The sequence below is a fragment of the Rhinolophus sinicus genome, chromosome 7 (assembly GCF_057876585.1).
Source record: "Rhinolophus sinicus isolate RSI-liver-muscle chromosome 7, RSI-T2T, whole genome shotgun sequence".
Classification (NCBI taxonomy): Eukaryota; Metazoa; Chordata; class Mammalia; order Chiroptera; family Rhinolophidae; genus Rhinolophus; species Rhinolophus sinicus.
Genome location: NC_142507.1, coordinates 21,095,403 through 21,167,491, shown reverse-complemented (window position 1 = coordinate 21,167,491; position 72,089 = coordinate 21,095,403). Strand labels below are relative to the sequence as shown.

The 72,089-nt window shown below is 39.9% G+C and overlaps 2 protein-coding genes and 1 pseudogene across 5 annotated transcripts in view; 1 reads left to right on the top strand and 2 right to left on the bottom strand.

The window, feature by feature from the left end:
• LOC109434273 (epidermal retinol dehydrogenase 2) overlaps positions 1-4,055 on the bottom strand; it is a 16,539-nt gene extending 12,484 nt beyond the window's left edge. For 2 of the 4 annotated variants that reach the window (XM_019711076.3, XM_088799425.1), the window contains exon 1: positions 1-258. This exon is cut by the window's left edge and continues 155 nt beyond it. In XM_019711076.3, coding sequence (XP_019566635.2) covers positions 1-214 — 214 coding nt within the window. In that variant the 5' untranslated portion in view covers positions 215-258. The other 2 variants (XM_019711078.3, XM_019711079.3) reach the window with 2 other exon arrangements.
• A 7,892-nt stretch (positions 4,056-11,947) lies between these two features.
• Positions 11,948-12,357, top strand: LOC109434274 (large ribosomal subunit protein eL27 pseudogene; annotated as a pseudogene).
• Positions 12,358-19,892: 7,535 nt separating this feature from the next.
• On the bottom strand, positions 19,893-49,488 carry LOC109434256 (short-chain dehydrogenase/reductase family 16C member 6-like). The gene is made up of 7 exons (XM_088799424.1): positions 49,356-49,488; positions 45,947-46,293; positions 43,416-43,547; positions 35,703-35,802; positions 35,115-35,259; positions 23,908-24,033; positions 19,893-22,628 (listed from the first exon to the last, which is right to left on the bottom strand). The coding sequence occupies exons 2-7, from the start codon at positions 46,265-46,267 to the stop codon at positions 22,499-22,501; spliced, it is 954 nt and encodes a 317-aa protein (XP_088655550.1). The 5' UTR covers positions 46,268-46,293; positions 49,356-49,488; the 3' UTR covers positions 19,893-22,498.
• Between the last annotated feature and the right edge of the window lie 22,601 nt (positions 49,489-72,089).

Below are 72,089 nucleotides of genomic sequence, written 5' to 3'. Positions count from 1 at the left end.
ATTTGAGGGCTAAGAGCCTCCCAAGTCCACTCCCAGCTCCTGTTATGAGTATGATTTCACCAGCAACATTCTTCCGTGGCTTTGGGATTAAGGTAAAGACCATAGTCTCCAGAACAGTAAACAATGATTTTCCTAAGAATGTTAATAATTCCTTTGCTGCGCTCAGGCTGGGAGCCATAGTCTGGCTGACACCTATAAAGAAAGACAGAGTCATGTAAAGACATAGGTGTCCATTCCCCCCTGAGTTTGCTTATTATGTGGAGCTCATACTTTCTGAAATAATGAAAGAAACAGAGAAGCCTGATTGAAACGTCTCTTCTGGTAGCGAACTCTGAACTTTGAAAGGGGAGGGGAGCGACCTGGACTGTGTCTTGGCCGACTTTCACTCACAGCACTAAGCTCAAGCTCGGCACACATTTGCATGACTGCTAAGCGATGCAGTGACAGAAATGTTCATTAACCAGAACTGTAACCCGCCTAAATTCAAAGGAGAAGTTCATTATTTTTCTCAGTTAAATTTACTTTTGAATAATCATGAGTCCTGTTGGCTGATTTTATGTTCAAAATCTTGACCATATTGTAATGTTTATGATAACTGCTATGTCTCTCGTTTTATTTCTGTCTCCTTTTTGCATCACTGTTTAAAATCTGAAATTCAAGAGCAAAGTGTAAAATCCTATTTACACATGTATTTGAAAAGAAGTACCTAGACTTTCCAAACTTTTTCTGACAGCTCCGGATACCACTTCCCCAGCTCTGAGGCCCCCTGTGCTATATCACTTACCACTCGGCCCTGTGATTGTAGGACATGGGTGAGAGACAGACCTACATTCCTGTCCTGTCTTGCCCCTAACTGTGAAACCTGGGGCAGGCTCCATAGCCTCTCTAGGCTTCAGTCTCCGCCTCTGCACTGATTCTGTGGCATAGAGTGGTTTGCAGATGAAATAAGAATGTATGTCGCATGCTTGACCACAATGCTGACTCACAGTAAGTCTTTTATGAATGTTATCATGTTTCTCAGATTCTCATAGACTCCAGAACAGTAAACAGTGCTGCTCACCAAAAAGGCACCCAATAGGTTCGCTGAATGAATAAAAGGCCTCTCCTTGGCAAGCTCATACAGGGTTCCATGCTTACATCCTGCTATCAGTTATTCACACTTTAGTGAGAATGAGTTTATAAGGTGCTTTACTATAACAACCACCTGAGAAAGAAGGGAAGGTCTTATTTCCTCCAGGATGAGAAGGCATGTTTAGCAGGGGGCATATTGTGCTGGGGTTGGGGTGTTTCCCTGAATGGAGTATTCAATTGAGAGGCACAGAGGTGTTCTTTATTAAAGAACAGCAGGTCTTCACTTACTCTAGTTTGGCTGAGAACAGACTAGTTATTATGAATGACTATGGGTGGATAGATTCATCTACAGGAGGGTTTGGGGCATGGGCAGACACTTAGTAAACTGTTGTTACCTAAACTGTTGTTTGTTGGCTCATTCTGCAGATGAGGCTGAGGATCAGAAAGAATATGAAAGTGGTTTATCTAAAACCCCTGTGCTAGTTAGTGCAGGGCCAGGTGTTCATTTATTATGTTTATTGAACAGTAATGCTGTGCAAGTATATGATGCTGGGCACTGGGGCTGAAGGGATTGGCAGCCTTCCATATTCTCTGGCCTGGTGAGCTAACATTATGAAAAGACAGACATTAAATGAATAAATACATCACTATAAGCCATAGTATTATAAAGAAAAGTGCAGGGAACTATAGAGAGTAGACAGGTGATCTAATTTAGCAATCTTGAGGTCAAGGTAGGAAGCAACAGGAGAGATTTGCTGGGAAGGGACATCTGAGTGGAAATCCAAACGATGAATGGTAAGAGGTAGAGGAATCTGGGAGTAGCTTGCCCAGCAGAGGGACAGAAGAGTTTGAACTTTGAGGTAGGTTTGACCTGTGTGTCCAGGACTGTCCAGGGAATAATAATGCTGGTGGTGGGTGGCATGGACATTCTGGTCAAAGTGTGTTTTCTGCTGAGGAGCACTGGGTATCACCGCGCTTTGGGTGAAATAGCCCTCAAACTTTCTGGCATTTTTGCTCAAATTTATTTTCACAGAATAGCTTTTGGATGATTGACTGGGCCTCTCAGGCTCTGCAGGACTTGGAAAAAAGGTGCCTTGAAGGATGAACAGTGGTCATCAGACTCTCATTTTAAACACGCAGTCATGAGGTACAAGGATGAGAGTCAGACTTCCCACAGTAATGTGACACCCTCTCCAGGCTGCAGCCTGGGCACTGCCAACCCTCCTTCTACGAGCAAGCCTACACCAGGCCATCAATGGCCCTTTTCAGGCACACCTCTCTGTAAGTCCAGGCCAGAAGGACAAAGGTTTACTTCTCACAATGCGGGTGACAAGGAGTCTCCCCACTGACTTGGGTTACATCAAAGTTCTGAATGGCAGGGGTTCTAGACGTCAGAACTCTACTCTCTCAATGCAAGACCTAGAACGGGTCCATTGTTCATCCCAGATGCTTGCTAGGTTCTTAAGAGCATGGCATCCTGAGGTCTCCCTCATCTGGAGTTTAGGGTGTCTGTGGGGGACCTGCACAGGTACTGAGGTCTAGAGTTTAAAGTTTGGGTTGGAATTCGGGATCTGCCACCACTTCTCTGCAAACTTGGTGAAAATTACTTCATCTGTTGTACCTTAGTTTCCTCCTTTAAATAGGGGGATGCTACTAGTATGTATCAATACTTATGAAATAGGGAAACTGTGGGAGGGAGTTAAACGAGTTAATGCAGATAAAGTATTAATGGTCACTACTACCCCATATGAAACTTCTAAGCAAATTAGAAAAAAAAATCCTCAATGTCCCCCCACCCCTAGGATGCATAGGGTGGGGGTGGGGCAATAGGCATCCAGCTGGATTTCGGGGCCTGCCAGGTTACAGGCCTTGTTAGAACAGTGCCAAGCACATAATGACAGCACAATAAATATTAGCTAGAGCTATGACTGGTGTTTCTATTAACATGAATTTAATGATCCCTGGCTGTATCAATGAAAGATGGTTATAGTGAGTATACTTACAAAAGTAAATGAAAGTTTCCATTTTAGTGTAAAGGCTCTTCCTTAGGGAGTGATAGAGCACATTAAATTTAATAAGGCTGACGACTTCTTGGGTGTCTCCATCCCCTTCCCTAGCCTCTTTGTCCAAACACCAAACTAATTTGGTGCGTTGTAAACAGGTGGCATCTGCTTCCCAGGACAGGGCACAGTAGGAAGTTGGCCCTGGTAAGGGGCACGGGATGGGGGTGGTGGGAGAGATTAGGGGCAATTGGGGGCGGTGGGGAGAGAGAGGTAGATGCATTCAGCACAGAGGGGAGGGCACCTGGGCAGAATGGACCGAAGAGGAAGAGGGGACCAGAGAGTCATCTCGCTCTCTGCTCCGGGAAGGCGAAGGAGTCTAGCCGCTTACTCCTGCGGGATTCAGGGTTTGGTGGCCGCCGCGGCAGTCTGGGCCTCCGGGCCTCTGCCGCCTGGCGCTTCCCCGGAAGCGCGGCGCTCCCGAGGGCTCGCCTCTCGCCTCCCGCGCTCCCCGGGCGCTCCCATCTCGCTGTAACGCCCGCGGGCTCGCGGGCCTCGCACGACCCCACCTCCGGGGACTCGCCTCCGGAGGTCGTGCCCGGCCCCTGGGCCCAGACCTTGGCAACTCACCCCGGACACTCTGCCCTCGCAGTCCGCGGAGAAGCCGGTCTCGTCCGCCTCGGGCTCTGCTGTCACTGGCTCGCTGCTGGGCAAAGCTCAGCGGTTTATCCCGGCGCACGCCAGAGGCCAAGTCTAAAGGCGGGCAGGCGGCGCCCGCGCAAGGGTGGGGCAGTCCCCGGCTCCGCGCGCTATTTGGTCCGCTCTCCTTTCTTTCTTTCTTTCTTATTTTCCCCAGGCGGTCAGATTAAGAAGCTGGAAATTAGGTCGCGTAGACCCGACGCGCACGCCAAGATTTTGAACAAAAGCCCTAGGGACGTTTAAAAATTCTGCTAGCCTACTCCCTGGATTATTAAGTCAGAATTTCTGAGTTGGAAGGGGCGGGGGTCAGGTAAGAGCATTTAAAAAGTTCTCCAGGTGTTTCCAAGCGCAGCCTCAAGGCTGGGAACCTTTGTGTTAGAGAACAAAGAGGAGGCAGGTGCGGGAGTCCTTGCGGGGGCGGGGGTGGGGAGCCAGGTCGTGCCTCTGCAGCCAGCAGTGCAGCGCACAGAAGCGGAGTTCTCCAGCAGCATCAGATTCTTCCACTTGGGATCAAGGTCAACAACTCTCTCGGCCCGGGGGTGGTAAGTAGTGTGGGCGGGGGAGAGCCGGGGGCGGCGGGTGGGGTGCTGCGCTAGCAAGAGGCGGGGGAGAAGAGGGCGAGGGAGAAGTTTGTTTTAACCAGGTGAGGTTGAGAAAAAAGAGAAAATGTTAGCGGTGCACTCTAATCCAATCAGTATTTGTTGACCATCTTCTCTGTGTACAACTATCCAGAAAATACAGCAATGCCACATCTGTCAAGAAAAACAGATAAAAAATCACTCGACATTAGCTAATCATCTAATACACGCATAAGTCACCACTGAATGCTTATAATAGAGGGTGGAGTTTGACGTGTGACAAAAGCAGAAATGTCAATGAATTATGGGGTGTTGAAGGAAAAATGGGAGTAAGGACAAGATTGCACTAGGAATTGTTTTTCACCCGGTGTTGTGTAGGATGTGAACAAGTGGTGAGGGCCCAGAGGAGAGCCACGTTAGCCAACCTATATCTGGCACACACTTGGGTGTGTGAAAACTGCACATTTGTTCTTTATTTGGCTGTGAGAAGAAACAGGTTGTCGGAAGCCTGGAAAAGTAGGTGCAGGGGAGAGCCTTGAATGTCATTTTAGTGTTTAGGAGGTTACTCATGTTCCTGGAGGCAGTGGTGACCTGTGGTGAGCTGTGGAAATCGTTTGAGTAGCGGTGCTGTTGGAAGTTGAATAGCACAGGTGTGTGTGCATTGGTTTCAGGGATCCTCACCCTGTGGCATGTACTGTGCAGGGCTCTGTGTATGGCTCCAGGGAACTGCAGAGCTGTTTTGGGGGGGAAAGGGGGACACATTCATGAACTTCACATATGCAGGTAATAGACATGCACCTCAGGTGCCCAGTGCATAGAAGAGGGGCACCTAGCCTGGATGAGGGAGGAGAGGTAGTTGGGCCGACAGGGCCTTCCAGACTTTGTAGACAGAATGAGCCAAGATGTGGAGGTGAGCAACACCTGGAGTGAGAGTGACTAAGGCACAGAAACGTTGGGTGATGGACTCCGAGTTGTACAATCTGTCTGTAAGAGTTCCAGTGGGTGAACATTGGAAAACATCAGCCTTATGTCATCTTCATGGTTTCTCTAAGCAAAATCCTGGGCTGTCACTCTTCTGTCAGAAATTCGGAGTAGATCTCAAGAAAGAAGCATTGTTAGAAATCTCATTAAAACAATATATGAATGCAAAGCAGTTGGGGTTTAACAGGTAATATAATTAAGGGAAGTAGAGGTTCTGCTGTTGGGAAAAGGCCCTACTTTGACGTGATGTGGGGGAAACTCAGTGAATTGACTGTAATCCTGAGAGCTATGAAAGTATTTTTAAAGGGTCCTTTGTGGCAAAGGCTAGGACCAGACAATTTGTGATGGAAGATGCAGAATGGGCTAATGAAAGTGCAAAAAAAATGTTTTAACTTAATTTTTAGTCAGAGAAATGCATACTAAAACATTTCTTGCCTTCCAAATTGACAAGTGTTAAAAGAAAGAGTGGGGCGGCCGGTTAGCTCAGTTGGTTAGAGCGCGGTGCTCTTAACAACAAGGTTGCCGGTTTGATCCCCACATGGGCCACTGTGAGCTGCGCCCTCCACAACTAGATTGAAACGACTACTTGATTTGGAGCTGCTACTTGACTTGGAGCTGATGGGTGTGGAAAAACACACTTAAATAAATACGAAGTTAAAAAAAAAAGAGAATGTCTTCATATGGGGGCAGTGTAAATTATACATTTCTAGAGAGCAAGTCTCTATTCGGAGCTAGAGAGGGATAGGCCCTTTCACCCAATTCCACCTATGGGACTTTTATCTTTACAAAATAATTAGGTGTCATTTGTTGACTTCAGGAAGAGAAAAACTGGTTAACAGGAGTCAAGGGTTGGAAAGGACACTTTTGACTATTGACTGTGTTGAATCATGGGAATGTATTACTTTTCCTGGAAATTGTATATTAATAAAAAATTGATCTTAGAAATATGTGCAGATCGTATTTTTCAAGTGTATAGGAAAATACTCTTCACGCAATGTGAATTAAAAAAGCCTAGTACAAGACTAAGTATATGATATGATCATACATTTCTATGAAAATTTTATTTATATCCATTAGAAACACCAACATCTTAGCATTTTCTATTATCGAATAGTGGAATTTTGGTTGATTTTTATTTTTTGCTTTATGTCTTTTTGTATTTTTCAAATTTTCCATTATGTGCATATTTTTATTTCATAATAAAAAATGTTTGTTAGAATGGAAATTGATAATTTCCATTCACGATGGATGACTGAGTATATTCATTTATATCCTATTTTATTTCAAAATTCCATTGAAATGAAAGGGAAGATATAAAAATGTGAATGAAAGCATAATAGTGCTAGAAAGAAAGGGACTACCAGTGAGGACTGACTAGAAGTTGGTAAGCAGATGGATCCCATTTCCAGAAACCAGAGCAAAAGATACCTTAACCCAAAACACACCCAGGGAAGGCACTACAGAAATGAGTCAGTCATTCTTCCCAACAGAAACCCAGAGTAATTCCAATTCAGTAAACAAACACAGTGAGTAGAAATAGGACATGGGGCATCCAGATGGAATAAGAGTCTTGACATTAAAAAAACAAAAACAAAAGACAAAGTATTGAAATAAAATACAGGAAAACTGTTTTATAATTTGGGGCTAGGCAAGGAAACTTCCCACCCACAAAAGACAAAGTATTGAAATAAAATACAGGAAAACTATTTTATAATTTGGGGCTAGGCAAGGAAACTTCCCACTCCCTGAAACCATTAATTATTCATTTGACTACATAAAAAACGTCAACTTCTATACAGCCAAAAAAAAAAAAAAAAAAAAAAAATCATAAGCAAAGTAAAATGACAAGTAACAGACGAGGAGAAATTATTTTCATATAAAGAACTGAAATTGATAATTAGCCATAATTTATGACATTTCTATAAACCAATTTGAGTAAAATGGTAGGAAAATAGGTAAAGAAATTCACAGGCAATTCATAGGCAAATAAATACAAATGACTGAAAACATTTGAAAAGATGTTTCACTGGTATTCTGGAAAATGAGAATTAAAAAGCAATATCCTTTTTCTCCATCATCGATATTAAAAAGTTAGATAAAAGTCCAGGAGTGGTAAGGGTGTGGGCAAACAGGCATTCTCAAGCATTATGAGTGGGAGTGTATGTTGATGTATCCTTTCCTGAAGGCAAATGGGCTGTAGCTATTGCGCCTTTTGACTCTGCTTTTTCACACCTAGGATTCCATCATAGGAATGTTGACACTTGTGCAGAAAGAATTCTCATTGGAGCTTTTTTGCAATAGCAAAAAACAAAAATAGAAACTATTTGAATGCACATCTATTCCATTAATCATGGTGTTGCCATATAATAGAATTATATGAAGATGACAAAAGGAATGAATTTAGAACGATATTTACTGGCAGGGGAAGATCTCCAGGGTGTAAGTGGAAACAAAGTACAGAGTTACCTCTTTGAAGTTAAATTTATGATTATATTGTGTGTGTGTGTGTGCGTGTGTGTGTGTGTGTATAAAATACAGATGAAAATGCATAAAGGGATTGATCTAACAGATACACATCAAACTGTTCACAGTGGTTACCCTAGAGAGGAACAAAATTGAGTGATGGTGATGGTATGAAGGGAGTTTTCCCATATATGTTTTTGTATTATTAGACTTTTTACAAATGTTATGCGTTATTTTATCATGTTAAAAACCAAAATAATGATTAAAGTGTATATACTTTCTATGTAAGACTCATTTTAAGAACATATTGTCTTTGGGGATGACTTTGCAAAATAGTGGAAGAACTCTTTTCACCAGATGTCACATTCAAAATATCTTAGGTTTACCAAAATGTATTATTTTAGATACTGTCTTGATTTTGGTAGGTTATAAATTCTCAGAGAAGAACAGAATTAGCTTAAACCTAGATTTGTTTGTTCCATGACGAGAGGAAAGCAGTGTTAGCTGGGACAGAAGTAGGAAGCAAATACATCTGACTCATGTGAAAGAGTAGGGAGAACAATACATATGAATAAGTAATGCAAGAATTGACGGAGGCAGGCGACGTTTGTGCTGCCATCTTTTGGGGAAAGTAACCATATACCAAAGAAACTCAGGAGTTTAAGAAAGCTAAGACTGAGAGAAGACAGTGATAGGACGGGGCACATGACTGGAATTCCTGTGTACCACATTTCTCAGGAGGACTGGTCACACAGCCAAACACTCCTCAGTCCACCTCTCATGGAACAAGACAAAAGGATGTGTTGTTATAAGTTTGTTTTTGCTCCTCTTTTGATTTCAAGATCTTATCATCTGTAACAAACTTTTTTTTTCTTTCTGAGTCATCATAGTGTGGCATGGTAATGAGATTATGTAGATTTGACCTCATTTTTTTATGCCAAGTTTGCTTAAATCATGTTGGGAGACAATTCAACACAGCCAGTGTCTCACAGCACAGATTAAGCTTTCTCCTCTTTTCATTTTGACTTTCTCTTGCATTTCTTTTTTCCTTTGATTCTATCTTTGATCAGTGGAAATAGTACTAGTGAAGGGCATTAACTGTCTGTATTAGCTAGAGAAAAAGTTGTTGGTGGACAATGTGATCAGGATGAGGGCTTGACAGGCAACCTGCCCCCCAGCCCTCCATCCTATAAAACTTTATTGAGGTGTGTCATGCAGGGCGGCCTGCGAGGTCTCTGCTCCCGCTCCCCACACAAGAACGCAGGATATGGTGAGGCCAAAAGGGAACACCCACGGAGCCATAGGTAGGGGAGTCATACCACTATATTCTCTCTGGCGGCACTATACTCTCGCTGGAGGCTGGATCCACACTGTCCACAAACCGCCATCCGCGCTTGCCAGCCCAGCCGCCATCTTCTTGCTAGCCCCCATTCTTTCTCCTCTCTCCTTTCTGCTAGCGTAGCCACAGCAGTTATATTAGTGGCCAATGGCTCACTGGTTACAGCTGACGGCCAACTAGCCACAGCTGATGGCCATCCAATCACAGTTGATGACCATTTACTACCTGAGCCAGCACCCGTCTATGTGAGGCCGAGAGCCTGGAAACTACTTTCTGGGGCTCTGCCCCCACACTCCACCCCTACAGGCTCTCGCCTCACAATCTACGCGACAAGCGTCTTCCGCGAGGGGACCTGTGCGAGGAGCCTGGGGGTGAATGCAATATCCTGGACATAGCCAGGCTCTCTGGGCACAGCCAGGGTTTCTCAGGGCACCACCAGTGCTTCTGGGCACAGCCAGACTTCCTGGACTTCTTAGGGTACCACCTGTCTTCCCAGACACAGCCAGGGTTTCTCAGGGCACCACCAGTACTTCTGGGCACAGCCAGACTTCCTGGACTTCTTAGGGTACCACCTGTCTTCCCGGACACAGCCAGGGTTTCTCAGGGCACCACCAGTACTTCTAGGCACAGCCAGACTTCCTGGACTTCTTAGGGTACCACCTGTCTTCCCGGACACAGCCAGGGTTTCTCAGGGCACCACCAGTGCTTCTGGGCACGGCCAGACTTCCTGGACTTCTTAGGGTACCACCTGTCTTCCCAGACACAGCCAGGGTTTCTCAGGGCACCACCAGTGCTTCTGGGCACGGCCAGACTTCCTGGACTTCTTAGGGTACCACTAGTTTCCCCGGGCACAGCTAGGATTTCTCAGGGCACTGCCACTCTCTCTGGGAACAGCCCGACTTCCTGGGCACAGCCAGGGCTCTCAGGGCACTGCCACTCTCTCTGGGATACAGCCCGACTTCCTGGGCACAGCCAGGGCTCTCAGGGCACTGCCACTCTCTCTGTGCCTCTCAGGATACCCTGCTGGAACAACAGCGACTCACAATCAAGGTGCTTACATATTCTCAATGGCGGCCAGTCAAGAGACAAAAGCAAATATCCCCCAGTTCCACTAACAACAGTTCCCAAACAAACAGTCAAGCAGTCCATTAAATTAGGGATGGAAGGCAATTCCCCATAGTCCATAGTCATTCACCAGGGCTGTCCTGGGGGTGAGGGACGACCTTGACCTCACCCTCATCTCCCACGGAGGACTCAGCAAGCGTTACCTCCTGGGACTATAAGTCCTGCATCCGGGCTGCCTGAGCAGGAACTTCCCCGGCCCACAGGGCTGCAACGACCTTCGCTTTCTCCGGCCTATGCTGGTTGGGGAACCGTCCACATCTTTCCACCTCTCCACGGGGCTCCATCTCTCCAGCAGCTGCATGGCTTTTCCTGTGCTGGTGGGAGAACCGTCCACATCTTCCCACCCCTCCACAGGGGTCCAGCTCTCCGGCAGCTGCTCCTCCTGGTCTTCCTGAGACTGAGTGTTCATACACACAAACTGCTCCACCGTCCTTCGGGGAGCCTTGGCCGGCACCATACCCTGCTCGCTGCGCCATTTGTCATGCAGGGCGGCCTGCGAGGTCTCTGCTCCGCTCCCCATACAAGAACGCAGGATATGGTGAGGCCAAAAGGGAACACCCACGGAGCCATAGGTAGGGGAGTCATACCACTATATTCTCTCTGGCGGCACTATACTCTCACTGGAGGCTGGATCCACACTGTCCACAAACCGCCATCCGCGCTTGCCAGCCCAGCCGCCATCTTCTTGCTAGCCCCCATTCTTTCTCCTCTCTCCTTTCTGCTAGTGTAGCCACAGCAGTTATATTAGTGGCCAATGGCTCACTGGTTACAGCTGACGGCCAACTAGCCACAGCTGATGGCCATGCAGTCACAGTTGATGACCATTTACTACCTGAGCCAGCACCTGTCTATGTGAGGCCGAGAGCCTGGAAACTACTTTCTGGGGCTCTGCCCCCACAAGGTGTAATTTACATGCTGTAAAATTCACCCATTTTAAGTGTACAGTTTGGATTTTAGCACATTTTTTACATATTTAAATTTAATAAATTTATATAGTTGTGCTGTTAGTTGTGCATTACTGGGATGCATTCCATCACCCCAATAAGTTCTGCTGGGAGATTTTAAACCAACTATTTGGCTTGGATTTATTGGGGAGTGGAGGTAACACCGGTGGTACACACTCTGATCCCAAATACACTGTCTTTCTCTAGGGCATACGCCTCTCTCTTCAGTTCAGGCAGTGTAACCTTTCTGGGATTCTGGGTTCATGTGGGTGTTGCCCAGTCTACCCTGCTGTCTTTTACAGGCCTCATGTTTTTGTCTGTTCTCCTCAGTATATGAGCACTTAGGATAGCCAGATACATCTTCCTCCCTGCCTCCTGACAGACACCAACCCAAGATAGGTTTAACTCTCAGGATTTTTACTTTCTCATTATCTATCTCCTTTTCCAACAGTTCTGCCAATTATTTTAAAAGATTTTTAAAAAACTTCTATCCAGAATTTTTAGCTCCATACTGGAAAACTTTCTTTGGCTATCGAGTCGCCCATATAAACAGAAATGGAAGTCATTGTATTCATCCTTAAAAGCATTGTTTTTGAATTTTGAAATAATTCAAAATAACAGTAGTCCCTTCCCCCCCCCCCCCCCCCCCCGTCCATATTTTTGCTTTCTGAGGTTTCAGTTACCTTCAGACAACTATGGTTTGAAAATATTAAATGGAGGCTGTAGGCCCGAGTGGCTGCTGTCGAAATGGGCAAGTTTATGAAAACTGGGAAAGTGGTGCTGGTCCTGGCTGGACACTACTCCGGATGAAAGTGGTCATCGTGAAGAACATTGATGATGGCACCTCAGACCACCCCTACAGCCATGCTCTGGTGGCGGGAATTGACCGCTATCCCTGAAAAGTAACAGCTGCTGTGGGTAAGAAGAAAACTGTTAAGAGGTCAAAGATCAAATCTTTTGTGAAAATGTATAACTACAATCACCTCATGCCCACAAGGAACTCTGCGTATATCCCCTTGGACAAAACTGTCATCAACAAAGATGTCTTCAGAGACCCTGCTCTGAAATCGCAAGGCCCAGCAGTAGGCCAAGATCAAGCTCAAAGAGGCGTACAAGACCAGCAAGAACAAATGTTTCTGCAGAAGCTGTGGTTTTAGATCTTTTTTGCTTCAGTCACTGAAAGAAAAAAAAAAAAGAAAAAGAAAAAAGAAAAAGAAAAAAAATATTAAATGGAAAATTCCAGAAATAAACAATTCATAAGTTTTAAATTGTGTGCTGTTTTGAGTAGCCATGATAAAATCTCGAGCTGCCCCGGACATGAGTCATGTCTTTGTCCAGTGTCTCCACACTGTAGACACTCCCCGCCCATTACTCACTTCGGAGCCGTCTTGGTTATCAGATCAACTGTCGTGTTATCATAGTGCCTGTGTTCAAGTCACTTTTATTTTACTTAGTAATGGTCCTAAATCTCAAGAGTAATGATGCCGGTAATTTGGATATGCCAAAGAGAAGCTGTAAAGGGCTTCCTTGAAGTGAAAGTGTGAAAGTTTTTGACATAATAGGGCATTTATCATGTCACATCATCACAAGAAGGGTGAGTACAGTACAGTAAGATTTTGAGAGAGACCTCATTCACATAACTTTTATTATAGTATATTGTTATAATTGTTCTATTAGTTATTGTTAATCCCTTATTATACCTGATTTATAAATTAAACTTTACCATAGGAATGTACATATAGGAAAAAAAACATAGTACATATGCACATAGGGCTCAGTACTATCCACAGTTTCCACTGGGGGACTACTGTATTTAGAATATCCAGGAATCTTCAAGCTCGGTATATATGAAGACTACTGAGGATGTATCCCACACAGTGAGATAATTTTAAGGGCATTAATTTCCAGGTCTTTAAAACCCACGTGTACTCTTCCCTGAAACTGTCTGCCTGAGACTAGCCTGTGGTCTGCAGGTTTTCCTTTCTCATCTTTCCTTATAATCAACCTTATCCTACTTTACAAGTGGGAGTACATCTCATCCTTTCTGAACTTACTCATGATTCATGGGTTACTCATGATGGCCTGGGTTGCAAACACCTTCTGGGTAACATTTGGATAATTTGAAAATGGATGTCTCCTGATGAAGAGATCCACGAGGGCAAAGCAAAACTAGCCACAGTGCACAATGCTAAAGGGGGCCATGCCTTTTTTTATCTAGGTGGTAGTCCCAGGATGAGGCTTTATGCCGTCTCCATCTATCTGAGAACTATAATTTAGAAGTGAGATTTTTATATAGGAATGTGTATTAACACTCTCATTTTTAAATCTAACTCAGATTTTTTTCTAATAGTAAGTAAGCATTACTTTGCTTTGGCGCTTTAGTTTGACATTGAGGACTGGCTCTATCCTTTACATGGCAGAAGTTCTCTACCAATTGAATGAGCTCAATATATAGCTTCAAGATTATGATGAAAATGTACTGAAAGTACATGAAATATACAGTACACAGGAAATTGCATCTTTTCAATTACTTACATTTATGATCTTTAAAAATATAGAAAAAATCATAGATGCCAAATTAAAAACCTGTGAGGAGATAATATAATTTTGAAAGTTGTTTAGGGGTTATTCAAACAAGTTTGAAGACCATTGACATATACCAATTTTTCTTTCATAATTTTGTATTGCCATTTTTATTGCTTTTACAATTACCATTTTAGTAATAGATTTTATAATCAATAGTTATTAATTTGTGAAACTAAAAACCTGTTTCATCTAGCTAGAAACAATGGAAAAAATAGAGGGATTATCCAGTTATCAAATAATAGAGCCATTGTTAGAAATTAGTTTTGAATTGAGAGAGTCTTTAGAGGTTTAGGTCAACCTCATTTTAATGACATATACCAAGTGCTCATTTTAGCGTTACCTGTAATGGCCCAAACTGGAGCAAATATCCAGATAATTTGTGGCGTATTCATACAATGAATACTATACAGTAATGAAAAGGAGTGGACACACAATTTGTGGATGAATCTCATAACCATAATGTTGAGCAAAAGAATGACATACACAAGTAGATGCTATGTGATACCACTTAACATCAAGTTCAAAAACAGCAATATCTGTCTCTGGTGCTGAAAGTCAGAACAGTAGTTACCTAGGCAGAGTAATGACAGGGAGAGCTCAGTGGCCGCCTCTGAGGTGCCCTAGATCTTCTACATTGTAATCTGAGCAGAGGTTACCCTGGTGCATTTTCTATGGAAAAGTCAGGAAAGTATACACCGGAGTACTTTTCTGAATGTGTGTTTTATTTCAATAAAAAGTTTACTTTAAAAAAACATATTGCGCTTCTCTCACCAAATTCAAACCACTGCAACTATTTTATGTTAAATATTCTTTGTTTTACTTATCTTTAATTGTTGCTGATAATGGTGATGATATTCAGGTGAATATTTTGTCACTTTGCACTTCATCACGCCACTGAGCGTTCTTTGTCAGGTGTGACCTTGTTAAGGATTCGTGTCCTTTGGCAGCCCTTTTGGCTGAAGCAGTCCCTGTGAAGCAGGTGTAAATGTGAGTCAGATCAAGTGTAACAAGCTTTTACTTGAGTTTGGTTTCTTGCAGCATCTCTCATTTCTGGCAGGACTGAGGCACGTTTTGAAGTGGCAGGTCCACAGGAGGATTTTCTAGTCTGATCGCAAACGCCCGTGCTTGGTAGTACACTGTGAACTTTCCCTTTGAGACCTGCTGCTTCCAGAGGCTCCTGTGGGTATAGCGGAGAGTGCCCCCAAGCAGAGGCTCAGGGGGCTCGGAGCACGCAGCACCTTTTCCTACACCCACACCCAGGGAACACATGTCCGTTTGCCCATGTTCACCCCACCCCCAGTCTCCTACCACCCCCCTAACCCCCTTCCTTCCACCCGTGGTGCCCAACCCCGTGGTGCTCTGAGGCTAGCCCCCACATGCAGCGGGGCCTTCTGCACCAAGGCAAGCAATTTCTTTGCTTTTAGATTTAATTGATTGTTCATGTTTAGCAGTAGATACATGCTTTTTAAGGATTAATTCACAGACAGCTTCCATATCATCAAATTCATAATTATGGGTTTTGCACATACTATGCCACAATCTTATCTTTACATTACAGTTTAGAAAATGACAATAACAAAACCTTCTGGAGAAGCACCTCTGTAGTTTTGCCAGGTGGGGAGCATGGTCTTTCCCAGAGTGGGACAAACACCTGTTCCCTATGAGGACCAGCAGCTGGTGTACCTCACTTCTCTCCCACCCTTGTAGGGCTGTTCTTTGTCCTTTCTATGTCCCCAACCAAAGGTGACACCTGGGTGAGTTTGGAGCCCAGCCTAGCCTTTGCTGAAATATGGTTATTCCCTAGGAGTGGGGTTCCAGGGATAGATGGGGAAGAAGGAAGAGAGAGCAGCATGGAAAAATTACACTGGATCCTGGCTCAGCAGAAACTGAGGAGGAAATTGAACCGCTGGCTTGTGGGCAGAGGCTGACAGGCAGTACCAGCGCGCAATGTGGCACATAGTCATCATTTGTCTCTTGCTCTGTTCCATCTGTGAAGGATTGCTCATGTATGTCAGTGTGGAAATTGCAGGTGAATGAAATGCAAACGTAAAAAAATCAAAAGGTGATAGAATACAGTTTTGACTTGGGTTTATAAGATGTTAGAGCTGGAAAGGATTTTGGAAATCAGTTAAATCCAGAAGTTTTCTGACAGTGGTTTTGCAGAAGTAACTTAGGCGATGTGGGACCCTCCCTCACCACCCTCTGTTTTGAATGTCTTCTATGTTAGGGACTAACAAGTGGCTATGAGTCCAGACCTTGGAATCACCTCAGGCTGGATAGAGGTGCAGTCGCCTGTCTTTGGGATGCAGTTCTTCCCCTTATTGGTTGTGTGCCCCTGGGTAAGCTGCTACATGACCTCTTGGCACTTCAGTTTTCTTATCCATAAAGTGAACATCACAACACATACCTATTCTGGTTGTTGTGAGCAATAAATTCTGATAATGGAAAATAGTAATAGCTGACACTTCCTGAGTCCTTGCAATGTGCCAGACACTTTTCTGAGTTATTTACATGCATTAATCAATGGGTTTTATTACAGATGAGAAACCTGAGGCACAGAGGGGTTGACTTGCCTGGAGTTTCAGTTGACAATTGGTGGCACCAGGACTGGATTCCAAACAGGGCCACAATATTGACTGCAATGCCCCCCTGCCTCTCATCATGGGTAATAAAATTTCGAGAACTCTAATGTATCGAGCTTTTGCTGTGTTCCAGGCACTGTGCTGAGAGCTTTACATGGATTACTGTCGTGCAATTCCTACAGCAATTCTTTGAGTTGGGGCATATTATTACTTTCATTTTACATGTAAGAAAATGGGGGCTTAGTGACCTTGGTGAAAGTCAGCTAGTTGGCACATTGGGAGTTGAATTTGAACCAGCTATCACGTGGCCTGTCTTGCACAGTATGTGACACAGCAAGACAGCTTTGAGGCTGCACAGGGTCGTGTTCCAGAAATGACCCGTACTTAGTGCAGTGCTCTGCCATGGCTGTCTTAAAATTTGTCATAATTTATCTTTGAACTTGTGTTTTGTAAGTTGAGTTCGATAGGACAATGGAGCATGTGCATGGGCTAGGTGGCAGTGTGCACATAGGACTGTTGTCCAACAGCCACCCACGCACATAGTGGTTGGCTCTGCATGCATGTTCGTGCCTTGGGGCAGTTTGGGATGCCACGGGGCCCCAAGGAGGCAGCTGGGCCTGAACCTGTGCCCAGATTGGTGGTGATATTAGTGGCAGTAGCAGCAGAAGTGAAGGTGGCAATGGTTGTGGCCATGGGAGGCAGAAGAGTTCCACATGGGGGCAGTGCCAAGAGCCTGGGTGGAAGGCTGGTTTGCCCATTGTCCCCACAGCCTGTCCCTGAGGCATCTGCACAGATACTAACTCTCCTGTCTGAGCACCAGAACAGGAATTACATTGCTAAGGCAGTAAACCTTGTCAGTAAATCATTAACAGAATAAAAGCGTACACGTGGGCATTGTAATAAAACATATCAAAGAATTATTACAATTCTTCAAAGATTTAGAATTTCTGGTTGTGAAAACTGCAGTACATTGCAAAGCTAACATCCACAGGCTTAGGAATAGAAATTACATTTAAAGATCGTTGCTTTGGATGGAAAAACCTTATTACACAGCAATAAAAAAGAATGAAACCTTGCCATTTAAGACAACATGGATGGACTTACAGGGTATTATGCTAAGTGAAACAAGACAGAGAAAGACAAGTACTGAATGATTTCTTATTTGTGGAATCTAAAAAAACAAAAACCCAAACCAAAAAAATGAATAAAACAAAACAGAAACAGACCCATAGATAGAACAAACTGATGATTGCCAGAGAGGAGGGGTGTAGGGGGATGGATAAAAACAACCACTTTTCATTCGAAGTTTCACATGAATCAATTAGTGAGGAAGACAATTTTATTATTAATTTTTCCCTTGTTATTGAAATACAGTGACAGAATCCCTAAACAGGCATTTTGAATTATGTACAGTCATGAAGTATGTTTTGTTCCGTATACGACATCCACAAGTTATAGCAAATATCAGAGGAAACGTTAAAATGCCATTGTATACATTTGCATTCAAAGTTAAATACAGACTTAAATGCATCTGATTTGTATGCGGAGTTAAATATTTTTAGACAACATGTTCCATGAGATTCATCAAGCTCTAGATATACTCAAATTTATGTTTCAAATAATTTGTCCTAAATTTATCCTAATGTTGTCATAGTCTGTAACATACTCAACAGCTCCAGCACTAATTGTATCAGCAGAAAAGTTCCTTTTCAAAGTTAAAAAATTTAATAAAAATAATCTACAACCTTTTATTTGCCTAGACTAACAGCAATGTAATTGTTTTCAATTATATTGATTGAAAATGAAGTTGGTAAAAGTATAGATTTTGATGGTCTAATAAATGAAGTTGCAAAAAAGTAAGTCAGAAAACTCTTATGACCAACCAACTTATCGTACTAATAAAGTATTTATTGTATTATACAAATTATGAAACCAAAATGTTCATATTTCTATATTGTAATTTGTAAGTTTGATGTTATCCATGTATCAGAATTATCACTAAATAATAAAATATTCACAGTTTTCTGTTTTGGTACCGTTTGTGGCACTTTTCCCTGCTTTATGAACAGAGAGTCCTGAATTTTTATTTTGCCTTGCACCTTCCGTCCCAACCTTGCACAGTTCTCCTCACACTTGGATCCCTCTTCACTGGATCGCCTTGAAGTTGATTGGGACCATGGCACCCCAGGAACCTATCTCCTGCTCCTGAACCTGGGGTGCTTGCTGGAGACAGCTTTTCTTCATTTAAAAAGTATTTTAATCAAGTAATCAATATTATTATAAATATTTTAATATTCACTAACAATAAATATTTATTTCTGATATTAATAACAGTTATTAATTAATTAACTTTAATTAATTAATGTGTATTTTCTTTACCGTTTTCTTTGATTCTCCTCCAGTATTTTTTTTTTTTCCTGTCATCCATGTGACCCAGGTATGGGGTATTTCCAGGGCGGAATCTGCTTCTATCCTAAAAGCACTTGAAGGCCGGCAGTGAGTTTGTCTGTGAGAACCTGCTGCTCTCAGACTTGCCTCTTGGTTTAGGGAGGGCTCATTCCTCATTCCAAGAAGTTTCCAAAATTTCTTCCAGCAAAAGCATGTTTCAGCCTAAGGTATAATTCCTCTAAAAAAAGATTCTCCATTTTCTTTTTGGCTTCTCCACTTACCTTTCATTGTTTTTCTTCCAAATTCTGCAAAATTACCCTCAGACAGAGAGTATTTTCCTTTTTTCTTACTGAGTTCTGTTTGTGAGTCAAAAGTACATTTAGTAATTTCACAAATATTTATGCTTTGTGCCTAGGTTCTCAATAAAAACATATTGCAAGAATGAACCCTAAATATAGATTTTTCAGGACTGGAAGGGATCCGGATAATTTAATTATTAACCTTTAATTTTCAGAAGTGGAAAAAATCCATTTTCAAGAGTCACTTTTATCTCAAGCAGCTGTTGTTAGAGAGTTCTTTCTTCTGTTAAACCAAAACCTGCCTCCTTTCCAGTATCAAGGAAAGTAAAAAGCTTACTTTAAAAAGTGAACTTACGCAAAAGAAAGTACTCTCATTTTCCAAAGCCCTTGGAAGATTCTTTTAGTTATCACAAACTTCTGTCTTCTCAGCCTGTAATTTTTTTCAAGCATTTGATTTAAAATTGTCTAATTCATTATTAAATATTATTCACATATTTTAATTTTTAATATTTTTGACTATTTTTATTGCATTAGATTAGGAAAACTTTTGTAGGATGAGAGTATCTACCAATTACAATATTATTCTGTTGCAAAAATGAATCTTCACTTTCCCACACCGACATGGCTGTGTAGTGTTTTAAGTACAGTGAGCAGGTAAGGTGAGATTTCATATATAAAGTGCTATGGTAACCGGGGTGCTTTTTAAAAAACTTGGTGGGAAAAAAATAATAGACATGACTAAATTTCAAACACAATTCAGTCTTGTTGCTTTTATTGGACAGAGTTCATGACTATATGTGAAGATTTGAAACACAGTTACATGGATAGCTATTATATATTATAATAGGTATTATAATATTATAAAAGTTCAAAGATAGCCTAATAGGAAGAGAAAGAGAAATGCCCACAGGGAAGTCTTTAGGTACAACTCAGTATTCAGATTCAGAAGACAGCCATGGACAGGAGTCAACTCAGAGAGTGTGAGATGCAGTGAGAGTTACTCTTTTTGCCTGTGTGGGGGTATGCCTTGCAAGAGTCCATGCAGCACTCAACAGACATGCAGAGATGCCAGTTCCAGTGCCAGGAGATGCACATAGGGCAAGTGAGGGACCTGCTTAAAAGCCTCATGCCCCACAGAGTCCACAACTCCATGGGCATAGACTTCAAGATCCCAGTTACCAAAATCCCCTAGCTCAGGGAAGCCCAAAGTATGGCGTCCTTCCGCATCAAGTATTTGTAATTCATTTATAACTCCTCTAGTCTGATGCAGATTACCAATCAGTGATTCTTTTTCTCATAAGCAGTGTTGCTTAGAAACACATTTGACATTTGACTCTTATCAGGTTACGAGGGGAACAGAGCTTGGAAGTTAACCTAACAGAAAATTATCTTGCAGAAAAGCAAAATGTTTTTTTAGCTCTTTAACCACAATACGTAAATACGAAGGAAAGATAACAGAGGAGCAAGCTATGCAGACTTAAAATGTTGTAAACTTAATAGATGAGAAGCCAGACTTCCACCAATATTAATCATGAAATAGGCAAAACCAAACCAAACCAAACCAAATCTCCTTTGTGGCTCATAGCTGTCACAAAGATCTTGAACCTTATTTACTGACTGTCTTATTCACCACTATATTTCTAGTGTCATAAATAGTAGGCATGCAGGAAATGTGTGTTGAATGAACAGTAAGTGAATGAATAAAAGACCCCTTAGGCTAGACAATTGATAAATAAGACGGGCCAAACTTGCAAGTTAGCAGGTTACATTCTTGAGTGAAGTGAAAGCTGACAGATCTTTTGATATCCAGGTAAGGGGGTATGGACCAGTTTACTTAGTGATAAGTGACCCCTGAGAAACCACTGCTGGGTGTCAACTCAGACAAAAATATGTTAATGCTCCTGAAGCATTAAAGAAAATTTAAATCTTTGAATATTTGGTTTAAGAAGCCAAGGAGGTATCAAAGTTTTATAAAGTTTGTATTAACAAAAGTGTTAAAAGATAACTCATTTCCTTAAAAAATAATTACATTTTGGAGTGTTTATTCCTCTCTTTAAAAATTTTTCTCTAGTTCATCTTAAATAAAATTATGCTTTCTTTGCGTGAATATAAAATTATATCCCAAATAATGGGATAGATCTTATGTATTGAATGTGCACTCTTTGGTTAATAGAACACATATTTCAATTTACTTGAAAATGTATTTTTTTTTTATGTTTTACCATTAACTCACTAGCTCTTAAACCTGGTTGAGTGAGGCACAGTCAGATTGATGGTTTTAGTGATTGCAGCTAAAGAACCATTCCACACCCAGGAATTCAGGAACATTCCAAACCCAGTGAATTCCAAATTCATTGTTAGGAATGCTTGCAAAATGGCTGGTATGTATCGTGCATTCAAATGAGTATAACACTTTTTTTTTTTTTAAGGGGGGAGTTTATATTTGTGTATTCCAGTACATCGATGTTAAGAACATTAATTAATTATGAAAATAAGTTTCCATTTCAAACCAGTAGTATATAAAAGTCTAATCTGTACTTTTATTTGTTTCTTATGTTGTAAAGAAGTTATGAGTTGTTTGGTACATTTAGATGCAAACCTGATTAGTTATGGATTTATTTTATTGAATAAGCGGAATTTGATATGATCATCTAACTCCAGTAGGAATTGATAGGCAATACAAATAAGCCTTCACTTTGTGAGATGAACATTGTTGTCCTTAATTACAAAACTAATATGTTTTTTAAAATCTGATGTCAAAAAATTATCAGCCTACGGACCGGCCCGGTGGCTCAGGCGGTTGGAGCTCTGTTCTCCTAACTCCGAAGGCTGCCAGTTCGATTCCCACATGGGCTAGTGGGCTCTCAACCACAAGGTTGCCAGTTCGACTCCCGCAAGGGTTGGTGGGCTCACCCCCTGCAACTAACAACGGCACCTGGACCTGGAGCTGAGCTGTGCCCTCCACAACTAAGACTGAAAGCACAACAACTTGACTTGGAAAAAAGTCCTGGAAGTACACATTGTTCCCAAATAAAGTTTTGTTCCCCTTCCCCAATAAAAATCTTAAAAAAAAAAACAAATTATCAGCCTAAAACACTGATTTAGAGGGTAGTTATTTATACTCTTATTTATTCCTTTTCTAAAAGTATCATATATTATCTTTAAAAATTACTTAGGGTCAATTTGTATTAATATGTTTTTATAAATATATTCATTGGAATGGCTATGATGTCCTTATTTACCAAACTAAAAAATGATAGGAAAAACTATACATAATTTGAACAGATGGAAAAATTACCAGTGTGTAAACCATGTCCTGGCCATAAGGTTGGCACTTTTGAATGCCTTAATAATCCTTGGTACACTGGAATGATTTAAGCACTAGAAGGAGTTCCAAATGGTGTATCCTTACAACACTTTAATTTATTAATATATTTGAGGCTTCAGCTTTTGTATTCCTCCTTAGTTTCAGTCTCAATTTCAATTGCTTTCTGTCTTCCTTTGAAAGAAGCCATGCAAGTATCCACTCCAAGGTACTCTGCAAGGGCAATCATCATGTTTGGAGACACCATTCTAGAGAAAAACAGAGAAAAAAAATCATAATACTTTAAGAGGAGTCAAAGAGACTTCTTCGCAAAGATTACTTTCCAAGTACACAAAGTGTGATGCCCTGATTCATGCCGTGTACATGTCACTAAATGAGAGGGATGAACAAAGAAATGCTGTGTCACCTACACTGTGTGGCATCGGACATCCAGGGAGCTTGGAAAACTCCCAATGCTCGGGCCACAACTTATCCATATATTATACACACTGAATTTTGTGGAAAGACTATGTACATCCTTATTTACTAGACTAACAAATGGTAGCAAAAATGAGAAAGAAAACCAGACCGACTAAAGCAGAATTTCTCAGGAGTGGGCCCAGGCATCAGGGTTAAATGTTCCGCAGGTGACTCCAATGCATACCTGAGGTTGAGAACCATCGCTCAGGTTCCGTGAAGATGGAAGAACTGTACCTTTAGCTTAGTTCTGCTTAGATCAGCTCAGTTCTGCTCAACCTAATTTAACTTAGCCAATATTTATTGCGCGAATATTCTGTGTTAGGTACTGTACTAAGTCTGGAGCATATAACCAGCAACAGTGCAGAAAGTGGGCCCTGTGCTCCTGGAGCATGCAATCTAGCAAGGAAGACAGATGTTATACACACATTCATAGGGGTAATGAGTACTGCAAAAGGCAGGGACAGGAGAGATGGGATGGAACATCCAGGACTTTGATGTAGATGCTTAGGGCAGCTCTTAAGCCAGGATGAATAGAAAGTGCCATCTTAGGGCTTCCTGTGTGCATACATGTCCAGTGAACGCATGAATAAACCCAACATGGCAGGAAAGTATGTTGAATCAGGTATAAATAGTAAAGTACTAGATTTATTAATAACATAATTTTATAATAGTGAATCACTGGTTGTGTTTTTGACTTGGCAAGTAACTTTTTAATTTTTCTGGTGACACACTCAGTTTTTACCCCTCTATTTTTCAAAATAGAATTGTAGATTAGTCAAACTAAAAGAGTTCGCCAATAATAATAATAATAATAATAATAATAACAACAACAATAACTGTTTCTCTTGAAGTAAATAATTTGTGCTCTGTGAGGCCTAATTTTCTTAGTGTCTGGAAAAACCAAGACACAGCTAGCTGTAGTCTAGTAAATTTTCCTTGTGCTATTGAAGTTCTTCCTTTTACCATTTAAAAAAAAAAATGAAGTTACTTTCTGGCAAAAGAGGTAACAGTGATGGGACAGTTTGTTCACAATTAACCAAAATGATAGAGAGGTCATTATTAACTTACTGTTTAAGGAGAAATGCAAAATACATAAATTTGGGCATTACTAAGTAAAGTTGTTCCTCTAAAATAGCATTTACAATTTTCTGGGCCACATACTCCTGCTCCAGTAGAGGCAACAGAAATGGATATCTGGAATAAAAAGAAAGAGTTACATTGTCAGAGTGGTACTTTTTTTTTCCCCAGACTGGTATTTTTTGTTGTCATCATGAACACTAATCATTAACTTTCAGATATGGAATTAATAGTTATAAATATCCAAACAAAATGTAAGTATTAAGAACTGCCTTATATTTTCTCTTATGACCAATATTGGGACAGTGCTAATACATTTTATTTCCTAGAGTGAATTCCCTGCCTTTACTGATTTTCTGCTATGTGATGGTCTGGACATATGGAAGGAACTGCTTTTAGATTTTTTTTTTCATTTTTCTTCTCTCCATCTCAAACATCAAGTAAGTGTGTACTATTAAAAAGCAAACTTGCAAAAAACAGTATTTTACCAAAATAATATCTTGAGCATGTGTAATATGGCTTTATTTTAGGCAGACCATTGTTAAATAGTAAGCAGAATTAGATGTTTGGGGGCCGGCCTGGTGGCTCAGGTGGTTGGAGCTCCGAGCTCCTAACTCCGAAGGCTGCCAGTTCAATTCCCACATGGGCCAGTGGGCTCTCAACCACAAAGTTGCCAGTTCGACTCTCAACCACAAAGTTGCCAGTTCGACTCCAGCAAGGGATGGTGGGCTGCACCCCCTGCAACTAGAAAAATGGCAACTGGACCTGGAGCTGAGCTGCACCCTCCACAACTAAGACTAAAAGGACAACAACTTGAAGCTGAACAGCACCCTCCACAACTAAGATTGAAAGGACAATTTGACTTGGAAAAAAGTCCTGGAAGTACACACTGTTCCCTAATAAAAGTCCTGTTAAAAAAAAAAAAAATGAATTAGATGTTTGTGAAATCAGTGGGAGTTGAAATGGGATGAGCATATCGATAAAGCTCCTATAAGGCATTACTTTGACATTTTATACTTTTATATCATGCTTCTCTATTATTTGAATCACACCTACTCAAGAAATTCTGTTTATCTCAGCTGATTCTTGAAATCAGATCAATTCCCATAATTGAATGTTGGTAGTCTTTGTATTTTGTACTCCTAAAAGTTCCTTAGAACTGTGTCCTAAAGGGCTCCACCATTTATTAAAAGACACTTTTCCAAAGAAAAATAAAAATGATTAACAAGTACATAAAAAGGTGCTCAGTTTCACTAATCATTAGGGAAATGCAAAGCAAAACCACACTGAGTTATCACCTCACACCTGTTAAAATGGCTACCATCCAGAAGACAAGCAATAAGTATTGGCGAGGGTGTGGATAAAAGGGAACACTTGTGCACTGTTTAGTGCAAATTGGTACAGCCACTATGGAAAACCATATGGAGGTTCCTCAAAAAATTAAAACTAGAACTGCCATATGATCCAGGAATCTCACTTCTAGGTATATATCCAAAGGAACTGAAATCAGGATCTTGTAGAGATGACTGTACTCATTGCAGCTCTATTCACAATACCCAAGATAAAGAAAGAGCATAAGTGTCCATCAACTGATGCATGGATAGAGAAAGTGCAGAATATTATTCAGCCATGGAAAAAAAAGGAAATCCTGCCGTTTGTGACAATTTGGATGAAACTTGAGGGCAATATGCAAAGTTGAAATAATCAGACAAAGGTGAATACTGTATGATATAACTCATATATGTGGAATCTAAAAATGGCAAATTCAGAGAAACAGAATAGAACGGTGGTTGCCAGGGGTTGGGGGGTGGGGGAAATGGGGAGATACAGACTTCCAGTATAAGATTAACAAGTTCTGGGTATCTAATATTAGTACAACATAGTGATTATAGCTAATATTGTGCTTATATACTTTAATGTTGCTAAGGGAGTAGATCTTAAATGTTCTCACCACAAAAAAGAAATGGCGGGGTCAGACAGGTGGCTCAGTTGGTTAGAGTGCGAGCTCTGGGCAACGGGGCTGCTGGTTAGATTCCCACATGGGCCAGCGAGCTGTGCTATCCTCAACTAGAATGAAGTCAATGAGCTGCCGTTCAGCTCCCAGGTGGCCAGATGGCTCAGTTGGTTGGAGCTCGGGCTCTCAACCACAAGGTTGCCAGTTCGACTCAACTCCCGCAAGCGATGGTGGGCTGCACCCCCTGCAGCTAAAAAAGGCAACTGGACCTGGAGCTGAGCTGTGCCCTCTACAACTAAGACTGAAAGGACAACAACTTGACTTGGAAAAATCCCAGAAGTACACACTGTTCCCCAATAAAGTCCTGTTCCCCTTCCCCAATAAAATCTTAAAAAAAAGAAAAAAAGGAAATGGCAATTATGTGATAGGATGGAGGTGTTAGCTCAGCTATGGTGGTAATATATTGCAGTATATAGATGCATCAATACATACATCTTAAACTTACACAATGTTATATATCTATTATATATATACACATCATATATATAATATATCTCAATAAGGCTGGAAAGATATTATCTATATACATCATTGTTACTAAAAACTAAGAAACTAAGAAAACAGTCCTATTTATAATTGCATTAAAAAGAATAAACTACCTAGGAATAAATTTATCCAAGGAAGTGAAAGATTGGTACACTAAAAACAATAAGATAGTGATGAAATAAATCAAAGAAGACATAAGTATATGGAAAGATATTCTGTGCTCATGGACTGGAAGACTTCATATTGTTAAAATGTCCATATTACCCAAAACCAGTTATAGACTCAGTGTAATACCTATCAAAATTGCAAATGGTATTTTTCACAGAAATAGAACAAAGAATCCTAACATTTGTATGGAACCACAAAAGACACCAAATAACAAAGCAATCTTGAGAAAGAAGAAGAAAGCTGGAGGCACCACACTTTATGATTTTAAACTATATTACAAAGCTATAGTAATCAAAACCATATAGTTCTTGCATAAAAACAGACAAAAATCAGTGGAATAGAGAATCCATAAATAAACCTGTACATATATGGTCAATTAATTTACAACAAAGGTGCCAAAAATATACAATGCAGAAAGGATAGTTTCTTCAATAAATAGTGTTGGGAAAACTGTACAGTCTCATGAAGAGAATGAAACTGGACCCCTATCCTACACCATACACATATGATTTATAAGTAAAAAAATATTATAAATTCCACATAGTCAATTGCTTCTCATAAATACTTTCATTGATTTTTGAGGCATTACTGCATCACATGTAATAGTTCACTGTATGGATATGCCACATTTTGGTTATCCGTTCATTAGTTTATGGACATTTGGATTGTTTCCACTTTTTTGCTGTTATGAATAATGTGGTATGAACATTTGCATATAAGTTTTTGTAAGCATGTATGTTTTCATTTCTCCTGGGTATATACCTAGGAGTGGAATTGCTGGGCCATGTGATAACTCCCTGCGTAACATCTGAAGAACTGTCAAACTATTTCCCAAAGCACCTGTACCAATTTATAATCCAACCAGCAATGTGTGAGTGTTCTACTTTTAGTAGTACCTCATTTTTTTGTTATGGCTGAATAATATTTCCTTGTATGGTTATACCACATTTGTTTATCCATTCAGCAATTGATGGACATTTGAGTTATTTCCACTTTTTTAATATTATGAAGAATGCTGCTATGAACATTTGTGTACAAGTTTTTGTGTGGGTATATGTTTTCATTTCTCTTGGATATATAGATCTAGGAATGGAAATATGGTAACACTATATTTTTGAGGAACTGCCCAACTGTTTTCCAAAGTAGCTGCACCATTTTACAACCCCGCTAGCAATATATGAGGATTCCAATTTCTTCATATTCTCATCAACATTTATTATCTGTCTATTTGAGTATAGCCATCGTAGTATGAAATGGTTTTTCATTATGGCTTTGATTTAAATTTCCCTAATGACTAATGATGTTGAACATTTTTTAATGGTATATTGATTATTTGTATGTCTTCTTTGGAGAAATGTCTACTTAGATCTTTTGCCAATTTTTAAATTGGGTTGTTTGTCTTTTTATTGTTGAGTTGTAAAGACCGCCTAGTACATTCTGGATACAAGTTCCTTATCAACCATATGAATAGCAAAAATTTTCTATCATTCTGTGAATTGTATTTTCACTTTCTTCATGTCCTTTGAAGCACAACTTTTTATGTTTTGATGAAGTCCAATTTACTTAACTTCTGTTGTTTCTTGTATTTTGGTGTCACAGCTAATAAATTATTGTCTAATCCAAGGGCACAAAGATTTGCACTTTTTTTTTGTTTTTGTTTTTGTTTTGTTTTTTTGGTTTTATCTCTTACATATAGGTCTGTGATGTATTTTGGATTAATTTTTCTATATTGTGGGAAGTAGGGATCAAACTTTACTCTTTCGTATCTGGCTGTCCAGTTGTCTCAGAACCATTTTTTTAAAAAAAGACTATTATTTCCTCATTGAATTGTTCTGGCATCTTTATTGAAAATAAATTGAGCATGATTATAATGGTTTATTTCTAGACTCTCAGTTCTATTCCATTCATCTATATATTCTTAGCCCAGTATCACACTATTTTGATTAGTGTAGCTTTGTGGTAAGTTTTGATATTGGGAAGTCTGATTCACTCCAACTTTCTTCTTCTTTTTCAAGATGGTTTTAGCTTTTTCGGTTCCCTTACATTTACAAATAAGTTTTAGAATCAGCTCATCCATTCCTGCATAAAAAGCATCTGGGATTCTGATAGTAATTCCATTGTATTTGTAGATTAATTTGGAGAGTATTGGCATCTTAATGACAGTAAGTCTTCCAATCTATGAACGTGAGATATATTTCCATTTATTTAAGTCTTCTTTAATATCTTTCAAAGATGTTTTGTAACTGTCAGAGTATGTTTTGTACCTTTCTTGTTAAATTTATTACTAAGTATTTTATTATTTTTGATGCTATTGTGGATGGAATTATTTTGTTAATTTCATTTTTAGATTGTTGCAAGTATACAGAAAGAAAATTATTCTTTTGGATATTGATCTTGTATATTTCTTGCAAACTTGTGCAATTGATTTCTTTGATCTAATAATTTCCCTGTACATGTATGTATTCCTTAGGATATTCTATAAATACAAGATCATGTCATTTGAGAATAAAGGTAGTTTTACTTCTTCCTTTCTAATCTGGATACCTATTTTTTTCACATTCTTGCCCAATTGTCCTGTAAACAGGAATTGAATCAGAATGTTGAAAACAGACATCCTTGTCTTGTTCTTCATCTTCGGGTAAAAACATTCAGTCTTTTATTACTAAGCATGATGTTAGCTGTAGGTTTTTTTTTTTTTTTTTTTTTTTTTTTGATGCTGCTTGTCAGGTTGTAGAAGTTCCCTCTATTCCTATTTTTTTTGGGTGTTTTTGTCATGTAAGTGTTAGATTGTCATATGCCTTTTCTGTGTCTATTGAGGTGATCATGTAGCATTTATCGTTTATTCTATTGATGTGATGTGTTACATTAAATTATTTTCATGTTAACCCAATCTTGCATTCTCAGGATAAATTCCACTTGGTTATGGTGTATTATCATTATTATATGTTGCTGGATTCAGTTTCTAGTATTTTGTTGAGGATATTTGTATTTATATTCATAAGGGGCATTGATCTTTAGTTTTATTTTCATGTGATGCTGCTTGATTTTTAGTATCAAGGTGATACTAGCGTCATAGAGTGAATTGGGAAGTAAATTGGGAAGTGTTAAGTCCTTTTTTTATTTTTGGAAGAGTTTTTGAAAGTTTGGTATTAATTCTTATTTAAATGTTTGATAGAATTCACTAGTGAAGCCATCTTGACCTGGGATTTTCCCTGTGGAAAGTTTTTAGATTACTAATTCAATCTCTTATTTAACTCAATTTGGTATTTTTTATTTCCTCTTGAGTCAGGTTTGTTAGTTTGTGTCTCTTTAGGAATTTGTCTATTTCATCTGAGTTATCTAATTTGTTTTCGTGTGGTTGTACTTAGTATTTTCTTATGATTTCTTTTTCTTTCTGTCAGAAGTGATGACCCTTCTTTTATTCCTGATTTTAGTGCTTTGAATCTTTTCTCTTTTTCTTTGGTCAGTCAATCTATTTCATTAATTTTGTTGATCTTTTCAAAGAACGAACTTTTGGTTTCATTGACTTTCTCTAGTTTCTTATTCTCTATTTCATTTATTTCTGCTACAAATTTTATTATTTCTGCTTACTTTGGATTTAATATGGTTTTATGTTTTATAGTTTATTAAGGTGGAATATTAGTTATCATTCAAGGTTTTCCTTCTTTTTTTTAATGTAGTCATTTACAGCTATAAATTTCCTTCTAAGCATTGCTTTAGCTGCATCCCATAAGTTTTGCTATCTTGTATTTCCACATATTTATAAATCTCAAAATTTCTTCTGGTGTTGATTTCCAATTTCATCACATTTTGGTCAGAGAACATGCTTTGTACGATTTCATTCCTTTCAAGTTTATTGATGGTTGTTTTATGTCCTGGAATATAGTCTGTCCTGGAGAATATTGTATGTGTATGTGGGAAGAAGGTGAATTCTACTGTTGTTAGGTGGAATGTTCTGTAGGTGTCTATTTTGTCTATTCATAGTGTTCTAGTGTTCTATGCACTCTTGATCATAGGACATCCTTTAATGATTTTTTTTTTTTTTTTAGAATAGGGGATTTTATTTATTTTTTATTATTTTTCTTTTTTCCCCCCAAAGATTTTATTGGGGAAGGGTAACAGGACTTTATTGGGGAACAGTGTGTACTTCCAGGACTTTTTTCCAAGTCAAGTTGTTGTCCTTTTTCAGTCTTAGTTGTGGAGGGTGCAGCTCAGCTCCAGGTTCAGTTGCCATTGCTAGTTCAGGGGGTGCAGCCCACCATCCCTTGCAGGAGTCAAACTGGCAACCTTGTGGTTGAGAGCCCACTGGCCCATGTGGGAATCGAACCAGCAGCCTTCGGAGTAGGAGCATGGAGCTCCAACCGCCTGAGCCACCGGGCCGGCCCCGATTTTTAAACTATACTTTTTGAGTTATTTTCTTAGAGGTTTTTCTAGAGCATAAATAACCTATCAGAATCTACTTCAGATTTATACTACTTAAATACCAGTGAGATACAAAAAACTTTACTGTATTTACTTTACTTCTTTGCTACGAGCTATATTATCTCTCCCACTTTTGTGTTACTCTTATACATATTATGTATATATGTCATAAACCCAACAATACATTGTAATTATTACTTTATAAATTTTATGTTTTAAAGAAGCTGAGAGAAGAAAGGAGAAAAATTATATACCGGGGTGTCAAAAAAATGTATACAAGTGGACATGTTGGTCAATGTTGCAGAAGCAGTAGTTTACCATAATCGGAGGTGCCTGGACGCTGATGGTAACCATTTGAGCACCCCTTGTAATTGCAGAAGTCAAATGTGATTTGTATTCATCTTTTGTTATTAGTATATATTGAGTATTACAATTTTAATAGGTTTTTTCCTTTCTTAAAATGTGTACATTTTTTGGGCACCCTTTATATTTATAGGCTTTGTTATATCAATCTTCTCCATTTTTGATTCTCTTTATTTCTTCCTGTGGATTTCAGTTACCATCTGGTGTCATTTCCTTACTCCATTACAGTTTTGTCCCCACCTTCTCCTTTGTGATCTTATTGTTAAAAAGATTACATTTCTATATGATATAGGCCTAATAATACTATTATGTCCATATTGTTTATATATTCGATTTTAAAATCAGTTAAAAAAGGGAAGAAATACGCATTTATGCTATCTTTTTAAAATTACCTGCTTTATTACCTTTACTGGCATTCTTTGTTTTTCTTCATGTGGATTCAAATTATTCTCTGGTGTCACTTACTTTCAGCCTAAAGAATTTCTTGTAGTATTTCTTTTCTTTTCTTTTTCTTTCTTTCTTTTTTTTTTTTTTTTTTTTTAAGATTTTATTAGGAAGGGGGAACAGTACTTTATTGGGGAACAGTATGTACTTCCAGGACTTTTTTCCAAGTCAAGCTGTCCCTTCAATCTTAGTTGTGGAGGGTGCCATTCAGCTTCAAGTTGTTGTCCTTTCAGTCTTAGTCGTGGAGGACGCAGCTCAGCTCCAGGTCCAGTTGCTGTTGCTAGTTGCAGGGGGCGCAGCCCACGATCCCTTGTGGAACTCGTGGAATTGAACTGGCAACCTTGTGGTTGACAGCCTGCGCGCCAACCAACTGAGCCATCTGGGAGGCAGCTCAGCTCAAGGTGCCTTGTTCAATCTTAGTTGCAGGGGGCGGAGCCCACCATCCCTTGCGGGACTTGAGGAGTTGAACCGGCAACCTTGTGGTTGAAAGCCCACTGGCCCATGTGGGAATTGAACCGGCAGCCTTCGGAGTTAGGAGCACAGCACGGAGCTCCAACCGCCTAAGCCACCGGGCCGGCCCTTGTAGTATTTCTTGTAAGGTGAAATGCTAGCAGCAAATTCTTTCAGTTTTTGTTTTCCCTTAATTTTTGAGTTCATTTTGTACTTGTTTTGCCTTAATTTTTTGAAACAGTTTTGCTGGATATAAGATTCTCAATTTTTTTCTTTCAGCACTTAGAATATATTAGAATATATCATTTTTTGGCTTTTATTGCTTCTGTTGAGAAATCAGCTATTAATTGTATTTGGACTCCCTGTACATAATGAGTCATTTTTCCTCTTCAAGATTTTCTTTTTGTTTTCATTTTTCAACGTTTTGAATATACATTGTGTCTGAGTATTTACCCCTTATGTTTATCCTAGTTGGAGTAAAGTTAGCTTTCTGAACATATAAACTAATTTTTTTTCCATTAAATTTGGGACGTTTTCAGCCATTATTTCTTTGAATATATATTTTTTGTTCTTTCTCTCATTTCTTTCTGTTACTCTCCTGTTCATGTGATATGAATAATGGTGTCCCAAATTTCTCTTAGTCTCTGTTCACTTTTCAGTTATTTTTCTTTTCCCGTCCCAAATTTACATTGTTTCTTTTCCACTGTCCAATTTACATTGGGTTCTTTTTTATTCCAAAAATAATTTCTATCTATCTATTGATAGTTGATGAAACATTGTCATACGATTTTTGCCATTTTAAAAATATGGATTCTTTTAGATCTTTGAATGTACTGATGATAGCTGCTTTGAAGTTTCTCTGCTAAATCCAACGTCTGGGTCCCCTTCAAAGTAATTTCCGTTGCTACATTTTTTTCCTCTGTATGGCACACTTCCCTGTGTCTTTGCATATCTTATACTTTTTTTTTGTTAAAAAGTAGACATTTTAGATAATACTGTGGCAATTCGGAATAATAGTCTTCCATAGGGCTTGTTGTTAGAGTTGTTTGCTTGTTTATTTATTTATTGACTGGACTAGTTCAATGAAGTCCTGCAATGTGTAGCTTTGGGTGTCAGTCCTTGGAAGATGCCATCTTGGGCATAAATACAACTCTTCCTGACTGTTAGGTATAACTGTGATTTTAGCCAGGCAATTTTTGACTGTTTCTTTTTCTTAAGTTTCTAGCTTGTCTGCTTCTATTTGTATCACACCCAGCTCTTAACCTCTACAATTTGCTAGCTGATGGCACTATTTTCTTGATAATGCTCTGACTTTTGGTCTTATGCACTTTAAGTTAGGTCCCATAGCAGAGACAGAGAGATCCCAGTCTGTGAGGCTGACTTTGACCCTCGCCTGGCAGAACCTTTGTGTTATAAAATAGGAGTTGGGTATGATGAGAAACTCACTCTTCACTGAATTATCTCTATTGAGCAGGATCTGAGGGTTGGCAGGAAGTAGTGTCACCACCCGGTTGCTGTGTGTATTTTCCACAATGCAGAGCATTGAAGGTTGGGATCTGCCAATATTTACTGTCTGGTGAGTCTACCTAAATTAAGTCTTCTACTTTAAGAAGATAGGAGATTTGGGACCTGCGATTTGACTACTGAAATTACTCGTGTGGCTCTCCAACAATAAAGAGCTGTTCTGCAAAGAAGAACTGCTCTCTTTACCAACAGCCTCTCCCCAGATCTTTCCTACCTAGTGGGAATTGGGGGTGGAGGGACAAATATTGTCTGGCTGAGTCTATCCACTCAATATCGGCCTTCCACAGAAAATGGGATCTTCAGATGTTCACTTGCTGTCAAACTAACCAGAATAGCTCTTTTACCCCAGGGAGCTGGGGAAGATGGCTACTGCTACTTGGTTGCCAAGCCCACTGAAACAGTTATTCTACAAGGCAGAACTGTGGGTGGGTAGGTGCAGTCCCTAGCCCCAGTGCCATTGCCTCCCAGTGTTCTTACTAAATTTCCATAGATTTTCTTGAATAATACTTCTCAATCTGTTTCATGCCTTTGATCAATCTTCAAAGATTTTGAATGATTGTCTTTGCTAATTTTGACCAGCTAAATAGATGTCTCTTTGTAAGAGATATTCCCCCCTATAGTCTGTCAACTCTTCACCTCCTGTTTTAATACTTTCTATTTAATTTATAGTTTCACTAGACTCTAAATAGCCTTATTGCTTTCTAGTCATCCTTTTTGTTGTCTGCCTCTTCCCTACAAATATTGCTGATTCATGTCATTTGTATCATATCCATCCCTTTTTTAGCAATTGTAATGGCTAACACATATTTATACTTTTCAATACAGTCTACTGATTGGCTCTTTTGTGTAAAAGCCCCCATACTTCATTTGCTTCCTCGTTTGGACTGTTCTGCCAAATGTAACCTTTATATCAAAATACCTCCCCCAGTACTTCTCCACATATATAAATCAATCTTACAAAATATTTTATCTTTTGGATTATTTTTACTTCAGTATACTTGTTAGGAAATAAATAATCTTTTCAATACTACAATGCTATATATTTTAATAACTTCTCACTACATGTTTCTGTTATATTGTAATATTCTGATTAGCAATTTAGGTTTAAGTTTTCACCATACCATAAACTTTATAACCATATTATTATCCATAATTGAATAAATTATTTAACTTAATTCATATTGAATATTTTTCTTTTACTAAATTAGGCATTCAAATTATTTCTTTTGTTTTACTGTCCATATTTCAAAACTTCAAAACAAAAAGATGACAATTGACATATATTAGAAGATTATTATAAGCAAAGATTACTATAAGATTCACTTACTTGGTTGTAGCACCATCAAACATCCCAGTTTTGATGAAATATGGACAAACAATGGTGGTTTTAATTTTACTTTTCTGTATCAGTTTTAATTCAAGGAAGAGAGACTCAGCAAAACCAAAAGCTGCAAATTTGCTTGAACAATAATCTGAAACAAAGTGAAGAACTGCTAGTAATAGAATTTGACAAGTTAATTTTTGGAATTATTTTGAAAATTGAAATTCCCTTTTCTCTGATCTATCTTTGAGCATAAAGCATCACCATTAAAGTCATTTTTGTGACCACTCTGCTCCTGTATCTCCACATTATATACTCAACAACAAGATGGAAATTATTTCAGTTTCTCTTAACCCAAGGAGACTAATGAACCAAGAGGTACATTCTTCTCTTTGTTTTTAAAAAAGAGAATATCTCCTCTTACCACTACCATTTTAAATAAGGAAATGGAAAGGAATGCTGGTGTTAAAAATAGATCCAAATATACCAGAAATTTCCCCTTGTTGCAGGAAATGTTTCTATACCTTGGAAGAGTCCTAATTTCTGGGTATCATGGATTGACAATATAAAGGCACATGGCAGTAAAGTACTCACCTGTTAGTCCATTAATACCAATTTGTCCTGCTACACTTGAAATACAGACCAAGTGACCATGGTTAGCTTTCATCATGGCAGGAAGGAAGGCCTTACAAGTCTGGGAGATATAAATACACTGTGTCAATATATCATTCATTTGTTATTTTATTTGCTCAGTAAGTATTTAATGAATTTTAGTTTCATTTAATAAATAGTTATTTAACACTTATGATGTGTTAAAATCTGTGGCAGTACAAAATAGTCACTGGTACCATGTAGTCACTATTCTCAAGGATCTTAAAATTTATTATATATTAATCTATAAGAAATACTATTTGACTTGTTTTTCCTTTAAAATTAACTGTACCAATTGAATTGAATCAACATTTATAGCTTGTTAAAAAATATTTAAAATTTAGTTTTTCTAGTATGCTGAGTTCTTCCTTGTAGTTTTCAGCAATTTGTATTAAAATTTAATTACATTCACCTTCCTGGCTTTACCAAAAACAAAGTTCCTCCTCACACCAATGGATTGGCAGAGTAGGAAAAACTGATCAAGGAAAGGTGAATTTCAACACAAGGAAAACACACTCTGGGAAATAAAGTGTTTTGGAATTGTCTACCATGACTTAGATATATTTTTAACTATTTTGATAAAATTCACTCATTCATTCTCAAGTAAGATATTAATTCAGTGTTCTAAGTTCCCACGCCTTGAAAAAGTCCCGATTCTCTTACTGCTGTGCTGCTTAGTTTCTCTCAGGGAACTTTTCCATTCTCTTTTCTCCTGATAATGGGCTCTTTTATCTCACCTCTACTCAGAAATAATAATCCAAAACTTGGAGATAAGGCAAAGAGATGATTGTGTGTCTTTCAAGTACTAGAGGATTTTTAAATAATTTTGCCCGAGGTTTATCTAACTATCTTGGCAATGTAACTGTGTTTCACTAAGTATTAGGACCCAGATATTTCCCAATCCTGTTAAATTAGAGGTTCACATGTAGAAAACTAATAGGTGTAATTTTTTGTTGTTCTTTAATAGAAAAAATAATACCAGAGGTAAGAATTTAGTGATCTTATTTCAACATTCTCTTTCATTGACTATACAAATCCAAATCCCTTATATCATCAATTTATCAGCTGTGTTATTTGGCTGGTTCTCCCAAAAATGAGTTAAATGAAACCTTGGCAGACAACTTGCTCACCATCTATTTCTATGAGATTTACAATTTTAACAAAGTCAGAATTTTGTGTTAAGAGTTTTGGACAGTCTTCTGAGATGTGCTTACCTATAAGGACCAGTAGATCAGAGAGAAGCTACTGTATCAAAGAATGTCACCATTACTTTCAAGATATTTTGGTGTCACTAACCTTGTTCCAGAACTACTGAATGGACTGATGAGTTTCTGCTTAGATACGGACAATGGGTCTCTTCTGACATTTCATGTTCAAGTGGAATAGCATTTTATATGTCTGTCTCTTGTGGTGATGACATCTTTGTTTTTCAAAAATTAAAAAATATTGTTACATGAGTCATTTCTAACTGCAGGCTAGTTAGAAATGGCAAGAGCTGGTTATTGTCTTTTAGAACAACTGTGTGAAAAATTCAGCCTGGGCCTCAGTGGGCATCCTTAGGGCAATCATCTGGTAGACCTGATGAGAATTTTTAGGGACTGGAAGCCTGTCTATGGAGATCTAGCTGCAGCGTCGTTATGAGTATCTGGAAGTTTGTCAACTTTCAAGAAGGTGAAGCTGAGTAATGGAATTGAAGGTATGTGTCAGTGTTACTTTTGATAAGGAATTTTGTGGGTTGAGGCAATGAAACTCCCTAGATGAAAGGGAAAGATAGTTGTGGCCTATAGCAGTCTGTTATATGGTTGAACACTGGGGAAATTTAAAATGATCAGGGTGAGCAGTTATCTACTCACAGGGGTCTAATCACTTGCAGGAGGTTCAGTTTTGTTCGTTTTTCTCCACCAGGGTTGGTTTTTAATTTTTTCTTCAAATGTATCTGTATTTGTATTTGCTTTTGAACGAAGGTTAAAGTTGCTACCAGTTTTCTGTGTCCAACTGAGAAAATTTTCCTTCCCAGAGAAAAAGTGACTAGGTATTTCAAGGGTCTGTCTGTGTTTATAGCTCTATGTATGGAGGGACTTTAAGAACACTCTATAAGATTAATTTATCATAGAAACCCATCATTTGTTCTTACTACGTAGATATCCACCATTAAAGGGAAGAGAAAGGAATGCAAATAAGTGTTCGGTGAGCAAGTAGTCATCAAAAATGTATTAATGAAACTTTTAAAACTCATTTTTAACCAGGGAACTTAATAGAGAATTATATATTGATTCAGGTTTACACATTACTCATAATCAAGGTAAATCTGTGAACTAATGAGACTTGTTTGATAAACAGCTATTTTCTCTGATTCTATCACCTGTGAGATATAATACAAAAAAAAGCATCAGATTTGCTTGATTTTATTTTATTGAATTTGATGTAAGACTTGGTTTTTCTCAGGAAAAGCCTAATTAATGAACTTCCTAAATTTTTTCACACTGGTCATGGGTCAAATAAGTTATCATTTTTGCCACGAAACATTTTAGGTTATGAAGATTGCAATGTGTGTTTAGTTAAATTGAATTACAACAAATGATGAATTTATTGTTAAAAAAAGTATTGACAGTTTTGAACTTCAGACAGTTCTGCCAATTGTTTGCACTTAGTTACTCCACTTGCACTCTTTTACAATTATTTGCTGTCATCTTTTTGAGAACCTTTTAATATTTTCAGTGATTGTGCTACTCTGAGTGTCCACGTAAATGACTTGAAGACTTTAGGATAATATCAAGTTGGGTAAATTTATGAGAAATCTTTGGTGATGCATAAAGTTTTTTTAAAAAATTAAAGGTTGGCTTGCTTTGTCTTGTGCACCTGAAACTAATTAATAAAAAAAAAAAAAAAAAAAAATTAGAAACATTAAAAAAAAAAAAAAAAAATTAAAGTTTGGGGCCGGCCCGGTGGCTCAGGCGGTTAGAGCTCCATGTTCCTAACTCTGAAGGCTGCCCGTTCGATTCCCACATAGGCCAGTAGGCTCTCAACCGCAAGGTTGCCGGTTCGACTCCCGCAAGGGATGGTGGGCTGCGCCCCCTGCAACTAGAAAACGGCAACTGGAGCTGGAGCTGAGCTGCACCCTCCACAACTAAGACTGAAAGGACAACAGCTTGACTTGGAAAAAAGGCCTGGGAGTACACACTGTTCACCCCCCCAAAAAAAAAAAAATTAAAGGTCATAGTGCGAAGGTATGGAGTCAACTAACACAGTTTTGACATGTTTTTGTAAAACTTGAATTGAGAAGGTAAGTTCAATGTGGCATATACTATATCTTGTAATATGATGGCAAAGTTAATTATATTTTAACATTATAGTTGAAAGCTAAACATGATATTATTATATAGCTATATGTATATTTTTATGTTTCAGATCATATGTATATTAATGCATATTAAAATTAATAAGCAAAATAAATGTATATATGATAAAGATTAGGGATTTGGGAGCTTAAAATTAGCTTTGGAATATTCAGTCTGGCTTAAACAATTGGTATTAACAGGCTATTCTTTACTTTTGTATAATCTGCTCAGAGAGTGGAGATTCTTGTCAGAATATTCTGAACTCTTAAGCTAATTTTTATCATGCTATTGAATTGCTAAAACAAAGGACAAAGCTTTGTCACATCTTAAAGCTCTTAGGTCTCTTATTAATTATACTGTTAACTTCTGTTAGGTTTATTTCAAAAAGAAACCACCTGTATTGTCACTCTAGCTATTAAGTTATCCCATACAATCATTCAGCTATGTTTTTGTTCGGAAAATAAAACTGTGGAGGTTATCATTGCATTCAAAGTCATCTTTGGCACTTTTTAGGTGACCAAAGTACCCAAGGCCTGTTCCCTTAGCTGAAATCATGACATGGCAATCAGTAGCATCAGAGATGCTAGGAACAATGAGGTCTATTTGGTATGTACCACATTTCTTCATTAGCTGAGCCCTGTTTTAGGAACTACCCTGAGGAAATGTGGGGAAAGTTGTCAGGTAAAAAGAGAAAGTCAACCTTCCTGAGTAAATTTACTAACACAAATATGTTCCATCAGAAATTGTACACTTGCTAGGGTGGAGAGAAGGGCTTTGGGGATTTGTCAGAGCTCTCATTGCAATGATTAATCAGATCTGTTTGAAATAGTTATGTTTTACACCTCTACCAGAGGGTTCTACTTTCACCAATTGATATTTCTAGTTACTGAAATAAATTAATCTAATCCATTCAGATATGTCCTCACCAGGAAGTTTATGGGCTCCCCTCATCATGTCTGAAGGATCTGGTGCAACACCAGAAACTGTGTCTGTGGAAGACAGAGCACAACAGGACACTCTAAAAGTTACGCTGGAAAGGACGGTGCCAGGCAGTCAGCTCATTGGTGCAAGCCACCCCGTGTGAGTGGACAGCGCCACTGTGAGAGGATACTCCATAGGCCCCACCAGGGCCTCTTTAGACCAGAAGCAGTTGACAGTATGAAAGCAGACTCTGACCAGGATCCAGCAGAGCAGGAATAATTATACAGGGCTGGATTATGGAATCAATGAGGAAAATTTAAATGTGCTCAGTGTTCTATTTTCTTATGGGCATATGAAGAAGGCTTTTTCCTTTGTGATCTATTTCTAATCTTCAATTAAGGAAGCTATACTTACGCAAGCTGCAATGAAACACTCTGAAAGGTACCTCATTCCAACCATTACTTTCAAAATTCTAGAAAAGTATCTTATGGGGAATCCTAGGGTAGATTATAAACTAACAAATCCTCAGGGAATGTGAGGATGGTGGTGATTCTTGTTCTGAACTTGGATTTCAGATGAGTATCTTCATAATGGGTTAAGCTTAGACAAATATATGGAAAGACATTGACTTATCCTAACTGCCATACATCCATAAATAATCAAGCCATTTTTATAGATAACATGAAAAATATTAATTTTCCTGTCCACAATCTACTTAGGGCAACAAGCAAATTCTATTACAATGACTTACTGAGATCCTTCCTCTTTCATGGCCATGTACTCATTTTTATAGGTTCAATAAGAATCAGGCCTTATTCTTACAAGGATGTAATTAAAGAGATTGTTAGTGCAACAAGAGCACAAGTGTGTCATATATAAGAATATGTTTCATTTTATCATATATGACAAGACCACATTTGAGGGATATAGCAGTTAGAGTTCATATGTGGAACAAATGCCTGCTAAGCTGCCTTTCCAGGAAGCTGGACTGATAACTGTTCTGTGGCTTACAGGAGCCCTCCCAGCTTTACAGATGTTAAGGAAGGTCATTTCCTGGCAGGCCAGAAACCTTGGCAGGATTGAGGTACCTCAAGAAAAAGGAAATCTGTCATAATTAGAAATACTACTGGCAAAACTTGGTGGAGACATTTTTTGGTTTTGGTTCTGTAGCCTTGGAACACATGAGCTAATAAGAGCATTAAAAAATTAAAAAAAAAACAAAATCTTTGGGAGGCGAAGGAAGATTCCTTCCACAATTTTCAGATGGAAGTTTATTCTCTGGTTTTAATGGTTGCTCAGCATCATCTCTCAAGATTTGTTGACATTCAACAAGAAGGCTATGTATGTTTATTAATACCTTTTACTGCAACTATGTAAATGAATCAAGCCAAACAGATTAGAACACACAATATCAAGGTACAAGTTAAGAGACTTCATGAGGCCTGAAGGATGAGAAGGAACCACCACATAAGAGGCAGGAGAAAGAATATTCTTGTTAGAAAGATCAGCTTGTGTAAAGACCCTCATATCGGAAAGAGCTTTATATTCCATGGGGTCTTCTCAGAATCCTTGGAGTATAGAAAGTGAGCAGAAAGTAGAGAAAGTAAGAGGTGGGCAACAGATGAAGGAGGCTATTGCCACATCATGTAGGGGCTTACAGGCCTTGATAGGTAACTGTATGTTATTCCAAGTGCATTTGGAATGCTCTGAACAGTTTTGAGCATGAAGTGAGATGATTTGGTTAGCAATCACCTTGTTCCTGTCTGAAGACAGGTGAGAAGACATCAGCGTTGAGGATGGAAGGCCATGTTGCACTGCTGACAAGAGGTAACAATGTCTTGGACCAGGGCTAACAGCAAAGAAGGAGAGAAATGAATGCGCTTGAGCATGTTTTGTAGGGAGAGCCAAGGATGTTGGCATTAGGCCAATGGAAGAATCAAGGATGGCTTCTAGATTTGTGGTGTGATTAGATATGGGTGCCCCTAGCTTTATTTGCCAGGTAGTATTTTCCCTTCCCCAAAGAAGTTTTGAGGTGGGGTGAGGGAGGGAAAGAAATCAGTGATTTTCGCAAATACTTATGGAACACCGATTGTGTGTCAAGCACTGTGGTAGGTGTTCACTAAATATTGGTTGAAAAAGATTTGTTTGTCTCCCGTAGGGCTTTCCAGTGACCAGGAAAGAAGGTCAAGGAAATAGTTCTGAGGACTTCAGAGAGTAGGTATAGAAACACTGAGTGGAAAGAAGAAGGAGCTTGGGAAACCTAAAGCAAACCATTCTAAGGGCCTATCCTTGGAGCCACAGAGGACTGAAGCCCTTCCTCTCTCTCCCTTCCCCATGGCTCCTAAAGTCCATTTCCAGCCACCTGTGCTTCCTGAATGCCCTGCCCCTGCTGGTGCCTGTTCATTTTTATCATAGCGTCAAGCAGAAGCCCTCTTGGTGGAAACTCCCTTGGTAACACACGTCTCCTTCAGCCTCCTAGTATTCATCTTCCAGCATTGCCTTGTTGTAGATGGTAGCCTCTAGACATATATGGCTATTTAAATATGCATTTAAATGAATTACATTACATAAAATTAAGCGTTTAGGTCCTCAGTCCCACCAACCATATTTCAAGTGTTCAATGGTCATGGGTGACTAGTGGCTACCACATTGAGAAGCACAGAAAAAGAACATTTTTATCACAATTCTACACAACAGTGCTGGTCTAGACACTACAGGCCTAAAGGAAGGCACCTTTGAGCTATAAATTTACTAATTCTCCTTCTTATGTAAAGAGTCCTTCCCTTCTCTCTTGCTTCTCCCTTCTGTAAGCTTGGGCTATCACTTAGCAGTTACAGGACCGTGGTAAGTCATTTAAACCTTTTGAGCTGCAGTTTCCTTATGTGCAAAATGAGGATGAAAATGGTACCATGGCTGCCATGTGGAGGAAAAGAACTTAGAGCAGTGCCTAGCTACAGTTATAGCTCATTTCCTTTGCTATGATGCCCAGTCATGCATGGACATAATAAACCACCACTCTGAAAATAGCCACTTTCTTTCTGCATAAGCTCCTCTTTCACTCATGAACGAATTAAATATCTTTTGTTTATCCAAAAAGAAATGGCTGTCACATTCTGTTTGTATTTTGGTAGGAAGATTTCTGAATAGTTTAGCATGTCTTGGGACCAAACTAGAGAGGGTGGAGGGAAGGGCCCTCCCCTGAGAGTTTGGAAGAGGGCAAGAACTAGCCTGAGCACGTGGCAAGGTGAAACCTGGACATGGTGAGAGGTCATTAGCCTATCAATGGGAAACTCACAAAGGATATATTTACAGATAAATGGCTGAACAGTTGTTTACAGAAATACATGGAGTTTTCATTCTCATCAAGAAAAGAAAATGAAAAAGAATGAAGATTTACCCAGAAATGAGACAAGGCATTTATAAGAAATGATCTTTCCACCATGTCATCTGGAGTGTTGAGAAACAGCTTTCCCGTCACAATTCCAGCATTGTTAATGAGGATGGTCACGTCACCGACTTCTTTTTTAACCTGGACAGAAATGAGGCAAACATTAATTCATTTGGGGGTGGTACAATTTAATATTTACTTTTCCAGGTCATCATTTTTTCCCTCATTTTATTCAGGGAGTTTCTTTAAAACTAGATATTTGTTTGCTTTTGCACATAGAAAACCAACAATTTTAAAGTAACTTTATGATCTAATTATATTAAAAAACACTGTGATTTGCCAGTTTTGCTTAAAGAATCGTGAGTGTGTGTGTGTGTGTGTGTGTGTGTGTGTGTGTGTGTGTAGAGATGACCTAATATTGCAACATTTTTTCTCTACCTCCTATTGCTAATGCCAGGCGTGTTGTATGTGTGGTGTCTCCCTGTGTGCCTCCAGATGTCTTCCTTCAGATGACAGTTAGGTCTTCCCTCAGCCTGGTGAGGGCACTTCTGTTAGTGCCTTCTTCCTGACTCTTCTGTGAATCGGGTAGCAGGAGCACATCCTATCCCCCTGGAGCCTGGCCAGTGCTTGGCACGAAGACATCCCAAACACAGATGTGTTTGGCCCACTGCCCAGAGACCTCTGTGAGCTTGTGCACTTCTGTCCAAAAGACCTCCCTAGATCTAATTCCTGTCCGAGGCTGATGTTTCCCTGAGGTCCACAGCTGTGCTACAGCTATTTTCTTCCCCTTTCCCTCTGCATTGCCTACCTCGCCTGCTTGCATAATTCACGATCCACCACCAGCCTTACTCGGAGGAAAGCGTGCTCCAGGAAACACTGCAGGGACTGTTTTCCGTTCTTTCACCATTTTACCTCAAATTATGGCTTTGTTGGCAACATCGGCAAATTGGACCCAAGAGCAAAGCATGATGCATGTTTAAATAATTTGAATACCTTTGCATGTTTAAATAATTTGAATACCTTTTTTTTTTTTTTTTTTTTTCTTTTTTTTTTGCCCTGAACTAGATCTTTTGTGCTGATGCAGCCATCTCTTCCTGAACAGGAAGCACTTCCTGCCTTGACTTGATTTTCTAGTTCTGGATCACATACTGCTTTGTGTTGAGCTTTCCAGATAATATGATTGGGACATATTCGGTAAATATTGCTCCTGGTGTAATCAAGTCGAACAAGCCATGACAGAAATGATTAATATTGCTGAGCTGAGGTTGGGCTGAGGGGTTAGACTACTTTTGGGAGATGCAAGGCAGAGGAAGATATGCAGGAGAGGCTAACTTTTAAAGAGAGACATCCCATTGGCTTGAGGAGGGAATCAGCGTGTGCAAGTGCTCCATCTTAGACCAATTGTGAGGGAGAAACATGAGCCTGAGAAAGAGTTGGACTCTTTGATATAAGACATTCTTGAATATTTAAGAAAAACCTAATGGTCGCTGTCATCCTGTCCAAGACCTAGAGAAGACAGGTAACTACCATGGAGTATTACTTGGCCATAAAGAAGAATGAAATCTTAACCATTTGCAACGATATGGATGGACCTAGAGACCATTATGCTAAGTGAAATAAGTCAGATGGAAAAAGACAAATACCATATGTTCTTACTTATATGTGGACTCTAAAGAGTAGAATACATGAACAAACTAATCAGAAATAGTCTCAGATGTAGAGGAAAAACAGGGTTGCTAGATGGGAGGGGGGTGGAGATGAGGAAGATGGTAAGGGGATTAGATAACACAAATTGGTAACCACAAGATTGCCACGGGGATATGAAAGACAGTTTGGGGAATATAATCAATAATGTTGTAAGGAGTTTGTAGTGTGTCAGATGGGCACTTGTCTTACCTTCATGGAAGGTGTAAATAAATGCCTGACCACTGCAATGTACACCTGAAGCTGAAGCTGAATGATACTGAATGTCAACTATAATTTAATATATATATATATATATATATATATATATATATATATATATATAGTCACAGGATGTAGAGTACAACATAGGGAATAGAGACAATGGAATTATAACAGCTATATACGATGTCAGAGGGGTAGTAGATTGGGGGAGGGAGGTTATCACTTTGTGAGGGGTGTAAATGTCTAACTATTACATTGTTTTGTACACCTGAAGCTAATAAATAAATAAATAAATAAATAAATAAATAAATAAAAATTGCACATCTAATGAGCAATAAAGCCCAGACTAGTCCTCGTTTCTGCTGACTCCTGATGGTAAATGAGTCTCTGAGAAAAGCAGTTGGGTAACAACTCAGAAGCCTCATTAGATTTCCACTTCCACTGTTTTATTCTATGGCCCTTTGTGGAGGCTACAAAGTCAGATATCTGACATGCAGAATCAAGCAAGACACATACAGAGCTCTTGGGGGAAGTCTATGACAACCTGTTCTCCTCCTCTCTTTGTAAAAGCTCATACTAGATGCAATATTTTTCTTGGGCATAGAAGCTAAGATGGGCACCAATCAACTTACCCGATCAGCAACTCTGTAGACCTCTTGCCTGTTGCTACAGTCACATTTATAGGCAAATACTTTCACACCACCCTTTTCTTTGGCCAGTCTACATGTTTCCATATTGCTTTCTTCATTTATGTCCCACAGAACTAAAACAGCTCCCAACCTGGCAAATTTGATGGCCATTAGCCTCCCAAGTCCACTTCCAGCTCCTGTTATAAGTACAATCTCTCCAGCAACATCCTTTTTTCTCTTGGGAATTATCTTGTAAGCTAAAGATTCTAGAAAATAATATAGAAATTTTCCCAAAAATATGGAGGTATCCAAAACCACATCCATGTTGATTCACTGAAGAAAAGATTGTCCTGGTAAGAAAAAAGGTAACTTCATGATAAATTCATTACATTATCACAATTGCAATACACGTGAAGTAGTTAGTACAATGGTATTTACCCTTGAAACATTAATTCTCCAAAATATGTATTTTAGCAACAGCTTCTAAAATCTTTGAATTTTTAAATTATGTAAATAATAACTATGAAAATATTTTATGTTAACAAGAATCTTTCCAATTGACAGGGCACTTTCTTACCTATAGGTAGTAATCTGTGGTAGTAATTTGACCTGTGGGTAGTAATCTGTGACCTCACAGATTACTAGAGCAGCTTTATAATTAAAGGCACAGGTCTTTGAGTCTTGACTTACCCAACATTAATGTGACTAGTAAACCAAGACTGGATTCTCAGTTCAGTGATTTTTCTATTATATGAACTCACTTGATGAACTCATATCTAATAGAAATTTGCTTTTCATTAGGCAATTGATCAATAATATAAAATAACATCATAACAATAAAAACCTTTATACAGTTTCACCTGATCATTACAATATCCCTCTGAGAAAGTAAAGCAGGCATAGTTATTATTTTATAGTGAGGACCTGAGATAAAAAAGATTGAGTAGCTTTATTCAAGGTCACTAATAAAATAAGCAACATTAAGGTTAAGGACAGAGGTTTTCTGCATTGTAGTCCAAGCCTTTACCATTAGAATAGGCTTTTCTTGGAGCTAATGTATTTTTTTCCCAGACCCACCATTTAAAAAAACAATGGAGCATTTTTTATTTCTGGTGACACATCCTTGATTTTTGACAATCATATTTTGTTACACTTGAACATTCTTACACAATCATTTCATGTGGAAATTAGACGGGGATATCTACAAAACCCAGTTTAAAACAGACCACAGCTGCTTGAAGAAATAACCACTAGTACCATAATAATAGTCATAATAATAATAATAATAATGCATCAATACATATGGAATCTTCCTGTAAACCAAGAAGTTCTAAGTGCTCCACATGCATTTAACTCTTGCAAGAGTTGCCCTATTTTGTAGTTAGGAGAACAGAGTTACTAAGAGGTAAAGCAAACTATCCCATGGTCACACAGTTAATAAAAGTGAAGATGGAATTTGAACCCACACGATGACTTCGCTGTCCAAGCTGTCAAATGCTAAGAAATATAGCAAAAAGAGGGGAATAAAGCTGAATCTGGTAAAAAGAATTATCTTTGTCTTGCATCTATTTCATGTTAAGTCAGGAATTAATTTTGAGGTATCCCAAAGTCCCAAGAGAGGACACTGAGGGATCCAGGCTGCCTTTGTCTTGCTATTAGCCCTGACCTGCTAGAAATTCCCACTGAAATGATATTAAAAGAGCGTTATTGCCAGAACACTATTATAAATATGTGGATTTGGGGAGGGAAGAAAAATCCTGGGAAGCCTGCCTTTAGGACAGAGCAAGGAGTAAGGGCATTACAGAGCTCTTCCATTAACTCATTTGGATTTATTAAGAATATTAACCACATGCCTGAAAGTATTTTAGGGACTTCCACTTATCTTAATGTTCACTATGAGTCAAAGCACATTTGAAGTTTACAATCAGGAAAGACATCAAGCTAAAGAAAATTCACTTTCCTCTCCAAGCTTATAGAAACTTTTCTGGCTTAGGCACAATCCTGGCAACATGTATATGTATTGTGATTATGAAAAGAAATGATATCATCTATTAAAAATAAATGCAAATGTGATGGAGAAAGCATTCTGGATTGCAGGAGAAGATTGTGACTTTCCTCATACTTTTTCTGTAGGAGAAAGTTTATTCTCAAAGTAGATGATGTGTCTTGAAAGAAATTCAAGTAGCTTTCATAAAAATTATTAAATTTCAGCAACACATTGTTACACTTTGAGACCATTCTGAGGACAAGAGTTTAGACATGTATCCAACCATTCATTGTTTAAATGTTACCTGAACGGAAAGACCTCACTCTCAGGCTGCTGAAAGCATTCAATTTTGGAACAAAGGAGAAAAGTACATGTAAGCCCTGCATGTAGGAAGCACAGGCCAGAAAAGACTATTACTCCCAGGTGGGTCCTTGGGCAGTTGTGGCAACCAGGCAGTTAGAAGAAAAAGCATTGAACATTATGACGAGCAAACATTTATCAAGTACTCCACTGTACTCTGCTTTCCAGGCCTCATTTTATTTAATCCTCCAAATAGCCCTGTGTGTAAGTATGAAACTCAGGTAGATACATAATTCGCCAAGGGGTGCATGGTTCCTGCATATAAGTGGGATTTGAGCCCAGACTATGATTCTAGAATGCCTGCTACTTTGACCATTACACATGTAAGTTCCCTAAATAACTTTCAATAAACCGGGCTTTGACTTACAGGACCTCCTTTCATTTTTCAGGCACTGCCTGAGTGCTTCAGGCTAAAGGATGACTGTGAGAATGGAGTAAGTAGTTGTACAAATATCTGACTCTCAGGAAGGTAAAAAAAAAACCCATCAAAACAACAAATATAACAAAGCATTGTGTAAATTGTAAAATGCCATTCAAATATTGATTTCTGTCATTGGCACAAGAGACTCTTTAATAATGACACTGACTTTATAGCCAGTCGTCCATAAAGACAACATCGAGCAGGCAAGCATTGAAGGCTTTTCTCTTACTTTTTAGAGTTTGCCTCAGCTATGAAATTGCTGAGGAGGGCTTGGGAGAGGGGATTGCACAGGAGTTTACCTGAGTCCCATTTTTCTCTTGAGCTGTTGGTAAAAGTAGGAGCCTGTCATGGGATTAAATCCATGCATTCACCTGAGCCCAGCCCAGCCCAGCCCACAAGAAGGTTTCCCTCAGCTCCTTCTTGCCTTTCTCCCTTGTCTTTTTTTACCACCTCTTCCCCTCATGCTGCCAAAAGTCAGCAAAGTGAACAAAAACAATTAGAAAAAAGGAATAGACATTGCAGATGATAATAAAATTACCTCATGCCCCAATTTTGGAAATGCACTAAACTGTGCCCAGAGAAACTGGCTGTCAGAGTAGGCATCTAATATTTTCTCCTGAGTAGCCAAAGAACCTAAATCTTACCTGCAGAAATGTTGCACTCCAGTGGCATGAGTTCTCACAGGGGATGAAGCATACACAGCTCATGTCAGCTGCTAGAAGCTGCCTCTTAAGTGATTTTGGTTTTACTTGCCCTCCCACGCCTTTTGCTACCTCTGTGGGTGCCAGATGAAGGCGTGTCAACCATGAGAATTTATATGCGTTTCACCCATGTTTACATAACTGCAACATGTGACATGTATCCTGTACTTTCAACTCCCACAGTGATCTGAGGGAAAGGTGTGACCTGTGAAAGCACATGTTTAAATTAATTTATAGGCATAAAACTGCCATTATCATCAGCCCTCCTGAAGCTATATTAAAATATTTACTTCTACATCAGGAAAACAGAAATACTTTTTTCTTTTCTTTTTTTAAGCTCAGTTAGGAAAATGTGAAACTCAGTTGCTGACTCATCTAAACAACTTGAGGATCAGGATACATTATTTTCCTCAGATTTTTATTATGGAAATTTTCCAACACAATAAAACTTGAAGAAATAGTTCATAAGTGTTCCAAGAACCTATGCTTAGATCAAACCTTTGTTAACATTTTACCAACTTGCTTTCTATTGCCCCCTTTCTTTTGGAGAACCATGTAAAAGTAAGTTGTAGATATGACACACAAGTACCCAGCACTCATCTCTGAAGACGGAAGTCATCATACATAACTGAAATGAAAGTACCATACCTAATAAAAACAACTTAGTTCTATGATACCATTTAATATTAATCCATATCCAGATTTCGCCATTGGTCCCAAAGATCCCATCAAGTCTTATGTATTGCATTTAGCTGCTATGTCTCTTTAATAACTTTCTGCCTAGAAAAGCTCTGTCCATCTCAAAAAACATTTTAAATATATGTATCACTGGCCAGGTGTCTTATAGAATGTCCTGTATTCTTTGTCTGACTTTTCTCATGGTGTCATTTATCTGGACTTCATCCCCTGTAACTTCTGCAAACTTCAATTTAGATTTAGAGCCTTGGTTATATTCAGATTAAACATTTGTTTTTGGCAAGAAAATATCATTCATACTGTTGAACACTTCATATTACAGCCTGTCACAATGTCTGGTGTCAGGCTATGCCACTATTAAGATGTTGAATTTATTCCCTAGGAGGTGATAGCAACCACAAACTTTTTCCATTGTAAAGGCACATTTTCCGGTTACAGTTTCTAGTAGTTTGTGGGGTGGCACTTGGGCATCATGTGACTGTTTTGCTTCCCACAATCTTTCAACTAATGATTTAAAAAATATATAGACTTTATTTTTTTAGAGCAAAATGAGTGGAAAGCATAGTAAGTTCCTTCTTCCCCAACCATACTCACAGCCTCCCCCACTTTCAACATCTGTACCAGATGGTACATTTGTTACAATTGATAAGCCTACACTGACATATTGTAATCACCCCAAGTTCATAGTTTACATTAGGGTTCATTTGTTTTGACAGATGTATAATCTTCACTATTATAGTATCATACAGAATAGTTTTACTGCCCTAAAAATCCTGTGTTCCATCTATTCATCCCTCCTCCGCAGCCCATAGCAACCACTGCTGTTTTACTGTCTCCATAGTTTTGCCTTTCCCAGAATGTCATATAGTTGGAATCATACAGTATTCAGACTTTTCAGATTGGCTTCTTTCAATTACTAATATACGTTTAAGTTTTCTCCATGTCTTTTCATGATGTAAGAACTCATTTTTTTTTTTTATAGCTGAGTAATATTCCACTGTTTGAATGTACCACAGCTTATCCATTTATCTTTTGAAGGCTATCTTAGCTGCATCTTAGTGGGCAATGATGAGCAAGGCTGCTAAAAATATCCGTGTACAGGTTTTTTTGTGGACATGTTTTCAAATCCTTTGGGTAAATACTAAGGAACATGATTGCTGGATTGTATGATAAGAGTATATTTAGTTTGTGAGAAAGTGCCAAATGTCTTCCAAAGTGGCTGTACTGTTTTGCGTTCCCAGCAACAATGAAAGAAAGTTCTGCTGCTCCATATCCTCCCCAGCACCAAGTGTTGTCAGTGTTTTGCATTTTAGTCATTCTAGTAGTTGTGTAACACATCCAATGACTTTAACATCCACTTACGACCCTTGCCTGAATGATGATTATACTGGGACTTACAAAATGATTTTCTAATTTAGCATTCTTTCTACATTTATTAATTGGCCTTCTTCTGTAACAGGAAACATTTTGCTTTTTAAATTTTTTTTTTTAATCTCTCTCACAGTGGGGAATTCTAAAGAAAAGAATGACTCTCTTGCCTATGTGAATTTATCGTGCTTTACTGCCCACTGCGACTCACAGAAAGCTACCGGAAGACCAACTGTTACTCCGTCATTTTTTGTATTCCCCATAAAACTTAACTCAATGCTTTATATATAACAAATACTAAGAGGAGGCCTGAGCTTAGTGAGGGGTCTCCTTTCCTCTACCCACTGCTGACCAGAGAGGGAGAGCACAGATGGGTTGTCTGCATTCCTCCTTCTACCTTTGATACCTTTGTTCATGGAAGTCTGTCCTCAAAACCCCAGTCTCTCAAACAAACTTGCCTTTGCCACTGGTACCTTAACCATCAACTAACTGTAGCACACACAAGTTCCACAGAGTCTGAAAGAGTTTCAAGACCCCGGCACCGAAATAGCACTTTATTTCCCAAGAATTGAATTATCTTAGCTCTCAAGCGTCTATTTCTACTGCTGGCAGATAATCTTACGAATTCAAAGTGATTCCCTCTTTCTTCTAAGTTAAAGCCTAGTCTTTTTGGATTGACAATAAAATAAATTCTGACGTATCCTAAATTAAATTGCAGCAGGCCAGAGTGAAGGAAGAGACAAGAGAGATAATCAGTTAACAACTTGATGAAGATGAAACTGGAACTTGAAGCAAACATAACCAGTTTATGTTTGCTTAAAGAAGGTCTGTGGGAGGGGCTAGGGCTTATGGAAGTTCTCACGCGCTAGTAATCGTAATCGCGATAACCCTACAGGAAGAACTCTAAGTTTACAATAAATCTCTATGGTTCTAACTTCCTTTTCCCTTCCACAGACACCCTTCTGTCTTGACACATACACCAGAGTATTCACGTGGCTAGCCATTCTGCATGCGCTGGGTTGCAACACTTTCTTTTTTCTGAATAAATCCTTTTTGGTGATAAAACACCTGGTTGGTATTACTTTTCAGTCTACAAACTGCAGGGCATGACCAACAAAAGACTGCTTAGATACCTGAATGTATGTTGAAACTTTGAATTAACTTCCAGGTGGATATTTCCAAGGATAACTGAGTAGCCAACCACCAAGTGCAGCCGTATTCTGCTTCCCCATGAACTTTCTGTACTGTTGTCCACAACTCATCCTGAAGAGCAAATATTAATACTTCTTTCTTATGCACTCTGCGCCTATTCCAGAAAAGCTTTCAGTCATGAGAGATTTTGATTAACAAGATGGTCAATTTGTAACAGAGTGAAATGCTTATTCTCTGACTCCATCTTCTTCAAGCCTGTGTTGTTCCCATGGCCTTCAGCTCCTGCATTAGATACGCTAATCATCAGAGGAATTCAGCTTGGGGCGTAAGCTTTTACAAAAACAGCCCCTCCCATTTTCCCTTCCTTCCCAAACTCTACTTTATTAAGATGGATTTGAGGGTTAGGTGTTCCATCTTCTAGATTGGTGCCTTCTTTTTATTTAAAGATTTTTTTTTTTTTAAATTGGGGAAGAGGGACCGGACTTTTCATTGGGGAACAGTGTGTATTTCCAGGATTTTTTTGTTTTTTATTGGGGAACAGTAGTAGTGTGTTTTTCCTAGGACTCATCAGCTCCATCCAAGTCAAGTTGTTGTCCTTTCAATCTTAGTTGCAGGGGGCGCCGCCCACCATCCCTTGCGGGAATCAAACCAGCAGCCTGGCTGTCCAGAGCTTGCACTCTAACCAACTGAGCCACCCATCTGCCCTGGTTGGTACCTTTTGATCAATGTACCTTTCCTTACTTCAAACTCTGACATTTTGAGTTTTGGTCTTTCGAAGCATTGGACACATGGCCTTCAGACTGGTAACAAATTCAAATATGCACCTGCCCCACACCTTTCGGCAGCATCCGGGTACTGCATGGGCTGTGGGTCCTTGGTGGGTGAGTTTCTCCACAGCTTTTTATTCTTGGGAGCTTCTACCCATGGTGTCTGCTGCTAGGTTCTCCTCTAGGCTCTGTTCCCTAGAGGCCAGGTCATTCTAGTCAGTCTGCCTTCCGTGACCCATCAGCAGTTTCCTTGATTTCCTCTCTCTCCTCTCTCAGTTCCTATAGGCCTTTTCCTCAACCTCCCCTTAGTGGGCCCATTGTTTTTGCTTCCTGCCTAGCTCTTTCCTTTTCTATGCAAAGTCTTCCAGACTCAATTTAGGGAAGCTCAAAAAAACATACTATCCTCTCAAGTTCAATTTCAAAGGCCTATTTTGCAACTCGAAGCTCTAAATTGGACTCTTTGTTCTGGTGAAGTAATTATTTTCTCCTCCTTTGTTTGGGCAATAAGCCTGGAGGCATGGAACCTCCCATGTAAGAATGCTGTCTTGGGCAATGTTTCCATTTCAGCTGCTGGGATCTGGGAGAGCCAGTGGACCAAAGGTGATTCAGGGCAGCTGGGAGGATGCCTCTCATTTTCAACTGTTACTGGAAAGTGATATTACAGAAGGAGGAGACATTCCATATGAAGAAAAATCCAGAAGCAACATTATCAAAGCGTCATTCTGAGGACCCTAGCCCTGGGGTAGGGATGTAGGAGACTAAACATCAGAGGGCAGAAAAAGTTCAGTGAGGCGGGGAATCCAAACCCAGTGGAGCCTGTCTCCTGTGGAAAAAGAGCCGATATCCCTGAGAACTCGTACTGTCTTTTTACTCCGACACAGCGCACTTCTAGTGACTGGGTTAGGGTCCAGCATTATTGATCAAGGGTTGGGATCTGCATCTATTTAAATTTAAATTGTAATTAAAATCATATCAAATAACAAATAAAATATTCAGTTCTCAGTCATAGTAGCCACATTTAAAATGCTTGGTCACTGTATGTGGCTCATGGCTACCATATTGGATAACAGATTTAGAACGGTCCTTCCCATTGCAGAGTCCTGTTTGACAGCACCGGTTTAGGGCTTTTAAAAATGGTGGAGGACCTGTCTGCTCGGAACACGGCAAGCCATTGGGGAAGACTGTAATTGCCTTGAGAAAAAGCTGCTTATGAAATTATGCAAATTTAGCAACAGCAAGGCTTCTTGGTATTTTTTTTTCTGGCATTTTTTCTCAGACTTTAACTGTTCTATTCCCAAATTTGTTCCTTGATCAAAATTTGGTTTACATGGACCCTACCCCTATTTGTGACTAAGCATAATGTCATGCTTCCCCGAAAATAAGACCTAACCAGACAATCAGCTCTAATGCGTCTTTTGGAGCAAAAATTAATATAAGACCTGGTCTTATTTTACTATAAGACTGGGCTTAATATATAATATAATATAATATAATATAATATAATATAATATAATATAATATAATATAATACCGGGTCTTATATTAATTTTTTCTCCAAAAGACGCATTAGAGCTAGTTATCTGGCTAGGTCTTATTTCCGGGGAAACACAGTGGTTCAGTTTTGCCAGTAATCTTTTTTTAATCAAAAATAACCTTTTTAGCTTCTGGTGTACTGTGTGAGGGATATAAATGATAAATGTCTAACTATTACATTGTTTTGTATACCTGAAACTAATAAAATAAATAAATAACTTTTTTATGTAAACTGCTTTTATGAAAGTATAGGGTACCTCGGTTTTCGAACATAATCTGTTCTGGAAGACCGTTTGTTCGAGTTCTGAAACGTTTGAAAATAGCCGACAGCTAGGCCTCAGGATCTTGCACTCAACGGAAGCCACGTGACATGGTCAACTTCTGAGGTGTGTTCAAAAACCGAATCATTTACTTCTGGGTTTACAGCATTCGTAAACCGAAATGTTCCTCAACGGAGATGTTCGAAAACTGAGGTACTACTGTAGTTCTTTTTTCATTGTGGATTAACAAACATAAGAAAGTAAAACAACTATGTCCCTGACACCCAAAGTATACCACTATTAACACTTCCATATATTATAAATATAAATGTGTGTTCCCTTTCTCTCTCTAACCCACGCATACACATACATAATATACACATAAATGTAAAACAAAGTTGTTTTGTAACTTGCTTTTGAAATTAACAAACTCCAACTTTGCATGTCAAAATTTTACATCCAGTCCATATTTGAATTTTTTCAATTGACTCCCAAATATCTTTTTGAGCAGTTTACCCAGATTGAGATCCAATTCAGAAACAAGCAGTGCATCTCTTGCTTTGTGTTTGAATCCCTTTCAATTTAGCACAGGTCTGGTACTGGTGAAGAGTAATTAATGCTAAATAATGCAGCTGACAAAGCCTGACATTGCACTTGCTTTAGTCAAAAAAGTTTGGGTGGCTCTCTCCCACCTTTCATTTGGCCATCCAGATCTGGATGGTGGCCTCCAAGAGAGGAATGGAGGCGGGCCACTGGCTGTTAACTGCCTTGGCCCAGAATTGATCCACATTCAAAGTCTTTTGGCCAGAGCTGACTGCATGGTTCCAAACTAACAGCAAGGGAATTTGGAAAATATCAGGGAGCACCTGAAAGTGTACTGAACATGTCCCTGCCATACACTCCTCCCTTGTGAAGCTCCTGACTTGGCATGTTGAAGAGGCTCATGTGCTATCCTGTGGGTAGTCACATCTTTGAATTTTTCTGGTTGTTTCTCTTCTTCATGGTGCAATTTAAGTTGTTCTATCTCCTATATGTTTTATAAACTAGAAGTTAGATATAAAAACTTAAGGATAAATGGTCAACATTTATATTTAGACAAATGATAGGTAATGTGTGATTTGTATTGTATCACATCAGGAAATTTAAATATCTGATTAATTTAGATTATAAAGCTGAGGTTGCTGGATTAATGTAATGAACATCTGGTGACGTCTTTAGACAGTTACATTTTCCCTATTCATGAGTAGTAAACAAGTGATATAGGATTCTGATATCTGGTGCCCGCAGGCTGTGGTCACACATACTCGAAGAATGAGAACGTGGACCCAGAGAGGTAAATTGAAGCAGTATACAGTTTTATTGCAAAAGCAAAAAGCGCAAGAGTACAGCTCTCTGAAAAGAGGGGGGATCCGAATGAATGCCCCGCAGGCTAAACTGAGCAGGAGACTGTATGTCCTTGGATCCTTAATCCTTAAATTGCTCACTTAAAGATTGGGCTCGCCCCCTCCCCTTCCTGCACCTGGGCTGGTATCTTGGCTGACTCTGCAGTCTGATGCAGTAGCCCCTCCCGTCCAGTTCCCTTTTCTACATTTTTTTTTCCTGTTAGTTACCGTTCTCTTTGGCCTTGAGGTTCTCCACCACACGTCCCTGACTGCCCGTGATTTTCCCATCTCACTTTGAGACTTTGTCTGGGCCTTGATGCCCTCCAACAGGGTTCTGTCCCTAACTGCCAATGACTTCCCTATCTCATAAACACCTAATTTATTTAAGACTGACATAATCCTTGTATAAGTCAATAATCTTCTTAGGTGTTGCAGAATGATGATTTTCTAATCCAATCATTCTTTCTACACTGGTAGCTAGATTTCTTCTGTAAAAATCTGTCTTCACTTGGTTTCGTTAATATACAATGTGTGGGGGCTTAAAAAATAAATTTCCTCACACTTTGTAAATTCTTCTCGCTGGGCTAATAATCACATTAACAGAGACAGATTAACAGGAGAAAATGCCCAAAGTTTATTATACAAGGGCACATTCGCGGATGCCTTAAAAAATGAGACCTGAGGTTAGATTGGGTAGTTGAGTCTTATGTGTCATGCTGGAGCTAAGGAGAAAGGTTAGCTGTGGTTTGGGACTTCAAAGGGCAGGAAGGGAATTCACATGTAGATGGAAAAGCAAATGCTTGGTAAATAAATGTTTGCTGGGGCATCTTTAACACTGGGCACAGAGAGGACTTTGAACAAATGGACCTTGCTCGGTTCCTCCCTGCCTCTCACACACTGGTTTATATTAAACTGTGGTTATCTGTGTTGCTTTCTTCCTTCCTAGAGCAGGTCCTCTATTTAAATTCCTTTTAGGCAATTAGTGGGAAGGTCAAAGGTTTTTCCTGAGTCTTTTGTTCCTTCATAACCAGCTTAAAATCAATATCCCAAAAGGCATAATTCGGGGTAGAAAACTGCTTTCCTTCAAGTGCCTACTGGAAATGCTTAGTTATTTCTCTTTAGTTACCGATTTTCTAAGTAAGGAGTTGACTTAACAGATGCCTCAAGTAGTACCTGTTTTTAAGTTCTCTCTTTTTTTACTAAAACTTTTTATTGAGACAATGGTAGACTCACTTGTAGTTGTAATAAATAATATAGAGCAATTCCTGTGTACCTTTAACCAGTTTTCATACTGGTAACATTTTGCAAAACTATGGTAAAATATCACAGCTGAGATATTGACATTGATACAATCCACCTCATCTTGTTCAGAGTCCCCCTATTTTACTTGTACTCCTGTGTGTGTGTGTGTGTGTGTGTGTGTGTGTGTATTTAATTCTACATGATTTTCTCCCACGTGTATGCTTGAGTAATTGTCAAGGTGCTGAATAGTTCCATCACTACAAAGGCCCCTTGAGTTGCCCGTTTGTACTCACACCCACCATAACCCCACACCCCATCACCCCCTCCTGATCCCTAATCCCTCGCAATCACTAATCTGTTCTCCATTTCTAGGATGCTGTCATTTCAAAAATGTTGTATAAATAGAATCATACAATATGTAATCTTTTGAGACTGTCTTTTTTTCCACTTAGCATAATTCCTTAGCAGTGATTCGAAGTTGTCGTGTTTATCAATAATTCAAATTCTCTTGTTTTTAGGATTGTTATACACGTAATAATTTCGTAGACTAAGTGCACTTAAATCAACTAACCTTATTATTTTGATGCTGACATTGTCACAACTTTGACATGTTGGATCACCTTCCAGCTGGTGCTTGAATACTTTCTATATGGCCCCCATCATTTTAAAACAATAAATTTATTTATTGAAGTAAATAAACTTGCTATTTATTTACTTTGTAATTACTAATAATTGCTATTATTATTGAAATGTGCATAGATTGTAAAGGTATAGCGCAATGGATTTTCAAAAAGATACAAAGTTAAGATCCAGAAAAAAACTACCACCACTCTAAAATCCTGTGTGTGCTCCCTCCCAGTCACTATTCTCTCACACCCCACTAGTCAGCACCATAGATTAGTTTTGGCTATTTTTGAACTTTATGTAAATGGAGTTTTACAGCATGTATTATTTGTTTGTTTGTTTCTGTCATCTGTCACTAGCATTGTTCATAAGATTCATGTTGTTGCATGTATCTGGGGCTTATTCATTTTCACTGTTGTATAATATTCAATTGTATCAATGTCATTCTGTTCTTAATGGACATTTGAGATATTCCTAGTCTTGGATACTACAAATAATGCTATGAGAGTTCTTAGACAAGTCTTTTGGGACGCAGAAATATAAATTTCTGTGGGTAAAATCCTGGGAATGAAATAAATTGCTGATTCAAAGAGTATGTGCATATTGTACTTTAGGAAATATTGCCGAAGAGTTTTATAAAGAAATTGTACCACTTTATACATACATCTGCCAGCACTGTATGAAAGTTACATTTGTCTCACATCCTGACTAATACTTCATATTGTCTGTCTTAAATTTTAGACATTCTGGTGTATATCTAGTCCTCTCTATGATTCTGATGTTCATGGATTTTAGTTACCACATTTTAGTTAAGTCACACCAGTCCCTCAAAAGCATGGTTCACATCAGTCATCATGGTATGTTGTCTGTGATTAATTACATTAAATGCAAACTTTGCTGTCAGCTCTTCAGTTTGCAAATCATTACATAAATAGTAGAGGTGCATCATGAGCTGTGACCTATCATGCCACATGTCATCGTCATTGGTAATGGGTCACTGTGTATTTGTTATTCAATTTACACACAGACAGCAATGCATGTAGTTACTTTACCTCCGTCTCTCCCACTGATAAACCCATGAGACATTGTATATAAACACATGATTGAAAGAGGACATTGGCAGCAAAGAATTAAAAACTGATAACATCAAAAGTAAATTAGATGTGATTAGAAGATACGGAAATGACACAGTAAAGATAGAATGAGACCTGGGCCTGCATGGAGCTTGGTGCGAACCATATCAAAATGTTCTATGACTATAAAAACAAAGTAAGGATGCTTCAACATCTTTTAGCTTAAATTGTGATTAAGGAGAGGATGCTGAGAGGAGGATATTATCTCATATTAACCTGTCTGGGCCCTAAATGCAATCACAATGTATAGGCATACCTCAGAGATATTGCGGGTTCTATTCTAGACCACCACAAAAAAGCTATTATCTCAATAAAGTGAGTCGTGAATTTTTGGTTTCCCAGCACACATAACAGTTATGTTTACACTACACTGCAGTCTATTAAGTGTACAGTAGCATTATGTCTAAAAACAATGTACATACCTTAACTAAAACATACTTTATTGCTTAAAAACTTAACCATAATCTGAAAAACGGCACCAACAGATTTGCTTAATGCAGGATTTCCACAAACCTTCAATAAAAAACACAGTACCAGTGAAGTGCAATTAAGTGGAGTGCAATAAAACAAGACAGGCCTGTATGCTTATAAGAGACAGGTAGAGAGCATTTTGAGGCAGACACCCAGAGGACAGACAGACACACGGAGAACAGGCTGAGAAGAGGAAGAGGCAATGTTACCTCAGAGGCAGAGATTGGAGTGAACGTGTGGTGTTAACAGAAGCTGGAAAGGCAACGGATTTTCTGCTAGAGCTTCATGGAGGGAATGGGGGCCTGCTGACATCATGATTTCAGACTTCTGGCCTCCAGACTGTGAGAAAATACATTTCTGTTGTGTTTGTAGTAGTTTGTTATGGTATCACTAGGAAACTAAGGACTTGAGTATTTGAGGATTTTGGTATCCGTGGGGCGTCCTGGAACCAGTATTCCCACAGACACGGAGAGGCAACTGTATATCTACACATACAATTTTGTAATATTTTCTTATTTTTCATTCTTATGCTTCTTTTAAAAAATATAAACACTTGTGTTTGCATATGTGTATTTATATATTCATATTCTTAGCTCTCATTTGTTCGGCACACAGAGATAGCACTATATGCACTGTTTGTGCTTTGATTTTTTTCCCTTAGAAATATAGTCTGGTGACATTTACATATTAGTATATAGAGACCTTGTTTCCCCCCGCCCCTCCATTGCCAATCAATTTCTTTGTTGTTATTGTATGTTAATAATTTTTTATTTTTCATTTACAGTTAACATATTATATTAGTTTCAGGTTTACAACATAGTGATTCAACATCTGTACAATTTACAAACTGATCACCTCAATAAAACTAGTACCCATCTGACACCATATATAGTTATTACAATACTGTTGACTATACTCCTCATGATGTTCTTTACATCCCTGTGACTATTTTGTAACTGCCAATTTGTGCTTCTTAATCTCTTCACCTTTTTCACCCAGTCCACTAACCCCCTCCCATCTGGCAACCATCAGTTTGTTCTCTGTATCATGAGTTTGTTTCTGTTTTGTATATTTTGTTTTTCAGATTTCACATATAAGTGAAATCATATGGTATTGTCTTTCTCTGTCTGACCTATTTCACTCAGCATAATACCATCTAGGCCCATCCATGTTGTTGCAGATGGCAATATTTCATTCTTTTTTATGGGTGACTAATATTCCATTGTATATATGTACCAAGCTTCTGTATTCATTCATCTATTGGTGGACACTTAGGTTGCTCCCCATCTTGGCCATTGTAAGTATCTTTTCAAATTAACGTGTGTGTGTGTGTGTGTGTGTGTGTGTGTGTGTGTATTTTGATAAATACCCAGAAGTGGAATTACTGGGTTCTTCTTTGTCTCTTGTTATAGCATTTGTTTTAAAGTATATTTTGCCCGATATAAATATTGCCACTCCAGATTTTATTTTTTTCATTTTCATGAAATATCTCTTTCCATCCCTTTTCTTTCAGTCTGTGTGTGTCTTTCAATCTGAAGCACATGCAAGATCTTGTTTTCTTATTCAGCCACCCTATGTCTTTTGATTGGAGTATTAAATCCATTTACATTTAAAGTACATGTTGGTAGATATGTATTATTGCCATTTTATTATTCATATTTTTGATTTTTTTCCAACTTCTTCTTAAATAAGTCTGTTTAGCATTTCTTGTGATACTGGTTTGATGGTGATGAACTTCTTTAACTTTTTCTTGTATGGAAAGCTCTTTATCTGTCCTTCAATTCTGAATGATAGCTTCGAGGTATAGTGTAATCTTGGTTGTAGGTCCTTGCTTTTCATCACTTTCAATATTTTGTGCCAATTCCTTCTGGCCTGCAAAATGTCTGTTGAGAAATCAGCTGATAGTCTTAAGGGAGTTCCCTTGTAGGTAACTAACTGCTTTTCTCTTGCTGCTTTTAAGATTCTCTCTTTGTCTTTAACCTTTGACATTTTAATTATGATGTGTCTTGGTGTGAACCTCTTTGGGTTCATCTTGTTTGGGACTCTCTGTGCTTCCTGGGTTTGTATTTCACTCACCAGTTTAAGGACGTTTTCTTCAAATAGGTTTTCAATTCCTTGCTCTCTCTCTTCCTTCTAATACCGCTATGGTATGACTATTGGCACACTTGATGTTATCCCAGAGGCTACATAAACTGTCCTCATTTTTTTAGATTCTTTTTTCTTTTTGGTGTTCTGATTGGTTGTTTTCTGCTACTTTATCTTTCAAATTACTGATTCAGTCCTCTGCTTCATCTAATCTACTGTTTATTCCTTCTGAAGTATTCTTTATTTCAGTTATTGTATTCTTCATTTCTGATCAGTTCTTTTTAATGTTTTCTACTCCATTTTTATGTTTCCTATCTCTTTGTTGAAGTTTTACTCTGAGATCATTGAGCATCCTTATAACCAGCGTTTTGAACTCTGCATCTGGTAGAGTGCTTGTCTCCACTTTGTTTTGTTCTTTTTCTGGAGTTTTGTCTGATCTTCATTTGGGACATTTCTTTGTCTCCCCATTTTGGCTGCCTCCTTTTGTTTGTTTCTATGTATTAAGTAGGGTTACTATATGTATAGGAGGTGTCCCAGTCTTAGTAGAGTGGCCTCACATAGTAGGTGTGCTGTGAGGCCCAGTGGCGCAGTCTTCCTAGTTTCCTGAGTTAGAAGCTCCATGTGTGTTCCTTGTGAGGGTTGTCTTTGCTCTCCTGTTGTAGTTGAGCATTATTTTCTGCTTGCTTGTCCTTGGGAGGGATTGAACCTCAGGCTGATTTCTTGTGAGGACTGGCCATGACTACAGTGGAGGAGCTGTTGTGCAGGGGCACCCTATAGAACAGAATTCGCTTTAGCAGGACTCTGGTGCTGACCCAGTGTGGGGACAGAGCCCCAGAAAGCAGTTTCCGGGCTCTCGGCCTCACATAGAAAGGTGCTGGCTCAGGTAGTAAATGGCCATCAACTGTGATTGGATGGCCATCAGCTGTGGCTAGTTGGCCGTCAGCTGTAACCAGTGAGCCATTGGCCACTAATATAACTGCTGTGGCTACGCTAGCAGGAAAATGGGGGCTAGCAAGAAGATGGTGGCTGAGCCTGCAAGCGGCGCAGTGAGGCTTGCGAATTGTGTGGCTCCTGTTTCCTGTGTCTCCAACCCTGCCTCCAGCAAGAATATAGTGGTGTGACTCCCCTCTCTATGGCTCCGTGGTTATTCCTTTTTGGCCTCACCATATCCTGCGTTCTTGTGCAGGGAGTGGGAGCAGAGACCTCGCATGACTCCCCGCACGACAAATGGCGCAGCGAGCAGTGTACGGTGCCAGCCAAAACTCCCCGAAGGGCGGTGGAGCAGTTTGTGTGTATGAACACTTAGTCACAGGAAGACCAGGAGGAGCAGCTGCTGGAGAACTGGACCCCCGTGGAGGGGTGGGAAGACGTGGACGGTTCCCCAACCAGCATAGGCCGAGAAAGCAAAGGTCATTGTGGCCCTGTGGGCTGGGAAGTGCTTGCTGAGGCAGCCCGGATGCAGGACTTGTAGTCCCAGGAGGAAACGCTTGCTGAGTCCTCCTTGGGAGATGAGGGTGAGGTCAAGGTCGTCCCTCACCCCCAGGACAACCCTGGCGAATGACTATGGACTATGGGGAATTGCCTTCCATCCCTAATTTAATGGACCGCTTGACTGTTTGGGAACTTACCACCATGTAGTGGAACTGGCAGATGTTTGCTTTTGTGTCTTGACCGGCCACCATTGAGAATATGTAAGCACCTTGACTGTGAGTCGCTGTTGTTCCAGCACGGTACCCTGAGAGCCCCAGAGAGAGTGGCAGTGCCCTGAAAGCCCTGGCTGAGTCCAGGAAGTCTGGCTGTGCCCAGAGAGAGTGGCAGTGCCCTGAGAGCCCTGGCTGAGTCCAGGAAGTCTGGCTGAGCCCAGAGAGAGTGGCAGTGCCCTGAGAGCCCTGGCTGAGTCCAGGAAGTCTGGCTGAGCCCAGAGAGAGTGGCTGTGGGGGCAGAGCCCCAGAAAGTAGTTTACAGGCTCTCGGCCTCACATGGAGGAGTGCTGGCTCGGGTAGTAGATGGCTGTCAGCTGTGGCTGATTGGCCGTCAGCTGTAGCCAGTTAGCCAATTAGCCGCTAATATAACTGCTGCGGCTACGGAGGAGAGAAGAGGAGAGAGAAGGGAGAAGAGAAGAGAAGAGAAGAAAGAATGCGGCTAGCAAGAAGATGGCGGCTGGGCTGGCAAGCATGGATGGCGGTTTGCGGACAGTGTGGATCCAGCCTCCAGTGAGAGTATAGTGCCGCCAGAGAGAATATAGTGGTATGACTCCCCTACCTATGGCTCCGTGGGTGTTCCTTTTTGGCCTCACCATATCCTGCGTTCTTGTATGGGGAGCGGGAGCAGAGACCCTACAGGCCGCCCCGCACGACAAATGGCGCAGCGAGCAGGGTCCCCCGCACGACAGTGGCAGTGCCCTGAGAGGCCCTGGCTGTGTCCGGGAAGACAGGTGGTACCCTAAGAAACCCAGGAAATCTGGCTGTGCCCAAAAGTACTGGTGGTGCCCTGAGAAACCCTGGCTGTGTCCGGGAACACTGGTGGTACCCTAAGAAGCCCAGGAAGTCTGGCTGTGCCCAGAAGCACTGGTGGTGCCCTGAGAAACCCTGGCTGTGTCCGGGAAAACTAGTGGTACCCTGTCGTGCGGGAGACCCTGCTCGCTGCGTCATTTGTCATGCAGGGAGGCCTGCAGGGTCTCTGCTCCCGCTCCCCATACAAGAACGCAGGATATGGTGAGGCCAAAAAGGAACACCCACGGAGCCATAGGTAGGGGAGTCATACCACTATATTCTCTCTGGCGGCACTATACTCTCATTGGAGGCTGGATCCACACTGTCCGCAAACCGCCATCCACACTTGCCAGCCCAGCCACCATCTTCTTGCTAGCCCCCATTCTTCTCTTCTTCTCTCTCCTCTCTCTAGCGTAGCCACAGCAGTTATATTAGTGGCCAATGGCTCACTGGTTACAGCTGACGGCCAACTAGCCACAGCTGATGGCCATGCAATCACAGTTGATGGCCATTTACTACCTGAGCCAGGCACCTGTCTATGTGAGGCCGAGAGCCTGGAAACTTCTTTCTGGGGCTCTGTCCCCACATACCCTAAGGAGCCCAGGAAGTCTGGCTGTGCCCAGAAGCACTGGTGGTGCCCTGAGAAACCCTGGCTGTGCCCAGAGAGGCTGGCTATGTCCAGGATATTGCATTCACCTCCAGGCTTCTCGCACAGGGCCCCTCGCGGAAGACGTTTGTCGCGTAGATTGTGAGGCGAGAGCCTGTAGGGGTGGAGTGTGGGGACAGAGCCCCAGAAAGCAGCTTCCAGGCTCTCAGCCTCACATAGACAGGTGCTGGCTCAGGTAGTAAATGGCCATCAACTGTGATTGGATGGCCATCAGCTGTGGCTAGTTGGCCGTCAGCTGTAACCAGTGAGCCATTGGCCACTAATATAACTGCTGTGGCTACGCTAGCAAGAAAATGGGGGCTAGTGAGAAGATGGTGGCTGGGCTGGCAAGCACGGATTGCAGAGAGGCGGATGCCGCCAGCGAGAATATAGTGATATGACTCCCCTACTTGTGGCTCCGTGGGTGTTCCTTTTTGGCCTCACCATGTCCTGTGTTCTTATGTGGGGAGCGGGAGCAGAGAACCTGCAGGCCGCCCCGCATGAAACCCAGTTTTCCCTTTTGGTGTGTCACTTGTGGAGGGGCATGAATGGTGCTCTGGTGTGGTCTGAAGCTGCCTACTGGGTGTTTTGATTCTGGGATCTCTTGGGAGTGGCTGTATTGCCGGCCGAGGTCAGCGGCTGCCTATGTTTTGCCCAGGGCCACTTGGTATGAACTACAAAGTGATCTGCAGATGGTTGCCAGTTGTACTGAGCTTAGACATGCTTTGAAGAGGCTAAGCTGCAAACCTAAGCTGGCTGCTGCTAGTGTCGGTGTCATGAGGGGTATCAGGCAGGGTCTCTGGTCCCGCTCCCCACATAAGAATGCAGGACATGGTGAGGCCTAAAAGCAACACCCACGGAGCCATAGATAAGGGAGTCATACCACTATACTCCATGCCTCTCTGCAATCTGCACTTGCTAGCTCAGCCACCATCTTCTTGCTAGCCCCCATTTTCCTGTTAGCGTAACCACAGCAGTTATATTAGTGGCCAATGGCTCACTGGTTACAGCTGACGGCCAACTAGCCATAGCTGATGGCCATCCAATCACAGTGATGGCCATTTACTACCTGAGTGAGCATCTTTCCATGTGAGGCTGAGAGCCTGGAAACTGCACTCCTGGCTCTGTCCCCGCAGTTGGGCTTGAAGCTGCTTAGCAAAACGTACAGGGCATGCCAAGCCCAGATGCTGCTTGTTTGGGGTTTGTGAACATTTGAGAGATTTTAGGGAAATTTGCAGCATGAGCCAAGACAGGCCTTTTATATGGAAGAGACATGGAAGCTCCTTGGGTTGGTCTGCAAGTTGGGTGGAGAGGACCTTAGGGAATCACCAGGGCAGGTGAAGGGTGTTAGCCAGATTGATGGAGACTGAGATATGGTGTCCACCTGGGTGAAGGGTGGGCTCTACAAAGAAGCAATGGCTTCTACCAGCACTTCTGTCTGGGAGAAAGCTGCCCCTCCAGCACTTGCCCTGCAGACCAACAATTCAGTTCCTCCCCATATGTACCTGGTGCCTTTTGAGCTGCCACCCCAGCACCTGAGCTCTGAGCTAGTGAGTCCATCAGCGAGTAAGTCCGTGTGTGGGCCCTTTAAGAGGAACAGCTGGGACTCCAGCGGCCCTCTGTCTCACTTAGCCACAATATCTGCTGGTTTTCACAGAAGTTGTAGGGACTTCTCTTCTGGGCACTAGGGTCCTGGGCTGGGGAGACTGGTGTGGCGCTGGGACTCCTTATTCCTCAGGGGGTGCCTCTGAAGCTGAGATACCAACTTTTAACCACCATATGTGGGTGTGGGACCAGCCTGTCTCGTATCTCTGTTCCTCCTACCAGTCTCAAAGTGACTTCTTCTGTATGTCCTTAGTTATAAGACTTCTGTTCAGCTAGACTTCAGGCAATTCTCAGTGATGGTTGTTCTGTACTTTAGTTGTAATTTTCAGGTGGTTACGGGAAGAGGCAATGTGGGGACAGAGCCAGGAGTGCAGTTTCCAGGCTCTCGGCCTCACATGGAAAGATGCTCACTTGGATAGTAAATGGCCATCAACTGTGATTGGATGGCCATCAGCTGTAACCAGTGAGCCATTGGCCACTAATATAACTGCCGTGGTTGCACTAGCAGCAAATGGGGGGCTAACAAGAAGATGGTGGCTGAGCTAGCAAGAGCGGATTACAGTTAGCAAGTGAGGTTGGTTGGCAGAAAAGCGGACGGCAGGTTGCAGATCGTGTGGCTCCTGCTTCCTGTGTCTCTAACCCAGCTGCCAGCGAGATTATAGTGGTATGACTCCCCTATCTATGGCTCCGTGGGTGTTCATTTTTGGCCTCACTATATCCTGCGTTCTTATGTGGGGAGTAGGACCCCACATGACACCCTGCATGACAGGCAAGCACAGGGTTTTCCTTCTCTGCCATCTTGACCAGAAGCCACTCTTTTTCTTTCCTTTCTTTCTTTCTTTCTTTCTTTCTTTCTTTCTTTCTTTCTTTCTTTCTTTCTTTCTTTCTTTCTTTCTTTCTTTCTTTCTTTCTTTCTTTCTTTCTTTCCTTCCTTCCTTCCTTCCTTCCCTTCCTTCCTTCCTTCCTTCCTTCCTTCCTTCCTTCCTTCCTTCCTTCCTTCCTTCCTTCCTTCTTTCTTTCTTTCTTTCTTTCTTTCTTTCTTTCTTTCTTTCTTTCTTAACATCTGCATGGTATTCCAGTGTGTGGGTAGTTTCCAGTCCCTTGCTATTTCAAACAATGCTGAATCCAATAGTTCAAAAAAAAAAAAAAGTTCAGTTTGTTCTTTGGCAGACATACCTGTAGGATAGATTGCAACACATGAGCTTGATGGATCAAAGGGTAAATGCATTCAATAATGTTTTATGTTGCCAAACCCCTGCCTGTGGCGTACTCCTTCTGTTCCCATGTGTGAAGGGGATGCTTCCCTAGTGTGGGCAACAGTCTGTGTTATTATCTTTTTGGATTTTTAACAGTTTGATGAATGAAAACCAGGGTCACAGCTTAGTTTTAATTTTTTCTTTCTCTAATTATGAGTTGGTTGTTTTTCATGTTTAAGGGCCATTTTTAATTCTTTTTTGGTGAATTTGGTGGTTATTTATGCTCTTCACCTATTTTTCTATAGGATATTGTTTTTTTTTCTAAATGTCTACTAACACTTATATATGTATTTGTCAGATTAACCCTTTAACTGACAAGTATCGAAATGTTTTTTCTGTTTGCTTTTTGTCCTTTGATTGTGTATGATTTTTTTGGCCATGCATAAAATTTTTTAAAGTAGTTGAATTTATCAATGTGTTCTTTTATGGTTTCTGAAGTTTGAATCATAGTTAGAAAGACCTACCACTGTCCAATTTTATTTTATTTATTTTTTCCAAAGTACATACAACTTTCAGTGAATTAACCTTACAAAAGGCAATGACATCAAACATCAGCTATATTTGGTACAAAACTGGTCCTAGGTTGTGAGAACTAATTCTGGTGATGGATGGCTATGAGCTTCTGACCCGACACAACAGACAGAGTAAGGTGATAGAGCCACAGATCCCAACTGGGGCCCATGGACAGCCACTGGCAAAGACACACATGGGTGAACACACTCAAATTCCATTTAAGGTGAGAGAACCAACTTACTCACACAAACTGTGTTTTAATATCAGTCTAGCAGATGAGGTTGGCAGACATTTTCCAGAAAAGAACATGCACCAGAAGATAATGTACATCCTCTGGTTTTATTGCCTTAAGAATTTTTGTTTGTTTCATCTTTGTTAGTTCTTTGACTGTTTTTCTCCTCTATCATGCACCCCTTTTCCTTTTCCTTAGGAGTAAGCACAATGCAAGTGGCAGAGCAATCTTGGCACACATCAGAAACCAAACAGTATGCCTCCAGGTCACCAGAACGAGCCTGCAGATGCTCCAGAGGACAGAACAGAGCATGCACATCAAAAAATGAAGGCCAAAGTTGCAGTCAGAAAGTACATTGTACCTTCCTAAAAATAGTCTTCTTGCCAAAACGAAGGCAACTCTTTAGGAAGCCAAGTGGCTCTGGGAAAGGGACCTTGACATTTCTGTGTTCACAAAGTACACCTTCAGTGCCCCCTTTCCTTTCGTGTTGATTATTCCTTGACACGTGTAAGTGTACCCTAGGGACTGCAGAACGAGGCTTGTCTCCTCTGTAACCTGTATTTTGTCCAGGACTCCAGTGCTGTCCATCCTACCGACCACATTTCCAGTGTTGCCCCAGATATCATACTGCAGCTTCTGAGCTCCAATTACACCAGTTATTACACGTCCATGGTTCATACCCACTCACAACTTGAAGTCATTGAAAAAGTGCTTGTTGATGGCGTCCAGTTTCCCCACCAGTGCAAAAGCAGGCTCTACCATGGTGCCTATGTGCATATACTGCCTCTCAGGCTCCTGGGTGTGCTCTATCACGGTCCAATTTTAAAAGTAAAGGAATTCACACATGTTTTTTTCCAATAATGGTATAATTTTATCTTTTTACTTTGAAATTTTGATCATTTGGATTAAATGATATAAACTCTATAGCAGAGAACTCAGCGATACCTAATAATATAGAAATGCATTTGTCCTTTGGCTCAGCAATCTCCAATTCATGTTTGTAGTGTGAAGTAGGGGTTCAGTTTTATCCTCTTAAATGATTACCAGTTATATACCAACATCATTTTTTAAAATTCCATTTTTAACACATTGAATTGAAATTATGCCTTATCATATACTAAATTCTCATGTATATTTATGTCTGTTTCTAGCTTTCTAATATGTTTCTTCATTCGTCCACAATGTTTTGAATATTGAGGCTTTATATTTTTGTTTTACTATCTGGTAGGTCCACTTCTCAATATTTGCTCTTCTTTTCCACTGTTTTCTTACAGATTTTTTTTCTTATGAAATTTAGAATCAACTTGTTTAGTTCCAGAAGGAAAAAACTGTTCATATTTTTATTTGGGATCAAATGTATACATTAACATAAAAAGGATTGACACCTTTACGATGTTAGACCTTCTTATCTAAAAAGCTGGTATTTCTTTCTTGATGTTCAGGTCTAATTTTGTGTCCCTCAGCAATATTTGTAAGTTTCCTAATAGAGATGCCTCACATTTTAACCTTTTTTTTGATCATTAACGTAAAAAGTTAGGCTGTACTATGGTTGAAAAATAAGGCCCTAAAGCTCAGTCACAAAATAAAACCAACGCTTGTCTTTCACTCATGCACATACCAATGTAGGTCAGGCGACTCACTGAGAGTCCATTCAGCAGTCCAGCCTGCTTCACTAGGGTAACCTCACAGCTGACCTCACACTGGAATTAGTCATGTGGACTTAGTGGCCTGCAGGAGGGCTGGGATGTCAAGTTCTCCTGTGTGCCACAGAAAGAAGTGAGCAATACATATAGGTGAGCACAGTATTCTCTTAATTACATCTTCTAACTAGTTGTTTATATGTATGTTATGGTATTAATTTTCTGTGTTAATTTTATATCCTATTAGTGAATTTCTGACAGTAACTTTTCCGTTGATATTCTTGCATTTATATCACCTGTAAACAGGCATAGTTTTATCTCCTCCTTTTCAATCCTCACACTTGTGATTTCTCTTGTCAAATGAATTGACTGATGCCTCCAGGGCAGTGTTAAATAGTAGTGGTAAATAGTGGGCATTCTTGCCTTCTGTGCCTTCCCATTAGACCAGATGATTTACAAACACTCCTTACCTGTGAACATGTGCCTCTGATGGAAGTCCGAGATCACTTGCAGCTATTCTCCGTCCCACACTCAGGATGGATATTGCTATCCAGTAGCTACTAAACCCTGACATGGCTTGTCAACCCTTACTAGGTACTAATGACACTTGACATCCAGGTGAAGTCTGTGTGCCAGCCCTACCTGAATCAAAGTGTAGCCTTAAAAGCTGCATCGAGTGACATTTTTAACCAGACAACACACTGAAGTATAATTTTGAGTATGACACATCTGCTGGATTTATTTAAAATGTTTTAATTCATGGTGCTGTTTAGGTGATGAGCCCTGTAATGAGCATAATCTTCTTCCAGAACTTTGGATGGACTTCTATGACTGAATATACTTGTATATAAGACAGTTATGTGAGACCCAGGCCAGATTCCTTTCCTAGCTCCCCCTTCTGCCCTGCCCTCATGCCACATCCTGGTGTCCTCAGTCCAATCACAGTTCAGATTGCATTTCCAGACAGTGCACGTGACACCACTTTTTCTGAATTATTGTCTGACCCCATCATTTTCCCCTTGTATTAGTAATTAACTTAAATAAAAAATGTGTGTTTTCCTCCCAACTAACTTGTAAGCTTTTCATTTATTCAACAGATTTGGGTGTGGAAGGGAGGTTTCTGGGTGGTCTCTGGGCAGTTGCTCTTCGTAGGCCATGTTGGACATGAAGGAATGTTTGGAGACCCCATTCCTGTCTCTAACTGCCTGCCTCATTTCCTCCTGAGAGGCGTGATCCCCATAAGTCTCTATGGGAAATTGAGGGACAGGAGGTTTCTTTTTCTGTATCTGCTTCCTGCTGAATGTGGTTGTTGTCTCTACCTGTTGTGGATTCACGGAACTCTCGCCCTATCTGATCTTAAATGAGAGGAAGGGGTCTCAAGATCAACCTGGAAGAACATGCTGACCTCCTTGGTCAGGATGTACTGGAATCCTTGCTGGGGCATCATTTGAATCCCAGTGGCCCCTAGATAAGGAGAGTGATTTTGGTTAATATATTTAAAACTGTTGTCCCAAGAAATAGGACTCAAAGCTACTGATGCAGGGTGACTATGTGATGGAAAGTCTGTTTAGCTGCGTGGA

Coding starts and splice junctions, on each gene's coding strand:
- LOC109434256 (XM_088799424.1), bottom strand. CDS start 46,267: ATGGATGTGGTTTTGGATACCTCCATATTTTTGGGAAAATTTCTATAT. Junction 35,803..43,415: donor ATGCCTTGTCTCATTTCTGG/GTAAATCTTCAT, acceptor TATATCTCCCAG/ACTTGTAAGGCCTTCCTTCC. Junction 35,260..35,702: donor TGGTATTAATGGACTAACAG/GTGAGTACTTTA, acceptor ACTTTGTTTCAG/ATTATTGTTCAAGCAAATTT.